The sequence below is a fragment of a genome, unplaced genomic scaffold (genome assembly GCF_019419815.1).
Source record: "Pyrus x bretschneideri cultivar Hongxiangsu unplaced genomic scaffold, Pyrus_bretschneideri_v1 Contig17, whole genome shotgun sequence".
Taxonomy (NCBI): domain Eukaryota; kingdom Viridiplantae; phylum Streptophyta; class Magnoliopsida; order Rosales; family Rosaceae; genus Pyrus; species Pyrus x bretschneideri.
Window position 1 is genome coordinate 2,779,891 of NW_025999468.1, and position 71,002 is coordinate 2,850,892.

Sequence of the window (71,002 nt, forward strand, 5' to 3'; positions counted from 1 at the left end):
GTCTTCACGCAACTAAGAAAGTTCTCAAATTACTTTACCGTACAAACATCAAATTCAAAATCATTTATTCTCTTCTCCTTCTTATTAACGCAGCAAAGAATTAAAATGTCTCGAAGAGACGAGGAATAGATGATTTAAGAATCGTTCTACAAAGAGTCGGATTCGCTCACGTCTGTGCGGAGATAGAATTTGGAAATCACTCAACTAACGACAACGGAATCACTCATGTCGCGAATCGTGAATTCACTTACACTGCCAAATCAAAACACTTGATTATTCGAAAGAAGAAACACTCACTTTAATTACAAAAAAAAAAATATGTTTTTCATTCATTCCAGCCTGTCAATGGCTTCTAATACATGATATTTATAAAGAGTACAAACACAAATAAAAACCCAAGTCCGAATTGGATTTTTAGTCTCCCCAATACTATTTAAAATGTTGTTAAATGGCTACTAATATTTGTGTTGCTCTAAAACTTAAATTAAATATATTTGATGGTTCCAATTACCATGAGACTCTTGGTAAATTTCTATACATGCAGCAAGTGGATTTTTACCATAGTGGTGGAAAAGTGTTGAGTTTTTGCATGATGACGTGGGTTCGAACCCCGTCAATGATTAATCTAACATCTAATATAACAAAATCTATCATTTGAACAAAAAAAAAGAAAAAAAAAAAATCTATACATGCATGAGAGCCTTGATTACTGCATCAATTATAATCTAAACATCATCTCTTCCAGTCACTTATTACTACAGGCTCATTTGTAAATAAGAGGTCTTAGAGGATATTATCTAACACTGCAAATTGACGATTCAAATTTTACAATGACGAGTTTGATACCTTTTTTTTTTTTTTTTTTTTTTTTTTTTTGTGCCATCCTTTAGTGTAAAAATTTCATTATGTGAAAAAGATCGCCTTTTGAAGAATTCAATGTGAGGATGCTATTTATTATCATAACCATCCGTTTGTTCGATACATTGATGTCTTGATGACTAAACAATTTTTGAATCAAATAATTTTTTGAGTGATAATACATATTTAGATGATGATAAAAAAAAATGATTTCGACTATGAAGTTTGTACAGTAAAACGATGTCAGGGAAGAACAACTTCCTTTCTTAAGGGAGGAGGGAAGTATTATCCGATGTGGAAATGAGCTCAAGCTTATGATTAGCTAAGTTGAGCTGGAATAAGCCACAAATGATCCAAACTTGAATCGTACGTATCCAATTTGCAGCCTTAGATGTAAGCAATGAACTTGAAAGTGAAAAGAAATCACTCGGCTACAGATAAATTACAATCTGACATGTGTACGTTCATTCGATTTTTTAACTAGTTAAGCTATGAGATGCCTGAGATTTGCAGGTTACAATCTTAATACAAAAGGGGTGTGCTGTCCACACCCTATTTTACTTCTTACACACCCCTTGTTAATTTCTATATGTTGATTTTCTTCAATTCATCCAATCTGACGGCCGAAAATTAGAAGGATGTGTGAAAAGTAAAATGGAGTGTGTGAATATCGCATCCCAATACAAAATTGTAAATTAACACCACCTTTTATAACCTAATCCCTTTTTCTTTCATTTCTTAGTTAATTTATCAATTTACCTTCATTTTATAATTTGGTTTACCAGTTTGCTATCCATTGGGCTCTAGTTCAGCTTGTGTGTTACAATTGGGTTCAGAACAATTCGACCTTGTTTCCAATGGGCCTATGGGCCAACTCGTTGCCTCTGATGTTAAACTTTAGTCATTTTTTACCCTGCCCGTGATCACATTGCAAATCATTTCAATTTGTACTTTTTTTTTTCATATGCCATTGTTATAATTTTCATTCGGTTAATGAAGTTAATTAAATCACTCCGAGATTATTTTTCTTTTCAAATTTCATATTTATAGTAGCAAATATTGATTAACTACCAAACAGAATTAGAATGAAAAAAAATAAGAATCATTCTCGTTCATGTTTGAAAAGTTATAGTACGTGAAATTGTTGTTGAGTGAGATGGGTTTGGAAATCATGGTCCTTCAAAAGCAAAGTGCATAATATATATGAACCTCAATCATGCTACACAAATAATGTATCATGGACCCCAGAAACTCAAGAGTACTTAAAATTTAACACAAGAAGAAATAAACTAGCACTGCCTCTATCCTGGCACTTGGAGTGATATCATCTCATCAGCTGCCAAACTTAAATTAGAAGGAACATACAAAAACCAACCAAACTAATCACACTCCACAAAGTCACAACAAGAGAGCTAGAGTGGCTACTCCCATTACCAGTTGATGAGGGTTTGGTGGTACTTGCAGGGGTGGTAACTGTAGAGTTACTGTCGGAACCACCGGATGGTGCTGCGGTTGATCCTGACTCTACAGTCACAGAAAGCTTCATCCCCATCGAACAATGCCCAACCGAGCTACAAATGTAGTTATGAGTCCCGGCAGTCTTGAGGGGGATGGTGGTGGTTCCGCCACGATGACTTTTAATTGAATTTTGCAGAGTGCAAGTTTTGTAGTCACTGTCAGTCACTTCTTCCACCGTGTGCTGACTTTGATACTTGAACACTAACATGTACCAAAATTTAGGAAAAATTGACACAATCAGTTCAAACGTAAACCAAGTGGCAGTGTTACTAGACTATAAATAATTCTAACACCACACTCGTTAAATAAAATTGACCTGATCAATTATCTAAATTGATTATCTATAAGTTATTCTCAAAACAAGTATCTAGATTGAATGTTTGTACTTAATTTCCAAACTTTACTCATTAAACAAGAGCTCCCTTAATCGATAGTCTAGAATGAATCTATACGTAACTCTGAAACAACACATCAAAATAACACCTCATAAACATTATTTTTGAAGCATGTTCACGACAAATAATTAAAAGGGAGTAAGGACTTTACCCAGGCTGTCACCAACTTCAAAGGTCTTGCCACTAGTCCAAGTGCTATAATCCACACCAGTATCCCACCCAGAGGAGTCTCCAACGGTGTACACAGTGGCTAAGCAGCTTGGCATCATGACCATGGCAAAAACGAGGATTAAACCCACAGTTCTGGCCATTCTCGATGAGCTAGCTACAATGTGTGTGTGTGAGAGAGAGAGAGAGAGAGAGAGAGAAGAAGAAGCCTTTTGTGATGATATAATTCTAAAGAGTGGGAATTCAGTTACATAATGGTATGAAGGGGGTTGGAGTAGGTAGGGTTTGGTGGCCCACTTGGTCGACTTACTTCCGATGAAATGCAAAATGTTCCGTCCATTGCATGGGGATGACTTGGGTTAAGATGTCACACCTAATGCTTTGTTATAATAATGTGACCCTTTTTTCTTTTTATTTCTTTTTGCATTGTTAATCTCCTAACTTTCACAAGAAAGAAATGTGATGATAAATACGGCCATCATAATCTAGGTTTGTTAGGAAAATGTTCTATATTTCTTAAACCCATTTCTAAGCACCAAAGTGGAATAATCAAATTAAAGAAAAATAGGAGACGTAATGATTTTTTAAGAGTGCAAATAACATTTCCCTAATAGAAATGTGAGTTTTATTGGTTCTGCATTGACATAACACTAAAACAAGCAGGAGGTGATCTCCCTTTCATGACCCCCAACGCAAGGGCAGGAGTAGCAAGCCGAACTTGTGATTGACATGGGAACAAAAAATTCTCGGTGTCGAGGGAGATTTGAGATTATATAAGTAACTTAGTGCAACATGACAAATTTCATTGAGAGGAATCAAAGCTCTTTACGGATTGTCTTCAATGAACACACTTACACAAGTTCTGGGACAAAAATAAAATAGAAATAAGTTTAGAATCGAAGCAAGAAAATCGTAAGAAGTCAAGAGAACAAATTTGCAATTAACCCTAAATTCAAATATAAAGAAAAAAAAAAGTCTTAGTGTTAGTTACTAGTTAGCCTGAAAAGAACGTAAAGCTTATTAATATTATTTCTAGTTCTGGTTAATCTTTTTATTCTTGTCCAAGCACAAACATAGGTCAAAGTGGGTTTGATCTTTGGAAATGAGAAGTCACATTCTCTGAGCAAAACGGTTCACCTAACAAAGTGAGCATTAGACGTTACTAGATAATATGCCCGCGCGTTACGGCGGGAACCAACCGTCATGAATGAACAGAGGGACACATGAGTGAATGAGGTCAATAAAATAAGCAGCTTGGCTTTTATATACATTCAACTGAGTATGGCTTATTCAGGTACACCAAGAATCGCTACTATATTTGAAATGAATTTGGTGGATTAGAAACACAATAATCTCATGCAACTAAGATCATCTAATACTTTCAACACTATTTGCAACTCAACTACAATACCTATTATTGATTAAGAATTAATTCCTAACCCATTACTCAAAAACCTAAATTTCATAAGAAAATGAAGAAGAAAAAAATGAGCAAAATTTTTGGTAAAACTCAATAATTGTTTCTAAATATACCTTCTCAGAATTTCAGCACTGCTTTGATGATCTATAAAGAAGACAGCCTTGGAGAGTTTGGAATTGAAGTAAGGTATACATTTTGGTGGCGGCGAACTTGTCCCGGAACTTCAGAAACCCAAATAAAAAATATGATGATTAAGTAAAGCAGCAAATGATTACACATATGTATAATAATATATATATATATATATATATAGAGAGAGAGAGAGAGAGAGAGAGAGAGAGAGAGATAAACACACAAACACAAATCAATGTTTCAATTTGTATCTTATCAAAAGCTTAAACCTCCAACTAATCATTCTCTCCCAGAGGTCATCAGAAATGTGATTCTTCTGAGAATCGAAGTTTAAGGAGAGGATTTGTTCGTCCCCGGGAAACCACAAATACAATCAAATAAGCTGCCAAAAGAACATTAATAAATGAAAAATAAAAAAACAAAGAAATAATGAGAAACCAAAATATGCATCTCAAAATCTAATCACTTTTTAGCCTGCTGGCCATTTTTAGTTCTTGAATTTAAACAGTTAAACCATGACTCAGCACATGAATGAAGTGAGAGCGTGAAAGATAAGTGGGATAAGCTAAAAGTCATCCTCGAGTCATGCATTAACTTTCAAACTGTTCCAAAATAGCAAACATCTTTAACAAATGAATAACTTAAATGCTTAAGTTAGCCATAGAAAGCCTGCAGAACAAAGTTAAACATGAAGAATGAACAAAATGACAGACAGATTTAAACAGCATAGCAAAAAAGGCGTGCAACGCTGAATTCTTCTCGATTTACCTATTTAGTGAGTTATTGGACCTATTTAGAGAGTTTCTGGACTGAAATGAAGCCAACTCTGCAACAGAGAAACAAATGGAAAAGTCAAAATCCAGAAATCCAAGTTTAACTCAATCAAATATAATAACCAATGAAAGCTGCAAGCTCCAAATACTCAGCAACGTAGAAAAAAAAATTTGTTTTTCAAAGACTTAATTGGTCCTCTATTTTATTAATTATCGTTTGGGAAAGGAAATTTGAGACAACACCTTATCAAAGAGAACCATATATGCATTTAAGTCATGGTACAATGGGCGGCATTCGCTGCTGCAGTGATCTAATGCTTTGGCAATGTTCAGAGCAACTGTTAGTCGTATAGCCCACTCAATGGTCTGATTCTCCCCTGTCAAGGAAGTGTGAGGTGAATTTATACCTGAAGCGCTTTGAAAAGATATAGGCAATAAATTTCAGAGGTCACTTATTAGGAATATGAGAATGGGAAAAGCAAAATAGCAGTCACAATTTGAAATGAAAATAGCACACGTGTAGATAATAAATCAGCTTTGTGAAAGTGGTTTGAGATCAGAATATTATGCTCAAGCAGATCAAATGCATTCTTCAAAGCGATGAATGACAAAAAAAATCAATATCTTATGTAAAAGAAGAGAAAATTATATCTTTGCAGGACTGTGGCCTCATCCAAAAGTCTAACCAAAACAACATTTTAAAAGTAGTAGTCGAAAGTAAGAATTGAAACTGAAGAAGTAGGAAAAACAAAATGTTTAAACAGAAAACAGGCAACTTTGAAATATCCAACTTTATATGTCAGGTTTATCTTTTGACAACACCATAGCATCTTTAATCGGTATGGCCTGTGCAAAATGAAATTGTCAATCCTGATTCACAGAGAAGAAAAAATCAACTCCCATATAAATTAAGATACCATCCAACATCCCTAGTCCTTATTAGCCCCCAATCCCAATCGAAAATCCCAACAGCACAAACATTATTAGTCCTAACAATGTAAAAATCTATATGCACACATATATTCACACAAAAATATATTTACAGATATATTTATATACACGGACAACATTGAGTTCAAACCAAATCTATAGTCCAAACAATGTACTAAACACATAATAAACATAAATCCAATGTACCTCCAACAGAGACTTGAACCATCTTTCAAGAGTCACCATAGCTTTCCTTTGCCCTTTTTCTCTTTCTAATCTCTGTAGATTTTATCTGGAAACATAAATAAACTACAAAATCAGAACTCGCTTATACTGGATCAATGTTTTGCTCTGAAATCTCTATTTTAGACTTAGTATCGAGAAACGAAAAGTCTTATATGCAAAAGATAACTCATTCATCACAAAGCAACAATACATTTGCAGTAACTGTTTAAATCAGAACATATGATTATCATGAACTGCAGCATTAGCATTCTAATTAGACACTTGTAGCCATAAAATTGAACATTTCACTACCGTGTTTGATCGCATCAAAACAATCTGATTATCGATAATTACCTTAGCAGAAGCTTGAATTTCTCTGGCAGTCATATCCAAAGCAAGTGCATAACCTTACACCATCCGATTCTTGATTCATGAGGATGGAATTAGAAGTATGTCATTGCATTTCTCGATTGTCATTCCAATATGGATGTTAATTGGACTCTATTAATATTGAACCTATCAGATGAGAAATTAAACAGAAGAAAAATCAAAAGTTTCTTAACTGAACATGCTCATGAAGGGGTAATAGGTTGCTGATACAAAGAAAAAAAGACAGATTTTATCTACACATCACCATAAGAAAGAAAACGATCACAAAGTACTTTTTTTTCTTAGCAACTTCGTGGAACAGAAAGAAGCAGGATACATAAGGGGCAAAACAATCTTCTTACTCGTACATCAAAGCAAAAGAACAACCATTATATTAGTATGCCATTATCATCTGGGGAACAAATCCAATTGGCAGCTTTTACATACCTATAATTATAAGCAAAGTTTGGAATTCACAAAAAATACTGGGCAAATACTAAGACTGCCATTTGAAAAAGCTAAACAACAACAAACTTTGACAAATCAACTACAACTAAATTCAGATGACATTCGATATATGAAGACATTCTGAGAAATCAAAGGCTCTGAAATCAATACCATATTTCATGTGCCTTTTACTGATAGTGAACCCAGCAGCAAACCAGGATAAAAAATTGATTTAGAACCTTTCTATCTTTGTCCTTGTAAATATGATATTTTGGCATCGGCAATACATCACAAAAAAAAAAAAAAAAAAAAAAAAAACACAAACAAACAAACACACAAATATATTTGAACTCACAGAAAATATAGAATGAACATAAAAAAGGCAAATTATGAACGTTTAGAAGCTAATTTCAATAGCAATTAAGCAACCAAGCTCTCTCAACACCGCGATTCAGAACCCCCCAGGAACCCAGAAATTTAATGAAAAATTTTCTAATCATTCAATTGGATTAGACAAAATCAAGAATTTTTTTTTCTAAAGCCCAATTATATTAAATCACAAATTTGAAGCAGATTTTGACATGCAATAAGTGAATAAGATAGGAATCGCTTCAGACTAACCTCGATGGCAGGGCCTCCGGAATCGCCCGATCCGAACCAAGCTCCTAGGTTATAGGGAGATGTTGATGTGAAATTCAACACGCAAACCTTTGACGCAGCTGTGGCGCCTGGTGGTCGTGGGGGTTCCACACTGGGAGAGACTCCAGAAGAGGAATCTAGTTTTCTGGTTCAGAGAAAAGGGAATGAAGGAAAATAGTGGAGAAGAGGGAAAACGCTGTTGAAATCTTGCAGGAACAACCCTAGGTCGAGCTTTCGAAACCAACCCCTTTCTCTCCCTCGAATCGTACACCCCCAGTGACTCTATCTGCCTGCAAGCCGCATGCCTTCCTCTCACCAAATCTCTATCTCTCTCCCTCCCTGTCTCTCTTCTCTCTCTGCTCGCTCGCTCTCTCACCGAGTCCCACTGCAGCTCACAAAGAAAGGAAATGAAAGTCGCTAACCCACCCAACCCATTCGAAACCCTACAGACTAAAATGACCATCGCGCCGCTGCCTTTTCCAGGATCATCAACCAGCGGCATGAAGATCAGCGGCAGAGAGAGTCAGTGGCAGCCTCGTAAATAAAGTGAAATTCGACTCCAAAGACTATTCATTTGTACAGTGCAATTGAAAAGCCTTCTTTAGACTAATGTAATGGGCATGGGCATGATGTTCTGTTCATGCATGAGATGAGTCATGAGACTCATGACCCAAATAAAAAATGCGAGTCAAACTTTTTCATATGTGAAAAGTAGGGTTTGATTATTTTGGTTTTGGTACACCAACCACCCACGTTAGGGAATCTGGCTAGTAAACAATTGCTCAGGGAAAAGAATTATGATATGAATCCCAAGTGTTTTGAGGGAGACAGTTTGAAGAATTAGAATTAAGATTGTCTTCACGCAACTAAGAAAGTTCTCAAATTACTTTATCGTACAAACGTCAAATTCAAAGTCATTTATTCTCTTCTCCTTCTTATTAACGTAGGAAATAATCAAATAGTCTCGAAGAGACGAGGAATAGATGACTTAGGAATGTCTCAACCAAGAGGTGGATTCGCTCACATTTGTACAGACATAGAACTTGGAAATCACTCGACCAATGGCAACGAATCACTCATGTCGCTAATCGTGAATTCACTCACACAACCAAATCAAAATGTTTGATTTTTCGAAAGAAGAAATACTCACTTTAATTGCACAAAAGAAATATATTTTTCATTCATTCCAGCTTGTCAATGGCTTCTAATACATGATATTTATAAAGAGTACAAACACAAATAAAAACCTAAGTCCGAATTGGACTTTTACTCTCCCCAAAACTATTTAAAATGTTGTTAAATGACTACTAATATTTGTGTTGCTCTATAACTTAAAATTAAATATATTTGATGATTTCAATATCCATGAGACTCTTGGTAAATTTCTATACATGCATTAAGTGGGACTTTACCACAATATTGGAAAGGTGTTGAGCTCTTACATGGTGACGTGGGTTCGAACTCTATCGATGGCTAATCTAACATCTAATCTAACAAAATCTATCGTTTGAACAAAAAAAAAAAAAAATCTATACATGCATGAGAGCCTTGATTACTGCATCAATTATAATATAAACATCATCTCTTCAAGTCACTTATTACTATAGTCTCATTTGTAAGTAAGAGGTCTTAGAGAATATTATCTAAGACTGCAAATTGATGATTCGAATTTTACAATGATGACGAGTTTGATACTATTTTTTTCTTGGGCCATCCTTTGGTGTAAGAATGTCATTATGTGAAAAAAAATTCGCCTTTTGAAGAATTCATTCAATGTGAGGATGCTATTTATTATCATAACCATCAGTTTGTTCGACACATTGATGACTTGATGACTAAACAATTTCCAAATCAAAGAATTTTTTGAGTGATGATACATATTTAGATGATAAAAGAAATGATTTCGACTATTAAGTTTGTATGGTAAAACGATGTCAGGGAAGAAAAATTTCATTTCTTAAGGGCGAAGAGAAGTATTATCCGATGTGGAAATAAACTCAATCTTATGGTTAGCTAAGTTGAGCTGGAATAAGCCACAAATGACCCAAACTTGAAGTGTACGTATCCAATTTACAGCCTTCGATGTATGCAATGAACTTGAAAATAAAAAAAAATCACTCAGCTATAGATAAATTACAATATGACATATGTACGTTCATTTATTTTTTTTAACTAGTTAAGCTATGAGATAACTGAGATTGTGAATTGCAGGTTACAATCTTAATACAAAATTGTAAATTAACACCACTTTTTATAACCTAATCCATTTTACTTTTATTTCTTAGTTAATTTATCAATTTACCTTCATTTTATAATTTGGTTTACCAGTTTATTATCCATTGGGCTCTAGTTCAGCTTGTGTGTTACAATGTGTTACATTTAGTTCAGCTAGTTAATTTATCAATTATCTCTTATTCGTTGCCTCTGTGGTTAAACTTCAGTCATTTTTTATTTTTCTTTCATATTCTCTTTCCACCTCCACAAATTCTTCTTTTTTTTTCTTTTTTTTCTTTTTTTTTTTAAAGGGGGAAATCGATGGTAAGCTGCGGCTATCCATCCCTTCCAGGTTTAGAGAGGTTATGGGAATTTTACCTTACCCGTGACCACATTGCAAATCTTTTCAATTTGTACTTTTTTTTCACTTAATGCAATTGTTATAATTTTCATTCGGTTAACGAAGTTAATTAAATCACTCCAAGATTATTTTTCTTTTCAAATTTCATATTTATAGTAGCAAATATTGATTAACTACCAAAACAGAATTAGAATGAAAAAAATAAGAATCATTCTCGTTCATGTTTGAAAAGTTATAGTACGTGAAATTGTTGTTGAGTGAGATGGGTTTGGGAATCATGGTCCTTCAAAAGCAAAGTGCATAATATATATGAACCTCAATCATGCTACACAAATAATGTATCATGGACCCCAGAAACTCAAGAGTACTTAAAATACCCTAAAATTTAAACAAGAAGAAATAAACTAGCACTGCCTCTATCCTGGCACTTGGAGTGATATCATCTCATCAGCTGCCAAACTTAAATTAGAAGGAACATACAAAAACCAACCAAACTAATCACACTCCACAAAGTCACAACAAGAGAGCTAGAGTGGCTACTCCCATCACTAGTTGATGAGGGTTTGGTGGTACTTGCAGGGGTGGTAACTGTAGAGTTACCGTCGGAACCACCGGATGTTGATTTACCGTTGCCGGATGGTACTGCGGTTGATCCCGACGCTACAGTCACAGAAAGCTTCATCCCCATTGTACAATGCCCAACCGTGCCACAAATGTAGTTATGAGTCCCGGCAGTCTTGAGGGGGATGGTGGTGGTTCCGCTTCTATCACTTGTAATTGAATTTCCCACAGTGCAAGTTTTGTAGTCACTGTCAGTCACTTCGTCCACCGTGTGCCCACTTCCATAGTTGAACACTAACAAGTACAAAAATTTAGGAAAATTTGACACAATCAATTCAAACGTAAACCAAGTCGCAGTGTTACTAGACTATAAATAATTCTAACACCACACGTTAAATAAAATTGACCTAATCAATTATCTAAATTGATTATCTATACCTAATTTTCAAAACACGTATCTAGATTGAATGTTCGTTTTCAAACTTAACTCATTAAACAAGAGCTCTCTTAATCAATAGTCTAGATTTACGGAATTCTGAAACGACACATCAAAATAACACCTCATAAGCATTATTTTTGAAGCATGTTCACGATAAATAATTAAAAGGGAGTAAGGATTTTACCCAGGCTGTCACCCACTTTAAAGGTCTTGCCACTAGTCCAAGTGCTATAATCCACACCACTAGCCCACCCAGAGGAGTCTCCAACGGTGTACACAGTGGCTAAGCAGCTTGGCATCATGACCACGGCAACAACCAGGACTAAACCCACAATTCTGGCCATTCTCGATGAGCCAGCTACAATGAGAGAGAGAGAGAGAGAGAGAGAGAGAGAGAGAGAGAGAGAGAGGGAGAAGAAGAAGCCTTTTGTGATGATATGATTCTAAAGAGTGGGAATTCAGTTATATAATGGTATGAAGGGGGTTGGAGTAAGTAGGGTTTGGTGGCCCTTGGTCGACTTACTTGTGATGAAATGCAACATGTTCCATCAAGGAACTCATTGCATGGGGATGACCTAGGTTAGACGTCACACCTAATGCTTTGTTAACTTATAATAATGTGACCCTTTTTTCTTTTTATTTCTTTTTGCATTGTTAATCTCTTAACTTTCACAAGAAAGAAATGTAATGATAAATAAGGCTATCATAATCTAGGTTTGTTAGGATAATGTTCTATCTTTCTTTTAAACCCCTTTCTAAGCACCAAAGTGGACTTAAATTAAAGAAATGTGATCCAAGGGTTGGTTTACTTTTAATTTGTTGTATGGCTTTGTGGATTGACCTTTCACCATCTCTTTAATGATGGATTGCGAATTAAGAAAAGATTAACATGTTATGCTTATAAGAGCTATGATTATTGCCAACGAGAATCCAAAGACAATCATAATAGACATAAAATATGTGAAAGATGGTACATTTGAAATTTTGTAGTCTTAGCACCCTAAACCCTTATTACAGACATATGGAAATGTGTTGATACTCCAAATTAGTCAGCCTGCAATACTCCCATAAAGAAATATAGGAGAGAATAACATTAAAAATGAGTACGTAATGACTTTAAGAGTGCAAATAACATTTTCCTAATAGAAATGTGAGTTTTATTGGTTTAGTATTGACATCAGGCTTAAACAAGCTGGAGGTGATCTACTTTTCATGACCCTGAATGCAAGGGTAGAGAAGTAGCAAGCCGAACTTTTTAGTGGCATGGACACATAAAAAATTCTCAACGTTGAGAGATGTTTGAGATTAAATAAGTAACTTAGTACAACAAGGCAAATTTCATTAAGAGGAATCAAAGCTCTAACAATGAGCACACTTACAAAAGTTCATGTACAAAAGTAAAATAGAAATAAGTTTAGAATCGAAGCAAGAAAATCGTATGAAGTAAAGAGAACAAATTTGCAATTAACCCTAAATTCAAATATAAAGAAAGAAAAAAAGTCTCCGTGTTGGTTACTTAGTGCTAGTTACTAGTTAGCATGAAAAGAACGTAAACCTTACTAATATTATTTCTAGTTCTGGTTAATCTTTTTATTCTTGTCCGATTACAAACATAGGTCAAAGTGGGTTTGGTCTTTGGAGATGAGAAGTCACATTCTGTGAGCAAGACGGTTCACCTAACAAAGTGAGCATTAGACGTTATGGGCATCATTTTCTGTTCATGCATGAGATGAGTCATGACCCAAATAAAAAATGTGGGTCCATCTCACCACATGTCAAACCTTTTCATATGTGAAAAATAGGGTTTGATTACTCTGGTTTTGGTAAGGGTTGTTGGAGGCCATATGGTTCCACCAACTGCCTATGTTAGGGAATCTGGCTAGTAAACAATTGCTCAGGGAAAAAAAGAATTATGATATGAATCCCAAGTGTTTTGAGGGTGATAGTTGAAGAATTAGAATTAAGATAGGTTCACTGTTCGATTCTATCAATATAAATGAAAAAGTTAAAATAAAATTATACAATACAGTATTTAAACAGATTCATAGTTTTACTTTTAAAACTTATACTCAACGAAATAGAGAGTTTTCTAGTTATTCTCAAACTTTTAGAGCACAAACTTCGGATTTACTTCAGAGTTCTTGAGAATGGTTGCACATGTAATAATGCAATGACATTTTTTCTTTTCTTTTCTAGAATCATACTTTGAAACGTAGCTAGTTCCTTCGTGAAGAATAATATTCGCATCCCATAACGGTTCATCATGAAAATGTTACTTGGTACTTACACCATCAATTTGTTTCGTTCATTTGATGATTAAAGGATCTCTGATTTTAATAATTTTTTGTAAGTCGGATCTTTAAGTGTTGATTAAGAATTTGACTAATTCCGAGTATGAAATTTGTATGTGGCACGAAATAGACTAAAAGTGGACAGTCCCAAAACAAATCCTGAAAAATCTCCAATGTCATAATGCATACCTAATCCTTAACTAAAATCTCAACGTAAAAAAGCATTCAATCTCTTTTTTGGTTGTGTGTTTTTCTTTCAAATGAAGACACAGTACTCACACTCTAATAATGTAGGCAAAGATCATCCGCATGGCAATCTACGTCCTAAAAGATATAGGAACTGGACCAAGTCTAGTGATACTTCTTCAAATGTTGGCACATGTTTCAAGTTTGTAGTCGCTTATGCCGTGAATACGAAAAACGAAAAACAAAGGAAACTTGATTAGGATTCCATTTTTTTCCTTTATAAGGAAGACGAAATGTCACATATATAAGAAATAAGATCACAAAAATGAACCTAAAGTCTTAGAGTTAGGTGACAAGATACAGATCAAGAGACTGAAATATTTTCGAGTACAAGTAGCTCAATTTATCCAAACTTGTAGCCTACGTACATAACCAGCTTCGAGCCTTCCAGCAACTTGTACAAGTACCAAAGTGACGGAATCCATTGAACGTTCCTCCCCCTTCCCTCCCAAACGATGGGCGAGAATCTCACCAAGTATGCAGGGAAAGTCCGTGTGAGCATGCACAAATGTTCCTGCAAACGAAAGGGAAGGAGAGAGATTATTACTATGATGGTACCCAAAGCACAGATAATTGTTTAACTAGAATGCTTGAACAAGCTAACAAGTGTTTGCTTATATCATGGCTGATCAATAATATTGCAAGTTAGCTGCCAAACATTTGACCCCACTCTCTAGGTAAATCAACCAAGTTCAAAAACTCATTCAGCCTTATATAGTAAATTTGTCTACCACTCTCTAGCACCCAAATTATTCTAGAAGATCAAGGCAACCGGTACTTTTTAACTACACTTTTCCTGTATCATTATCCCGAGGTCCAGAACATCTCACAGCTTTCCTGTTGGTATGGTTCATAGTTTGGAATCCAAAGAGAGATGCTAAGTTGCTATGCAAAGTGCAAACAAAGACATGTTGATCAAATAAATTCATGGCGTTGAGAGAGGCTAAATGCGACGACCTCCATTCAACTTTAGGTCAATGGGTAAAAAATAACGGACTTTACTTTCAATCTATGTAATTAAACTTCTGGATGAAGACATTAGCCATTTACAGTACATATCTAATTCGAAGTATTTTAAACAATGCAGAAGTTACTGCAGAAATTTTGGTACCATATTACTATGCATATTCTAGTGAACCAACTAATGCTCCGCCACTGAAAGAACTAATTATCTGACTAACAAAATGTTTATTAGAAAGCTAAACAAAAATCAAAAGGGCATACCACATAGCAAGTTGCATTAGTTTCAAACAAGCAGAACATGATTTAAAGAGAGGACATACCTACACAAATATGATGTGAAGATAATGCAGAAATTTCACCGTGCCAGCCAAATTTCAGTTTGTATCACTGACAATTGTGTTCAGTCTGTAGATTTATCACCCAACTTAGAACTTTCTGTTTTCGGCACTTTAACAAATTGTTTAGCACGTGCCACACGAATTCGTCTTCCCATAAGCAGCTGCAGGAAACAAAAGTTCCAAGGGGAAATCTTCATTTTAATATCAATTACTAAAAGTCTGTATAGAATGCGGTTGAGAATTTTAACTTTTCATGCCCTAGACATTATTTGAACACATAATTTAAATTGAATCAGAACAATCATTAAACAGAAAATTACCTTCCTGTGGGAAGCAGAAAGAGCTGCCTCAGCCTCGGCCTTGGTTTTGAAGCCCACAAATCCATATCCTGCGGACCTTCTCGGGTTATTTTAGAATACAATTTCTGCGGTAACAACATTATAATCCTCTGACATAAAGAGCTCCTTGAGATCTTTAGATCTTGCTTTATATGGAAAATTTTCCACATACAAATTGAAAGTCATTGGCTTGGGTTGCGAAGAAGGGGGAGGAATCTTTGTCTTTTTTGGCCTGGCATAAGCCATCTGTATGACATGACCCTCCATTTCCTATAAGGTATTCCAAATACGAGAAAATCACAATATGGGAGGGAAGCCGCATAAATAAATATCATACATTTAGTTGCTCAAAATATAGTGGAAGATAAAACTAATTTTGAAGAAGTTTTGATTTCTTTATCTAACGAGTTTACAAAAGCAGAAAAGCCAACGTATCCTTGGAATATTTTACTAGTTAACCCACACTTAACCCCTTAAACTATAATTCGTGTGTTTGGTTCTTATTGTCATGTCTTTTCTAAACATTAATGAAGTGAGCAGTCACTCAGTGGCATATTGATCACTTATTCAAGGGCATAAAATGATGTAGTTCTCCAATATTGAGAAATCAGTGGCAGCACAACAGCACTGCCTTCTTCCCTCTCCCTTTCCCCACAACATCTCCTAATCTCCACCACCGCTATCATTCCATTCAAGCACATATCTCTTCTTATCGCCCTAAAAAACTTCATAAAACCCACTCCTGCCCCTTTCTTAAAGTCTCCCCTTGTTTTCTCCTCTTTTGACAATTTGACACTCTTCGTCATTCTCGTAGCACCAAAAGGTCTCCAAAGGGTAAAGCAAGCAATTGAGTATGTGTACCTATGTTTCAGGAGGATGCAGCTAACAACCAACAGGCTTGTCAAGGCATTTATTCAATACATGAATTTATAAAGATTCTGGTGGTTAAGTACGTGCAGGTTCTGGAGATTTTATCGCTCCACAATATGTATGCCATATGTAGCCATTACCATAACAAAATAAGGAATTTGGATCAATTTTCTCCAACGAAAAATATACTTCAACTTCCAACCCCAATTGCTAGGGCACCAAACAAGTTTTATTGTCATTTTGACAGGGTACTTTTTTTAGCCTCCAAACAACAAAAAGCTAAAATGTGCATAGTAGAAGTACATGACATCATAGTTCCAGCTCAATCCCTCGTTCCCTTGATGCTAGATTAGCTCTGCTCGTTGAACAAAGTTGATGGTATGTCCAACAAGAGTAAGAAGATCACAACCAATGTCAGAGGTGGAAAAATGTAAATAAGAAAGTGAGCGTGTGAGAGGGTAATAATGGCGCCATGAGAAAGAATGAAGGCATATATATGTTTTGGCATGAATTGATGACGATGATGATGGAGTTAGCTGGTTTCTAGAGGTGTCAGCAGCCTCTAAGAAATTGCCACTTATGCTCTCTTAGTGACTGAATGAATGACTTTTATCATCTACCAATGAAGAGACAAAACAATAGACCTCCCCTCCAGGAATACGGTAACAAATTAGGCCCTTAAATAAGTAGTCATGTCCCAATCGTATGAAATAATACAACGTCTCACATTCCCAGATTCAGTGCCCAATATGGGACAGAAGTTAAACTTAAAGTTGAAGGGATACTATCATAGTAGTGAATTTTGCCAATAAATTCAGCTCCAAAGTAAAGACACAGGGCAAATGCACACAGATATACATAAAACAAAGAACTAAAATTCTCTTCTTATATTTTCAAACGGCAATGAATTTTTCAATACGAACGAAACAAACACAAAACAAGTAGTCAAGTAGATAAGTAGAACACAACATCAAGTCTCATCTAGTGAAAAGTTAAAAATTCCCAAATTTGGTAACTAGTAGTCTTTCTCGCTGACCAAACCAAGCATAAAACAAAACCCACAACAACACAAGCATTCACAGAAGATAACACAACCCGAGACACTTACAGATGATTCGAGATTATCCAGAGCCGTACGAGCCTCCTCGGGCGAACCCATTGTTACAAATGCCAAACCCCTGTTCCTGGTCTTGTCATACATGGCAAGCTTACACCACCACAGGAAAAAACAGACAAAAACAATCAAAACCCATGAAATAAAATAGCAAATTATTAATACCAAAAAAAAAAAAAAAAAAAAAAAATCCCTCTTCAAAGCAAAGAAAAATGAAAAACCTCAACGTCCACGACAGTGCCGTACTTCTCGAACACAGTACGGACGTCTTCCGGGGTACAATGCCAAGGAACATTCTGGGCAAGCAATCTTGTGTTGGAGAACTCTTCAGGCTCTGCCTCGAGAACTGGGGTTTCGTCGAGAGCTATTTGTCAATCGTATACAAATAAACTTGGGTCTTACAACCTATTTGTCAATCACAATCAAAATAAAAGAGAAGAAACAAGATGGGGGGACAAGAAAAAGAAACTAAATCCAAGAATTTCACAAATGACTACAACATTTATCTAAATTACCTATTAACAAAACCCTCTTTGTCCACCAAATGAGGGTGAAAAGACAATTTGGTCTTCTAACACAAAATAAAATCATGGTCAGTAATGTAATTTTGCACAAACCAAATTTTGCTGTGTTTTTTCAAACCTCACCCACATGTCTTCATAGCATCTCTAATTTGAAAAAGAAACCCACATTTTCTTTATCTCTCTATTTCTCCCTCTCACATTTCTCTTTAACTTCTCTTTTCAATATTATAGTTTTTTTTCTTATCAAAATTTTTATATTTCCACACTCAGTGTGAGCTTCATCTAGTATGAAATGGCAAAATATTGGAACAAAAATATGCATTCTGCTATACTGTAAGAGCAACAATACAACAGCAGAACTCCAAATTCATGATTGAGAAACATGCTACAATGCCGAAAACGAATTATTGTCTTTTACACTCATTCCTATTTGATTAATTCATTTTATTTTGGTTGGACTTAATGTATATACTGGCTAATTTTTGCCATCAACATCAGAACCAAATTGCATGTATATACTTGTTCTTCGAAGTGCTTCAAAGAAACCGAAAAAGGTAAACCTCAAAAAAGGGCACAAGTTTTATTATAAGTTTTTTTCTGTGATTCTGTGGACATGTACGTGATCTTTGCACAAAACTAGAAAGATTGGGGAAAACTGAAACCAGGAATAACAGCTTATCTACAGCATCTAGATCAAAAATGAATTTTGTAAAAGCTTACATGCCAATTCACCAAGCACAAAGGAAAATTCATAAAGCTGCAATAACATTCTGGAAACCGAAAACATTACACAAAAAAAGAAAAAGAAAAAAGCAATTCACAGTATAAAGTGTAAACACATGAGCTTGCCAGTCTCACAAACCCACCATAGAACTCCAAAGTCATGATTTAGAAACATGCTACAATGTCGAAAACAAATTACTAAGTCTTGTACACTCATTCCTATTTGCGTAATTCATTTTATTTTGGTTGGACTTAATGCTGCAATTGAAGTTTCTAATTTCTGAGAGGTTTACATTAATTTTCCTTCCTTGCTAATCTTTGCCATCAACATCAGAACCAAATTGCATACATATACTTATTCTTCGAAGTCCTTCAAAGAAACCGGAAAAGATAAACCTCAAAAAAGGGCACAAGTTTTATTCCAAGTTTTTTTTTTCTGTGATTCTGTGCACATGTATGTGAAGCTTGCACAAAACTAGAAAAATTGGAGGATACTGAAACCAGGAAAAACAGCTTATCAACAGCATCTAAATCAAAAATGAATTTTGTAAAAGCTTACATGCCATTTCACCAAGCACAAAGGAAATTTCATGAAACTGCAATAACATTCTGGAAACCGAAAACATTACACAATTGAAAAAAAAAAAAAAGAAGCAATTCACAGTATAAAGTATAATCACATGAACTTGCAAGTCTCACAAACCCACCATAGTAAAATTCCGACCCATTGTCCAAGTTCATTTCTTTCAATTGATCAAAACCTATTCACAGTGCCAGAAAAAAAAAACAAAAAAAAGGAAATTACCGAATGCATCTCCATTTTGTACTTGTATAACCCCAATTCATCCCTCAACTCTCTGACTTCGTCCTCCATCTCCTGAACACAAATTTCGGCCTCCTTGGCACGCTGATCAGCCTCGTTCCCAAAATCCATCAAAGCCCCTCGGTCATGATCGTAGAGCTAGCACTCGCTCTCCCACTTGTTGCATTGAGTCACCAGATGCGCACACTCCGATGCCAATCTCTGATTCTCCTCAACGAACTTCCTCAAAGCTTGTGTATTCATGCTCGCTTCAGCCTATTTTACAAAACAATAAAAAACCCAAAATCCAAAATATGTATGTGTGTGTATATATGCACAATTATATGAATATGTGAAGTCACGAACCTAACGCGCTCCAGGACTTGCTCTTTCTTCTTCAAATTTTATGTAAATTTTGGTTTGAGGAAGCAAGGAAGAAATCTGGTCGATCTATACAAACGAGACTTGAATCGACTCGATGACAATAAACGGTGAGATCGTCATATACGGGAAGGTTCGACTCAATCATCCTACGGGACTTCGCTGGTGATATATAGAAAGGGAGTGTAATGGAAGCTTCAACGGCCGCGTGAATTGCCGCCGACTGCGGCAACTGGTTGGGTGACTGGTTGCTCGGAAAATATTGGAGGGAGTTGCAGACTACGAGAATTTATAATATATAGTAAAAAATTAGCCCTTATTTTCAAATATGTCAATTTTTATAAAAACTTTCAAATATATCTAAAATCTCACTTAAATAGATAAATACCTCTCAATTTATATGAATAACTAGTTAACTAAAAAACTTCTTGTGTTATAATCAAGTGTTGTTGACCCATGAAATTAAGGACTATGGTGGTGATTGATTCTCCTGGCAAATACGTCATATAGAAATTGGCCTAATTATCCTCAGCTTGCACTAAGAAAATTCATAAACATGACGAAATTGTCATCATCACTATATGTGTTCAACTTGAAACTAAATTATGTGTCCTTGTAACAAATTTATGAGAAGAAGATAGACCCACACAATGTCTACATATAAGTTGACTTAAGCAATACCGTAACAGATTTACGATTCCCAGCAAAAAGGAATTCATGTACACTGCAAATATAAAAAAAATCCAAGAATTGCCTTTTTTGTCAAATTTAAATGATTGTACGTACAACAAAAATAAATAATAAGATGATCAAAAGAAAATATTTATCCACTACACCTAAATTTAATAAAAGTCTACAAAGTAGGATGAAGTGGATTCCTACAAGTTTGTTTATAATGGCCATTTGAACCACATTTTGAACACTTTTGAGTTGATTTTTCTTCTCCACGTGATGGGATTCTCTTTTCTTTGTGCCTACCACATCTTCTTAGGGTAATTGGTGGTAGGACAACTATTTCACGCACATCATCAGTTACTATCCAATTAGTCTGATCACCAACTGGCCATATGGCTTCTGCATACGCAATGACTAGAGAGTTTGTTGTATAATAATGGGAACACATAGGATAACATGACATTTGTCAGTGCCTACATGTAGCACAAGCATGTGAGCAAGGTAATTGGTCAAGATCAAATTGCCGGCAAGTGCAACTCTTTTCCTCTAAATTCACAACTTCAATACGAGATCCATTGTATACATGAAACAAGTAAGATGTGATAGGCGATACCTGCATATTCACATACATACATATATTACTCAAACAAAAGAACCACTGATCAACAATAATTCTTTGGCAATCATTGTATCCTGATGATCAACAACTATTTTGTTCTAACAAAAAAATAAAATCTATAAGAGTTGTAAATATGTTTGCCAGATTTTGTTTGCATTGGGTCCGCAAATCTATGACTATAATGATTAACAATAATTCTTGCTAAAATGATATGTTGATTGAGATTAAAAACCCAAGACAAGTAAGATGAAAGGTAAGATCTAGTATGTGCTAGAATTAAAAATTTCTATGTAAGTGAATGAAATAAAATACCTGGAATGATAATCCTTGCTTGTTATTTTCTCGCACCAACTTGTTTGCCCAATCTGTTAAATGTGTATTCATTTTGGCTACCTCGGTTCGGCGCTCATAAAACCACTTCTGAAGAACATTCATTCTTAAATACTCAAGAAAATGAGTGATAGGTAGTTTACGAGCATCTCTGGTGATTGCATTGAGACATTCAGCAATATTTGTTGTCATGATGTTGTACCGCTTTCCATTAAAGTAGGCACGCGTCCACTTTTCATATCCAGCTAAATGGAGATAATTATCCACCTTAGTATCAACTTTATATATTTCAACCATAAGACGATTAAATTCAGGAACATGATATGCCTTAGCAGCTGTAAAATACAATTTGTGTGCTTTCTCATGCTTCAAATAGTGCCTAAGGTTTTGACTTATATGGAATATGCATGCACAAATTCTTTTGTATAAAAGGTTCTTAATATGTGATGAACTACTCCAAACAATACAAAAATCAAACTATCGTATTAAGCAAACAAAATGCAAGAAAAATCTACTTTAACCATGTAAACAAAATCTGGGATACAATACTGCTGCGTTAACCATGTAAAAAAAGCCAATAGGTCCCTTTTGTAGGTTCTTAATATAATACAATTTTGTTAATTATTGTACCAAAAAACTGCTTTAAACATGTTTGCTAGATTATGTTTGCATTCAGAAGGAAGAAACTATAAGATCAAAGAGACCACGTAGACAAGGAAAAATGCAAGAAAATTAACCATCCACACTCACCGTTGTTTAGAGTTGCATGTCTCCACAGTTTTCTCCTAGCAGTGGATGCCTTCACTATCTTATTCACATGTCTCCACCGTTTCTTACATCTACGGTTTTGCCGTCGGGTTTTCTAATTCCTCATCTAATAGGGTTTTGGTTTTTTAATTTTTTTGGTTTTTAAAATTGAGGGGTATTTGTGTCCATTTAAGTGAGATTTTGGATATATTTGAAAGTTTTGATAAAAATTGACATATTTGAAATTAAGTGCTTAATTTTTGCTATTTATAGTAAATTCTCTTCCGACTTCCATATGGGATTTGTTTTCTTTTTGTTTTGATTTTCAATTTTCTTTAGTGAATCAGTTTTTGTATTTAAATAAATCTCTTCTCTACTAATTAATAAAACACTTATTGTCAACCAAAACTCTATGAAATTACCAGTTTAACCCTTTAATTAAAACAGACCATGAATAAGAAATATGAGGCAGAAATGTAATTTCACACAACCAAATTTTGCTTTTTTTTTTTTTTTAAAGCCTCACCTAAATGTAATCCTAACATATCTCTAACTTAAAAATAAAATTATAAAAATTATAAAAAATAAAAAAACTTCCCACTCCCACATTTTCTATGATTATCTTCATCTCTCCTTCTATTTAAAAAACAAAAATAAAAAATTTTCTCACACACTTTGTGTGTGCCCATATACTAGTATTAATTAAGAAAAGTTGACATCGTTAAATTGGGAGTTAAGTTAAATGACATAATTAGAAGGAGACATGAAGAACACCGGATCATGGTTGTAGACATCGAAATTTCAGTAAAACAAATGTTCACCAATGCATTAAAGTTTTGACGTGTCAAGGCATACATGGCATACGCCACGTGTTGTACAAATTATACACGTGGCGTGTGACTCAACAAAATAGGGAGAAATACCCTTGAAGGATTAAACAAGTTTTTCTTCTCATTTTGGGCAATGACAAGGCAAGTACATTTCAATCCATTGAGGATCAAAACAAGTTTTTCTTCTCATGTTGGGCAATGACAAGGCAAGCATACTTCAATCCATTACGGATCAAAGCAAGTTTTTCTCATTTGGGCAATGACAAAGCATACACATTTCAAGTTTAAAATGGTGTTAAGTGGGAAATTAAGCCATAAGTTACACCACTTCAAGTTTAAAATGGTATTAAGTGGGAAATTAGGCCATAAGTTACACCACTTCAAGTTTTAAATGGTATTAAGTGGGAAATTAGGCAATAAGTTACACCACTTCAATTTCAATATTGCATTAAGTGGGAAAATTAGGCAATGGTGCTTGGAAAAGAAAAAAATATTTTGTGGTGGTGATTCATTCTCAAAGCCTATAAATAGGCTTCTCCATCAAGGTATCAAGCATCAAGGAATTCACAAATACATTTCTCTACTCCCAAATTGGAAGAGAATTCCCCAAATCCTTGAAGCTTTGAAACTCCAAAGCTCTCAAGCATCCAAATTCCCAAGAATTCCGAAGGACCAAGAAAGCTCTCTTCGTTCTTCGTTAAACCATTATTCAAGATCAAGCCCCAACGGCCCTTGAAGAAAGCGTTCATCATTCATCATCCGTTCATCCTAAGATCAAGCCCCAACGGCCCTTTGGATCAACAACCTCAACAAACCCATACATCCAATCGTTCTTCAAGATTAAGCCCAAAAGCCCTTGAAGATCCGCTCATCCATCAACCTTCAAGATCAAGCCCAAAAGCCCTTGAAGAAATCCACACAACCATTATTCAAGATCAAGCCCCAACGGCCCTTGAAGAAAGCGTTCATCATTCATCATCCGTTCATCCTAAGATCAAGCCCCAACGGCCCTTTGGATCAACGACCTTAACAAACCCATACACCCATTCTTCAAGATCAAGCCCAACGCCCCTTGAAGATCCATTCATCAACTGTTCATCCTTAGATCAAGCCCCGACGGCCCCTTGGATCAATAAACAAATCCACACATCTATTCTTCAAGATCAAGCCTAAAAGCCCTTGAAGAAAACCAACTGTTCATTCAAGATCAAGCCTCGACGGCCCTTGAAGAAAACCAACTGTTCTTCAAGATCAAGCCCAAAAGCCCTTGAAGATCCGCACATCCATCAACATTCAAGATCAAGCCCCGAAGGCCCTTGAAGAAACTTCCATCAACCTTCAAGATCAAAGCCACAAAGGCCCTTGAAGAAACTTACAACTGTTCATCCAATATCAAGCCTCGACGGCCTTTGGATCAACAAATCTACATCTTACGGAGATAGAATCAGAGGACCAAATTCGAGAGAGATCGTAACCCCAAAATCATCAAACCAAAAAATATTATTTTGTACACGTTATTCTTGTTTCTTGTTTCAAGGAAAATTCGTGTTCACAATGGTACCTAAAAAGAACACCGGATCATGGGCTACTTCTTACTACAGCTTTGACCAACATCGTAGCTTCTCGGATGCTAATTACTTCTGGATTTTGCATTTTCTTTGGCAACAATCTTATTTCAAGGAGTGCAAAAATGGAAACCATTGTTGCCGCTCATCTACTGAAAGTGCGTATCGCTCCCTTACACCGTTGGCTGAAATCTCTTGGCTCTGTTATCTACTTCGGGATCCTCACTTCTACCTTTGGACACCACCTCTGTTGTTTTGTGACAATTTAAGTGCCCTGGCCCTTGTTGCTAATCCTATTTTCCATGCTACAACGAAGAATATCGAGATCAATTACCATTATATACGAGAATTAGTCACTAGCAAAGCCATTGATACAACTTATGTTGCCTCCAAGAATCAGCTCACGGACACCTTCGCAAAGAGCTTACCAAAGGCTCGATTCAAGTTTCTCAATTCCAAATTAATTTCTCCTCCATCACAGCTTAGATTGAGGGGGATATTGTTGGATTTATCCAATATAATTAGAGAATAATATTGATTGTGATTTGATAACTTTAAAATATCAATTCTATATAAGTGTCTTACATTGGAAAATAAGATTGAGGGAGTCCTTAATTGAATATGATTATGATATTTAACTTGGAGGCCGAGAAAGTAAGTTTATGTTTCTTTTATGGATGGAAACCTTAGCTTTTAGCTTATATAAAAACATCAGTCCCTTCAAACCCTTGAAAATAAAACATAATACTTCTCATAAAGTAGTTGTATCCGGTTAGGTGTTTGTAGAAGTTTTTGGTGTTGTCTTGCCCTTCATCTTCCTTGGTCGACTACCATAATTACAATGAGAATCAGGTTTGTCACTCTTTGGTTTGTGTTTTAATTATATAATCTGGCTAACACATATTGGACTTAGTCCAGATCTTAAAGTCCAATGTGTCACATCGCATGAAAAGCCACCCACTCAACTGATCAAACCATCCACGCTCCATGTAGAAAACTCAAGACCTCTTCATTGACAACAAGACAAAGACAGCAAGGCATTGATGATAAGATTGAATGAGAAGAATTTTCGTTAAGCGTACGTTTCTAGGGTTACCAATTGTGACACGGTACAACTATATTTCTGCAGAAATAGAACTAGGGGAACTTGCATCTAATAATAAATAAATTTACAATAATAAATCTTGAACCCTAGCTCCTCATTGTACACGATGATTTAAATTACATAACTAAAAGTACAAATCAAATAAAATACATGAGTTGCTACTTTGAGCCATCTGCTGCATCAGCTTTTTGTTGTCTCTTTTTTAACAGAATTCGTTTCTTTGATCTCTGCTATCTTTGTTTTAATCTCAGTCGCATCTTTAATTTTTGCCGTCTGATCGTCGGTATCATTTTCTTCTTCGATTTTCTTATTGGCTTGCTCAATGATAGAATCCACCTCCTTTTCGACTTCCTCAACCTACAAAATTTTGTAATTATCAAATCACGTATAGTCTCAACGCATCTATCATTTCTTAAAAAAGTTCATATCGCAACAAAATCTTATATAATATGCCTGACGACCACTAAATGCGGAGCTGACGAAATCATGCGACCCTCACCCGCTTACTACGAATATATTATATATGTTGGTTCAGTTTTTAACGTGGAAATCAAGAAATTAAACAAGAGGATTCGGTATAAAGAAATATTACCTTCTCAATGAGATCATCTGCTAGCGCAGCATCCTTGCCTGCTTCTCTTGCCACGCTTTCAACAATCCTTGCTGCCTCTTGAAGTCTACCTTCCGGAAGATGATCGGCAATGTCGTCAGCCACCTTCTCCACTTGCCCAGCCACCTTCTCTACCACTTCTGCCACATCTTCCACTGTATCCAGCGCCGTTGAAAATTTCTCTGTACATAATATTGGGGCTGTTACATATGTTTATATAAACACGGAGAATGTTACATCACACTAGTATTTGATCATAAAATTAATTAATTAATTGGTCTAATAATATTTCCCTTTACTTGAAAAAACACAAAAAAAAAAAAAAAAAATATCTTTACTGCGAATCTCTCCTTCCACATCGGAGAAAAAAGTGATGATCGAGGACGGTGATGATGATAATTACATTAAGTGTGTCCTCATTCCGTACCTTTTATATTTTGCAATGGCCACCATTTGTTCTTCCAAAAGGGTATAGCTACTGAGAAAAGCATCCCCACAAGCCATAGTTTCCTGCATATGTAGTAATGTTGACATTAATCATGCACTGATCTGATCCAAAACCAAACATATGTGGGAAGAAATTAATTAGACAAGTATTTCAAAGAGATCAAGTAGTAGAAGATCATCGATTCTACGTACCAATTAATACCCGAAGGATCAGAAGGAAGAGGCGCTCCTGGTTCAACACTATTGACAACCACGGCCCTGAAAATAAAGGGTCGTACTATTTATCCATGACAATCAGATTTAGGAAACTCATGGAGTTGAAGATATACAGCTAGGAAAAATTTACTTACATCTTTTTCTGGCTACCACTTTCGACCTTCATGATAAGGGGCTGCAAGAAGCTCCGATTTCCGAGAAAACGACATCGGTCCCGATGATTAGTACTCAGACAACTAGGTCCTAAAACTGATGCCTGCAAATGTCTAGAACTGCAAGGAGAACTTATTGAGCTTCTGATCGACATGGCCATGGCCTAAAAATACAAGTTTTTGTTGAGATGGGCTTCTGTTGAAGACAGAGAAACAAGGTTAGAAAGCTAACAAAAGTGTGTAGAATGAGAATCTGCTTGCTTGTAAAAGCACTTCCACATAAAGTGGCTTTCTAAGCTTACAGGATTAAATTGTTGGAACTCTAGCTTTCAGAAATATTCGATTTAATGCATAATTTGGAGACGCTATTTGGTGGATTAGATGTAAAGTCAATATTATATAGACTGATCAAAGTCAATGATCATCACCGATCTCTTTTTCTCATTCGCTTCACGCTTTGTAATTTGTCTGGATTATTCTAGTTTCACATTGGTGGAACTTTCCTCGTTAATTTTCGAGACGTGTGGTTAAACAACCCCTTACATTATCAAATCAAATTGCTCGTCCTGTTCAATTTGAATGAAGTGGAATGGTTTTTCAATACCACTACTTCTTGCATCATTTTATCAACAATGAATCTTAATGAAACACTTTTGATACTAATAACAATTCCTTAAAATAAATATGTAAATAAATAGTATTATGAGTAATTTTTTAAAGTAAAAATCTCCTTAAAGTTAAAAATAAATAGTACGAAAAGTGTTTCATTAAAATTTATTGTTGGATGAAACGATGCAAGAAGTAGTGGTATTGAAAAATCATTCCACTTCATTCAAATTGAACAGGACGAGCAATTTGATTTGATAATGTTAAGGGGTTGCTTAACCACTCTGTCTCGAAAATTAACGAGGAAGTTCCACCAATGTGAACTTTTCAAGCTGTCGAAACTTGACTTTAACTATTGGCGCTATAATAATGTATGGTACAGAATTAGCGAGAGCAATTATTGTCCTTTTTGTTTTCTTCATTAATTTTCACAGTCTCATCTTGACAAGTCCTAAAGGCAAAGGCGACGAGGGTGGGACAGCTTCTTTGCCTGCACCAGCGGCACTTGCCACATGGTCGTTTACCAAAAACATCTTAGCATTTCGTGTAAAAATAATTTTATTCTGACACACAAAATTATTATATTTTATTATAAAAAATATAGTTAGTATATGTAATTATGTATTAGAGAGTCTCAACAGGTATTTTTTTTAAGGAAACTCTAAATAATGGTGTAGAATAAAAAATAATCAAGAAAATTATGAAGGCGACACATGTACTTTTGAATGTAAAAGGACAATATTATCCTCGAGGCACACCAGAACTTCTACGCGCAAGCAGTAGACAATCATGGTACAATCAAGGTCAAAAGTGATCAAAATAAGTATTTATTCAAAACCTATTTCACTCATTCTCATCAAATCGTTCCCACAAGGTAACTTTCAATTATTCATTCAAAATAGGATTAATTACCTAAATTAATTGATTAATTTTTTAATTAATTAATTAATTTTCTAATTGATTGCAAGATATTATTTTGACATAATATCTTGCAATTACACCCAAAAACCACCATAGGTGGCCGGTTCCCATCTCTTTAAAGGGGGCCGGCCACACCCTATAAATACCACCTTATTTCTCCAAAAACCTAATTACAACTCTCTTGCAAAATTCTCCAAATTTCTCTAAACATTTTCCCCTCAAATTCTAACTTTGGCACCGAAGGTTCTTCGACCAAAGCCCCCATTCCCATTCATTGTGGGCGCGTGAGGTTCTTGCCCTTAATCTAAGGTGTTAATTGTTTTGTAGGTGCATTTTTGTCCAAGAAGAAAGAGGCGGAAATTTGCATTCACAAATTGGTGCTTTTATTGAGAGTTTGATTCACACGCTCGAGGAAGACTCTCACATCCAAGGTTTTCCAATTTTTTGTTCATTCGTAGATTTTTTTGTACATTCTTATTCATAGAATTTTTTTATAAAAATTCTTTGAATAAACGTAAAAGAAAACTACAATGACAAGAAATTCGAAAACCATGACGAACAAAACTTCCTAAGTTCAAGGATTTGGACCACAGCAATCCACAAGGCTCAATGCGACGACAAGTGGAATGGCACCATCCCCATGGGGCACCATCATGGTAGCAACCACGGCAGCGTCCCTCGGCGAGCCCATTGCCCACGGTGAGTAGGCCACCTTGCAGTAAAAAGCCCAAGCTCGTGCCACAAGGCAGCTAACCCAGATTCAACGGGCCCAAGCAGTTGCGACAATTGGAGCAGCCCACACCTCGCAGGCCTAAGCCTATGCCACAAGGCAGCCATCCCATATTCAATGGGCCTAAGCAGTTGCGGTAATTGAAGCAGCCCACATCTCGCAGGGCCCAAGGTCGGCGTAAGCCCAATGTGTCCTAAGGCCAAGTCGCGTTACTTCAGCCCATATGGCAAGCTCAAAGCGAGCCGCGACTCGACGCAAGCCCAGCATGTTCCCTAACTGAGCCCAGGCCCAGTACCCATGTGCGCTGCATGCGGAGCAGCCCACTTTCGTGGCTTTCCAAGCAATCCAAACCGGTATAAGATCGGTTCAACCATCTGGGCTTCAGATTTTTGGGCTGACAATTGAACCAGGGGCATTTTCACCCAATTTCTCCGCAGATTTCACTTTTCCCAACTCAAATCTCACATTCAGAGTGCACTACACTTCTACCACCTATGGAAAAACCTATTATCCAAGCTATTTTATCCTGTATGGCGAACAACATTTGTCTTAACAAGTCATAGAGTTGACAAGCGCCCTTGCACAGGAGACGACCTCGTGAATCAACTTTTGCAGCATACCAAGATGCAGCGTGCCTCAGACGAGGTGTCCCAAAGCAAGACAAAGGCAGACGACGAACCTCTCTAGTAGCGTCTTGACAAGCAGCCCTTCAACCAGCCACGATTCGAGCATACTGGCAGTTTGCGCTCCCTTCTGGGCACTCGAGATAACGTATAGTCTTGTCTTAGCGTGCGGAGGAGCTTGCACTTTCTGTTAGGCCCACAGACGAGCATATATTCATGGTTGGGGCCACACTCATATAATCAACATAAGCAACATTCCAAGTGAAGTGTTCATTCGTTGCTAGGCCCGCAAAGAGAATCCTTCACTTCACATCAGAGTAGCCAGCACGACGGACAGAGAGAAGCAATCACTCAATCTGGCACAAGTTCAACCGACAATCTGCAAGGAATTCACTCACCTGCTAAGAACATACTACATGCACTGCAACCGCGACATAGACGAGTTGAGCCGAGCACATAGAAGAGAAGCCTAGACCAATAGGTCACGACTGGAGGCAGGCTGAAGCTCTACTGCCCCACTAAAGAAAAATTTAGGAAAAGGTTGAGAGACTCATGACTAAATGATTGCACGATTTCCAGCTCAGCGAAGTTATTGAAGAAGCGTTTCGACGAGACATAACCAACATAAGCGGGACACCTTTCATTGACAAAATCGATCAGACGAGACTATCCCACATAGATTGTCGAATACAAAGATTACATATGTTCTGATAAACGTAACAACTTAGCCTAGTGGTGCGTTGGGGGCAGACGAGTACCATAAGGATGCACCAACCCAACTACCAAGAACCAGGGGTAAGCCTTATTCTCAACACTCTAAATGATTCAATATTAAAGAACATATCACCAGTAATCGAGCATCACATACCTAGTGGTCCAAGTCATTCTGGTGTGCAGAACTTGGCTTAAGCCAGCCCCAGTTCTGCGCTCATAGTTGTGCCTACCTGCTCCACGACTTTCGACAACCCTTGATCTATCACCATGGCTCCTAACTATGCCGATCTTGCACTGTGGCTCCTAATCGCACCGACCAAGCTTATGGAACTTCAAACTTCAAAGCATCCAATGATGGAGTAGAAGACAAGGCTTTATTAGCAACCTTTGTTAAAGAAAAACTTAGTGGTGAAGAAGTTTGGAATCCATCCAGATTCTCAGCTGATCACTAACCAAGCCTTAGAATGGCACACGATGAAGCATCTAACGATTGCACAATACTTGAAGAAAGTCCAGGAGAAGCTCGATGCATTTCCCGCTTACACCCTTACGCGGGTTCCATAAACAGTTCGAAGTCTTAAACAGATCGCTAAACAAAACCTCATAGGATGATGATTATTTCAGTTGTTCAGCAGTCCAGCTTTCCTCAAATACATTCACGACAACGACTTCCATGTTATCCAGTACGAGAGGATAAACTAATTGCTCTCTAGTGCAAGAGGGTAAACTAGTTCCCCGACACCCATTTGGGCTGGCTCTCTAGTATGAGAGGATAAACTAATTGCTCTCTAGTGCGAGAGGGTAAACCAATTTCCCGACACCTATATGGGTAAGCTCTCTAGTGCGAGAGGGTAAACTAATTCCTCGACACCCATCTGGGTAAGCTCTCCAGTGCGAGAATGCCACATAACTTAAAAGATCGAATGCTTGAAGACCAACTAGGCAGCGAATGGTCAGGGGGAAGCAGACACTTTGCACTCAATAGTTTGCTCATCCGACACATTTTTCAGCAACTCCGATCTTGGCAGCTTCATCCTTGATTACTCCATCTATGGCAGCTGAGAAATCAAACTTAAGTAGTTCCTCATATTTGGTAAGCAGCGCAAACCGTGGCCCATGCCACGCCCTATGCCGAGCCAATCTTTGGCTTTAGTCAAGCCAAGCAACATAAGCAATGGCCCCTGCCACACCACATCCTTGGCCCATGCCAAGTCGACTCCTGGCCCCTGCCAGTCGACGTGCCGCACCACCTTGATGGCTGCCCCGTGACAGCACCACCCAAGAACAAGATAAGGAGAATTAAGTTTTTCTTACATTGGTGCAATGCGGAGAAGACCAAGAAATCAACGGAAGACGGTTCTTTGCAAGGGCAAGCAAAGAAGAGTGCTAGGGGAGGGGGAACAAATATCCTCTAATTTTCTCTCTTTCTTATAGGGACAAATAATTTCCCTCCAAAGTTGATTTAATCCCCTACTTAAGGTAGGCTTAAATAGGCTTTGGAGGCAATTTATTTCCCTTTCCTAGAATAATTTAATTTCAAGTCCAAGTGAGAATCTGCATCAAAGCTGGAGATATTTACACCTGTTGCCCTTTCCTACGAGCAGCCTAGCAAGTGTGGGGGCATTTGTGGAGTAAAAAATAATCAAGAAAATTATGGAGGCGACGTGTACTTTTGGGTGAAAAAGGACAATATTACCCTCGAGGTACATTGGAACTTCTACACACAAGTAGTGGACAATCATGACACAATCAAGGTCAAAAGTGATCAAAATAGGTAATTATTCAAAGTCTATTTCATCCATCCTCATCAAATCCTCCCCACAAGGTAACCTTCAATTATTCATTCAAAATACAATTAATTACCTAAATTAATTGATTAATTTCCTAATTAATTAATTAATTTTCTAATTGATTGCAAGATATTATTTTGACATAATATCTTGCAATTACACCCAAAAACCACCATAGGTGGCCGGTTCCTATCTCTCCAAAGGAGGCCAGCCACACCCCTATAAATACCACCACATTTCTCAAAACACCTAATTTCAACTCTCTTGCAAAATTCTCCAAAATTCTCTAAATGTTTTTCCCTCAAATTCTAACTTTGGCATCGGAGGTTCTTTAGCCAAAGCCCCTCTCCCATTCATCATGGGCGCGTGAGGCTTTTGGCCTTGACTTAAGGTGTAAATTGTTTTGTAGGTGCATTTTCGTTCAAGAAGAATGAGGCAGAAATTTGCATCCACAAATGGAACGTACCTTTACCAAAAAAATATATAAAAAAAAGCAAGATAAGGAATGCTATCTTTAACAAAAGGAGTGGATGGAATTGTATATCCACGAGAGAAAGGAATTGTGATTAGCATATCAAATGATGATACAATTCATGTGTAATGAATAAAAAACGTGTGACAAAATTTTTAGAAATGATAAGTTCATATATTATTTCCAAACAGAACGTCAAAATGGAATTAAATTAAATTAACAGTTTATATGTCGTTAAGTTGCTTGACAAAAACCCCGTTATAAAAACTTGACATACTAGCAGGCAATTGTATTACAACAGCATTCTCAAGAGGGGAGGAGGGGGGGGGGCGTTATATGAGATTAAAAAAGTGGTTGATATAGCTTATTTTATAATTTTGATAAATCTTTGGAGTTTTATAAAATAATATCTCTTAATGGGAGACTATTTACTTTTAGACTTTATACGAGGTTATATATATTTTTATGTAGTTATTTGATTATGCAACAAATTTATGAAATGTTCAAAAATTTATGAACATTTCATTACTTATAAACCGTTGGATTAGATTCTTTTATCTTAATCGTATCCATTGGTTTATTTATTTGAAATCAGACAAACGCCCTTGAAATTTGGTGATTACACTTATCCATAGTTTTACTTTTAAAGCTTATACTCAACGAAAGAGAGTTTTCTAGTTTTTCTCAAACTTTTAGAGCACAAACTTCAGATTTACTTCAGAGTTCTTGAGAATTGTTGCACTTGTAATAATGCAATGACATTTTTTTTCTTCTAGAATTGTACTATGAAACTAGCTAGTTCATTCGTAAAGAATAATATTCACATCCCATAACGATTCATCATGAAAATGTTACTTGATACCTATACCATCAATTTGTTTCTTTCATTCGATGATTAAACGATCTCTGATTTTAATAATTTTTTGTAGTGAGGATCTTTAAGTGCTGATTAAGAATTTGAACGATTCTGAGTATAAAATTTGTATATGGCACGAAATAGACTAAAAGTAGGTTAAAGGGTGATGATGAGTCAATATTATATTATATATTTCATCCTATTCTTAGTATAATTTGATAATTATTCTGGTAGAATTTTGATATTTTATATTTTCAACATAGGACATTCGACTTCCTCTGAAGCAAAACGTGACCAAACAGATGAATTTTGGAGTTATTCAAATTGGAGGACGTTCGTGTGTTCCTTAGCTTATTCGTAGCAAAATCTCACCACTTTCTACCAAGCGGTTTTTTTCTAGAGATTAAATGAAGGAGCTGTGCGCGTTGCTGGAAAGTGACATTTCTGAGCTTAAACTGCGTTTTTGGAGCCCAAGATGAACTCAGATGGGTTTGTGGCCTTCTAGAGAAGTGTTTAGAATAGTCGAAGCTTTAAATCCAGCTATTTTGGGCCAGTTTTGGAGCTGATATGAGTCCAAAACGTGGCTGTGCAAGATTTTGGGCGAATTTACCAAGTCAATTAAGGATTATATTTCCTATTATGTTTTAATTTATTTAGTTCCCTAGTCTTATTCTAAGACCATTTATTAGGAGTTTTTTAATGAGGGTAGGATATATAAGCCTTTTGGCAGACCTAGGGTTTCCAGAGAAGAAAGAACGCATGCAATTTTTGGAGAGAACATTTGGGGCAAAGCTTAGAGGTTTCAAGACTTATATTTTCAAGGTGTTTTCATTCTTTTTCTATTTCAATAAAGACTATGATTTTTAGTATGAAAATGCGTAACTAATTTTCTTTGGCTAGGGTAAGGCCATGATCCTTAGCAAAAATAGGTATTCTCTTTTTAATTTGCTTATGAATTTATGCATGCAAGTTTTGGATTGTTAATCACTATGCTTTAAACTATCTATTTGTCTTAGTGATTTGTGACCATTAGGAAATTTAGAAAAGTAATTTGATGCAATTTTGACGGAGGGCTGTCCCTAAAATTGACTAAGGCTTCTTGTGGTTAATATGTATAACCTCTTAAGATGGACGACACGTTTTAAGGGTTATATGGTTTTTCAAAGGGTTTTCATAAAACTTAATGAGTGTTGCATGTTGGATATATGTTCTATGTTGGAGGTTTCAAGCAGGATATACTCTAGGATAACCTAACCTTCAAAATATGCATGTATGGTTCGTAAGTAATTTAGAAGAGTTACATAGGATTGTTAGGGTGACGGCATAACCCTAGTATTTTCTCACTTTGAATTCTAAAAATTATTTCCTTTATCTTTCTTTAAAGTTGTGGTTTTTAAGTAATCTTTTTAATTAAATTCGTTTTTCTTAATTTATGTCATTAAATCACCTCTTCCAAAGACTTTGTTTTAATTAATTAGTTGAGAATTAATTTCACTTTGATCTCTTTAAATTAATCCTTGTAGATAACAACCTTACTTGAGCCAATTATACTACAATAACCTTGTTTCTCTTGCAAATATTTTAGATGTTTTTAACCCTTTGGCGCAGGTGGTAAAAATCCTATCAAAGGGTTTTTGGGAGGTCATTGGCATGGTAATCTATGTCCTAAAAGATATAGAAACTTGACCAAGTCTAGTGATACTTCTTCAAATGTTGGCAGATGTTTCAAGTTTGTAGTCGCTTATGCCTTGAATACGAAAAACGAAAAACAATGGAAACTTGATTAGGATTCCATTTTTTTTTCTTTATAAGGAAGATTAAATGTCACATATATAAGAAATTAGATCTCAAAAATGAACCTAAAGTCTTAAGAGTTAGGTGACAAGATACAGATAAAGAGACTGAAATATTTTCTAGTAAGTAGCTCAATTTATCCAAACTTGTAGCCTACGTACATAACCAGCCTAGAGCCTTGCAGCAACTTGTACGAGTACCAAAGTGACGGAATCCACTGAATGTTCCTCCCCCTTCCCTCCCAAACGATGGGCGAGAATCTCACCAAGTATGCAGGGAAAGTCCGAGTGAGCATACACAAATGTTCCTGCAAACGAAAGGGAAGGAGATAGATTATTACCATGATGGTACCCAAAGCACGGATAATTGTTTAACTAGAATGCTTGAACAAGCTAACAAGTGTTCGCTTATATCATGCCTGATCAATAATATTGCAAGTTAGCTGCCAAACATTTGATCCCACACTCTAGGTAAATCAACGAAATTCAAAAACTCATTCAGCCTTGTATAGTAAATTTGTCTACCACTCTCTAGCAACCAAATTATTCTAGAAGATCAAGGCAACCCGTACTTTTTAACTACACTTTTCCTGAATCAATATCCCGATGTCCAGAACATCTCACAGCTTTCCGGTTGGTATGTTTAATAGTTTGGAATCCAAAGAGAGATGCTAAGTTTCTATGCAAAGTGCAAACAGGGACATGTCGATCAAATAAATTAATGGCATTGAGAGAGGCTAAATGCGACGACCTCCATTCAACTTTGGGTCAATGGGTAAAAAATCACGGACTTTACATTCAATTTATATAATTAAACTTCTGGATGAAGACATTAGCAATTCACAGTACATATCTAATTCGAAGTAGTTTAAACAATGCAGAAATATTGGTTCCATATTACGATGCATATTCTAGTGAACCAACTAATGCTCCAAGTCACTGAAAGAACTAATTATCTGACTAACAATGTGCTTATTACAAAGCTAAACAAAAATCAAAAGGGCATACCACAAAACTAGTTACATTAGTCTCAAACAAGCAGAACATGATTTTAAGAGAGGACATACCTACACAAATATGATGTGAAGATACTGCAGAAACCTCACCGTGCCAGCCAAATTTCAGTTTGTATCATTGACAATTGTGTTCACTTCCTCGACACTAGAATTCAATTCTGTAGATTTATCACCCAGCTTAGAACTTTCTGTTATTGGTACTTTAACAAATTGTTTACCACGTGCCACACGAATTCGTCTTCCCATAAGCAGCTGCAGGAAAATAGTTTCCAAGAGGAAATCTTCATTTTAATATAGTTTATTAAATGTCTGTATAGAATGCGGTTGAGAATTTTAACTTTTCATGCCCTAGACATGATTTGAACACATAATTTCAATTGAATCGGAACAATCATCAAACAGAAAATTACCTTCCCGTGGGAAGCAGAAAGTGCTGCCTCGGCCTCGGCCTTGGTTTTGAAGCCCACAAATCCATATCCTGCAGACCTTCTCGGGTTATTTTGGAATACAATTTCTGCGGTAACAACATTATAATCCTCTGACTTAAAGAGCTCCTTGAGATCTTTAGATCTTGCTTCATATGGCAAATTTTCCACATACAAATTGAAAGTTATTGGCTTGGGTTGCGAAGAAGGGGGAGGAATCTTCGTCTTTTTTGGCCTGGCATAAGCCATCTTTATGATACGACCCTCCATTTCCTATAGGGCATTCCAAATAAGAGAAAATCCCAATATGGGAAGGAAGCCACATAAGTATCATACATTTAGTTGCGCAAAATATAGTGGAAGACAAAACTAATTTGAAGAACTTTTGATTTCTTTATCTAACACGTTTGCAAAAGCAGAAAAGCCAACGTATCTTGTAATATTTTACTAGTTAACCCAAGTGTTTCATCGATTCTTAGACTTCAAAAGGAGACACTTAACCCCTTAAACTATAATTCATGTGTTTGGTTCTTATCATAATGTCTTTTCCAAAGATTAATAAAGTGAGCAGTCACTCAGTGGCATATTGATCACTTATTCAGGGGCATAAAATGATCTAGTTCTCCAATATTGAGAAAACAGTGGCAGCACAACAGCACTGCCTTCTTCCCTCTCCCTTTCCCTAAAACATCTTCTAATCTCCACCACCGCTATCATTCCATTCAAGCACATATCTCTTCTCGTTGCCCTAAAACTTCATAAAAACCACTCCTGCCCCTTTCTTAAATTTCTCTTGCTTTCTCCTCTTTTGACAATTTGCCACTCTTCATCACACTCCTCGCACCAAAAGGTCTCCTTACAAGAAGAGGAACAAACCCAGCGGATGAGGAAACTATGCTTTAAATTGATAACTTGGATCGAGGGTGCGCCTATGGATTTCAGCTATTCTACAAGTGGGACAAACAAAGGGTAAAGCAACCCAATTGAGTATGTGTACCTATGTTTAAGAAGGATGCAACTGACAACCAACAAGCTTGTCAAGGTTATATTCATTACATGATTTTATAAAGAATTATGGTGGTTAAGTACGTGAAGGTTCCGGAGATTTTATCACTCTGCAATATATATGCCTTATGTGGCTATTACTATAACAAAATAAGAAATTTGCATCAATTTTCCCCAACCAAAAATATACTTTCACTTCCAGCCCCAAACAGTTTCTAGGGCACCAAACAAGTTTCATTATCATTTGACAGGGTACTTTCAAAGCCTTCACAACGACTAAAAGATAAAATAAGCATAGTAGAAGTTCAGGATATCATAGTTCCAGCTCAATTCCTCGTTCCTTGATGCTAAATTAGCTCTGCTTGTTGAGCAAAGTTGAAGGTATGTTCAACAAGACTAAGAAGGTCACAAACCAATGTCAGAGGTGGAAAAAGGTAAATAGAAAGTGAGCACGTGAGAGGGTATGGCGCTAAATAATGGCGCCATGAGAAAGAATGAAGGCATATAGATGTTTTGGCACGAATTGATGACGATGATGATGGAGTTAACTTGTTTCTAGAGGTGTCAAAAGCCTCTAAGAAATTGCCATTTATGCTCTCTTAATGACTGACTGAATGACTTTTATCATCTACAAATGAAGAGACGAAACAATAGACCTCCCCTCCAGGAATACGATAACAAACTAGGCTCTTATATAAGTACTCATGTGCCATCCCTAATCGTATGAATAATTCAACGTCTCACATTCCCAGATTCAGTGCCTAATATGGGGACAGAAGTTAAACTTAGAGTCGAAGGGATACTATCATAGTAGTGAATTTTGCCAATCAATTAAGTTCCAAAGTACAGACACAGGGCAAATGCACACACATATACATAAAACCAAGAACCAAAATTCTCTTCTTATATTTTAAAACGGCAATGAATTTTCAATTCGAATGAAACAAACACAAAACAGTAGTCAAGTAGATAAGTAGAACACTACATAAAGTCTTAGCTAGTGAAAAGTTATAAAATTCACAAATTTAGTAACTAGTAGTCTTTCTCACTGACCAAACCGAGTATAAAACTAAACTCACAACAACACAAGCATTCACAGAAGATAACAGAACCCGATACACTTACAGATGATTCAAGATTATCCAGAGCTATTCGAGCCTCCTCCGGCGAACCCATTGTTACAAATGCCAAACCCCTGTTCCTGGTCTTGTCATACATGGCAAGCTTACACCACCAAAGGAAAAAACAGACAAAAAAAATCAAAACCCATGAAATAAAATGGCAAATTATTAATACCAAAAAAAAAAAAAAATCCCTCTTCAAAGCAAAGAAAAATGAAAAACCTCAACGTCCACGACGGTGCCGTACTTCTCGAACAGAGTACGGACGTCTTCCGGGGTACAATGCCAAGGAACATTCTGGGCAAGCAATCTTGTGTCGGAGAACTCTTCGGGCTGGGCCTCGAGAACTGGGGTTTCGTCGAGAGCTTGGTCTTGGGCGGCGGCGGAGAATTGGAGAACGAAATTTCCGAGCTTTTTGGCCCTGAGGGAGGAGGAGCGAGAGTGGGTTTGGGGGAGAGAGATAGAGGGGGAGGAAAGAGAGGTGGAGAGCGAGAGAGTGGTCGAAGCGTGCTTGGAGAGGTGGCGTGGATTTTGGAGAGAGAGGAGAGGTGTGAGAGGGAGGAGTTGTTCAGTGGGGAAAGAGAGATGACGAAGTAAGGCCATTGCTGTCGAGCTCTGTGAAGGGGGAAGTTGGAAGTAGGGGTAGGGAGTGTGTGTTGGGGTTTTGGATAAGCAAAGTCTTGCGGTCTCAAGTGGGAGACTGGCAGCAGAGGTGATTAATTACAAAGTTGGCTAGAGGTAATTTAGAAGCTCGAAATCTATTAATTTTCTTTAATTTATTCGATTTGACAGTCGAAAATTAAAAAGTGTGTGAAACGTAAAATAAGAAAAATCAAAAGTCAGAGATCGAAAGGGTTAACCAAACCAGACGCTATCCTTCAAGACTGATCAATATTCTATGATATTTTATGATGCTTTAATTTTATATGCACCATATAAGAGTGGACAACTGAACTCGAAACCTTGAAATAAAGGTTTTTAACTACTTAACTAATTGTAATCTTCTTAAAAAATAACATAAAGGATTAACTTTATGATTGAATAAGCAATTAAGTGATTCCATGGGCAATTAAGCAATTACTCACACAAGACTTTGCTACTCGAGAACAAGGAGTAATTCCTTCTCAAAACGCTTAGGGGTCAATTCACAGAAGTTTATACTTATGGTCAGAATAAATTATTTGATTGTCGTATAATAATAAATGGAAAAATTCTTTCTTTTCAAATTGTTGCTAAGACTTAAAAATAAGTCCGAATCCAGCGTCATTTTGGTTGCCTTCTCTATCGGGTTTGCATTCTGTAACAAAACTCAATCTAAGTGACTGCAATCTTTTGGAACTTCCCAATGGTTTTGGCTGCATGCTCTCATTAGTTGAGTTAAATACGAGTAGAAATCCATTTGAAAGCCTACCTGAGAGCATTTCTCAACTGTCTCAGCTTCACTTGCTTGACGTGGAGGATTGGAATGCCCCAAGCTTCAAGTGTTACTCGCTGCGCATGTCCATTTGTGCAAGTGCGGCGGGATGTTGAGCTAGTGTACAACTGCAACTGCATCCAGCTTGGTTTACTTGCAGTCCATGAACAAGTACACCCACCTTGGTTATATCTCCTCTGGATTTTATGGAAACCGAAAGAGGCTGGATCATTGGCCATCTTTGTGCTGTGGCTCTGTGGGTTCGGGTCATTTATTTATTTATTTTACTGTTCCCGTCTGTTTGTTGTTGCCTTTGTTTTTCCTCTTCGTTTATGAAGTTGTTTGACAAAAAATAAAATTTAAACTGAAAGTGAAGTAGAACATGATTTGTTAAAAATAGAATAATTATACTAAAATACATGAATAGGAGATTTAAATTTAGGTGTAGAGGCCAAATCACACTGTTATAGCTAACTTGACTAAACTCATGTCTGCATGTCATCATCAACTCATGATTTAAATCCAAGAAATGATGCTAGTATGCAAGATCTAGCCTAACTTTGCATTTCAGATTCATTCATCTTAGGCCCCTAATTAGTTGCATAACATCCATTTAGTATTACGCTCTAATAATATTTTCAGTGTCCAACAAATTTCAACTCTTCTTCAAGTAGAAAAAGCAATGGGTCAAACCAAGCCAAGCCGGTTGGGTTTTATGTGTACGGTTTACTTGCTTTTAATGAGGATTATGAGTTGACATTATGCATTGTGGGGTTGGTCTAAATGAGTACTTAGCACTTGATTTAAGTATTCCAACCTACTTTATGAGAAGAACTTAAATGGAACGGGTTCATCACCACTGTGGTGCCATGTGACGGTGTACCCATGCCATGGATCTCTCTGAAGAGTGTGCACGTCACAATTTTCAAAGGATTTAGATTGCTGATTATTGAGCGTGGTGACGTCGTGGATGTCTCTAGTGGTCTAGTAGCACTTAACATGGTCTACAGTGGAAGTGCAGACGTGTAGTTTCTGTATAGTATATGAGCAAGATGTGGAAGATTTATCTCGACGCTGAGCAATATGCTGGAAGATTATCTCCTTGTTCATTCATACCACTAGGCAACAGTAATATACGAGAACATGATCAGTGAAATTCATCATAAAACGCAAACAATTTCACAACTGGAAGTAACTGCTGCATCCCTAGAAGTTACCGAAGCTGTAAAGACGAGCACTTGTCTTTGAAAAGAAAAGCGCCCAACCATTCACTAAAAGACTTAGCAAACGATTCTTACAATCAAACTTGTTAGTCATGCATCCTGAATACACAAGGTACAAACGGGACTCGTTGAAAAAATTTCTACTACCTCTTAGAGGTTCTACAGTTAGGGGAGTTACAGCGCAAGGGTGATAGGGGCTGTCTTGCTGCTTCTTGCTCACTGAAATCAATCTTCCCTTGAATCGGGCTGCTTGTCTTAGAGCTTGATTTGCGCTTATTTGACTGCAACGGAGAGACAATACATATGTTACTACGTTAGAGCAGACCAACACATAGAATAAACGAGTCAAGGCTGTTATTTGCCCTTGTCTCACCTTCGCTGATGCACTGTCAGTATGTTTTCCACCAGAAGCAGAATGGTTTCCTTCCTTCTGGTACAGCCTCAGTAATCTTTTGTTCTCCACATCTAGGACTTTGTTTTCTTCAAAAAGCAATTTGACCTGCGTACGTTATATATGTGGGATATCATTCTACAATATATTTACGTATATACATCATAAGTATGGGATATTGTTATACAATATAGAGTATTCCATGGAAAACCGAGCAAGAAGACTGATAAGGAAAATAAGCGGAGGTTGAAAATAGTCTGCACTCCTTACCTCCTCTTCAGCCGTACGAAGATTGATCCTAAGATGTTCCTTATCCTTCTCAAGTGTCTTTACCACAGCAACTAGAGATAGAACTTTTTGAGACGACGGCTTCAAGCTACCACATTATCAAGAGAAAAGTTAAGTGATGGCTCAATTCAGAAACAAGTTCAGATATGGGCAGCCACTCTCAAAGTAGACTTTGCATAAGTAGATTCTAATTCATAAACTACAATGTTAGCACTCACTAAATCTTCTGAGAAAAAGACCATTCATAATTGTGAACAAACTCACCAGTTCCACATTTTTAGCAATCTTGCACATGACTCATTGCCTTTGTTGGCCTCCAGAAACGCACATGCAGACACAGCTTCATCTTTGCTGATCAATGTTGCCAAAACAGAATCCAGTAGTTTGTCTTCAATTGCTGTGTCTTCAGCAGATGAATCAACCTTCAACATAAAAACTTTTATCAGCCTTCATAAAATCATATACAAATAAACTTGGATTTTACAACCTATTTGTCAATCACAATCAAAATAAAAGAGCAGAAACAAGATGGGGGGACAAGAAAAAGAAACTAAATCCAAGAATATCACAAATGACTACAGCATTTATCTAAATTACCTATTAACAAAACCCTCTTGTTGTGTTTTTTCAAACCTCACCCACGTCATCATATCATCTCTAATTTGAAAAAGAAACCCACGTTTTCTCTCTATATTTCTCCCCCTCACATTTCTCTTTAACTTCTCTTTTCAATATTATAGTTTTTATTCTTATAAAAAATTTTATATTTCCGCACTCTTAGTGTGAGCTTCATCTAGTATGAAATAGCAAAATATTGGAACAAAAATATGCATTCTGCTATACTGTAAGAGCAACAATACAACAGCAGAACTCCAAATTCATGATTGAGAAACATGCTACAATGTCGAAAACAAATTATTGTCTTTAACACTCATTCCTATTTGATTAATTCATTTTATTTTGGTTGGACTTAATGCTTCAATTGAAGCTTCTGATTTCTGAGAGGTTTACATTAATTCTCCTTGCTAATTTTTGCCATCAACATCAGAACCAAATTGCATACATATACTTATTCTTCAAAGTGCTTCAAAGAAACCGGAAAAGATAAAACTCATAAAAGGGCACAAGTTTTATTCCAAGTTTTTTTCTGTGATTCTGTGCACATGTATGTGATGTTTTCTCAAAGCTAAAAAAATTGGGGAAAACTGAAACCAGGAATAACAGCTTATCTACAGCATCTAAATAAAAAATGAATTTTGTAAAAGTTTACATGCCATTTCACCAAGCACAAAGGAAATTTCATGAAGCTGCAATAACATTCTGGAAACCGAAAACATTACACAATTGAAAAAAGAAAAAAAAAAAAAAAAAACAAGCAATTCACAGTATAAAGTATAAACACATGAACTTGCAAGTCTCACAAACCCACAATAGTAAAAATTCCGACCCATTGTCCAAGTTCATTTCTTTCAATTGATCAAAACCTATTCACAGTGAAAAAAAAAAAAAAAAAAAAAAACAAAGGTTGAAGAAATTACTGAATGCATCTCCATTTTGTACTTGTATAACCCCAATTCATCCCTCAACTCTCTGACTTCGTCCTCCAACTCCTGAACACGAATCTCGGCCTCCTTGGCACGCTGATCAGCCTCGTTCCCAAAATCCATCAAAGCCTCTCGGTCATGATCGTAGAGCGAGCACTCCCTCTCCCACTTGTTGCATTGAGTCACCAGGTGCGCACACTCCGATGCCAATCTCTGATTCTCCTCAACGAACTTCCTCAAAGCTTGTGCATTCATACTCGCTTCGGCCTGTTTCACAAAACAATCAAATATCCAAAATATGTATGTGTACACACACACAATCATATGAATATGTAAAGTCACGAACCTTAGCGCGCTCCAGGACTTGCTCTTTCTTCTTCAATTTCGAGAGAAGAAGCGAGTACTGATTCTGAAGCCGCCGTTTCGCTTCTTCGGAGCATCGAAACTTCAATTCAAGGGTGTGCGTCGACACAGGGAGGCCCAAGGAGTGGTCGATCGATTCTTTGATATAGTCGTCGATTTCTTGCGGAAGATTCATTCTTTCTCGTTAGTTCTTATGGATCTTGGAAAACCCTAGACTCGCCAAAACCCTAGAAATCGCAGCAACAAAAAATCTGATTTTTCTTCCGCTAAGGTTTCATCGGAAGGTGAAAGGAAGATTACCGATAATCACTCTGGGTGCGAATTGAAACCCTAGAAATGGTGAATTTCGAATTCGCGGGGCGTGGAGATTTGGGATTTGGGGATTTTGGGGTCTGAAATCGAGAGGATGGGTTTATTTGGGGCTTTCTTCGCTCTTTCTTGCTGTACTTTTTGAATTTGGTCTGGAAGATTTAAAAAATGAAAGGGCGCTAGCCGTTGGAGCTAGTTTATAAAGACGGGCGTCAACCTGGATCCACGTGGCAAACGAAACGGAAAATGAATCCCAAATAAACACGGATTTTTGTTGGGCTAGTCACGATTCGGACTCGATCGTTTTTTTTTTTTAATTATTTTTTTTTATAATGAGATCGCATTTTACTTTTCATATATTTCTTGTTAATTTTTATCTTTTGATTTTTTTTTTTTCAATTTATCTAATCCGATGATTGAAAATTAGAAAAATGTGTACGGAGTTAAAATAGTGTGGATATCACACCCCTAATTAAATAACTGAAAAATGTCCAAGTACAAATAGCAAAAAGAAAAAAGGTATTGTTGATTTGCTCATTGACCTTGTATGCAGCTACCCCAATTCCCTTCCCTTCCCCCCCAAGTTACTTACGGATGTATGCATGCAATCCAGGAACAAACTTTCATTCAATTTTTCATTTTTCATCTATCCAATTTTTCATTATTTTTGCCCTCATATATTGTCATGTGTTGTTTTCATGACCACGATGGATGGAAAATTGGATGAATTTTTTTTTAAATCTTAATGCCAGCGGAAAATTGGCTACAAACTTTCATTCAATTTTTCATCTATCCAATTTTTCATTCTTTTTGCCCACATATATTGTCATGTTTTGTTTTCATGACCACAATGGATGGAAAATTGGATGAATTTTTTTTTAAATCTTAATGCCAGCGGAAAATTAGCTATTTATAAAAAATTGATGGGGGTAAATTGCTAAAATCAAAGTTCAAGAGGAAATTTGGCTAATTATAAAAATTTAAGGGGTAATCAGTTAAAATTAAAATTTTGAAAAAAATTGATAGCTCCATACAACTTTAGATAGTAAATCAACAAATATGCCAAAAGAAAATACATTAGTCCAACACCAAGTCTGAAGCCAAAAAATTAGAAGCTCAAACTCAAGTATGTTCATGATCTTTTGTCCAAGGCTAGCATGCTTGATGCAAATCCATGTGCCTCTTCCCCCTAATACTACCAAGCTTGATCCATAAGTAGGGATGGTAATTCTAACCATTAAACCCAATAGCGTTTCGAATGGAACGAATTTGGGTATGATAGGATTGGGTATATTTTGGATAGGGGAAAAATCGTGAATATTATTCGGTTATGCTTTTGGATATGGTTATAGGGGTTTCCAATTCGTATCCGTACCCGAATTCCATCCGAATACCCTAATATATAATATAATTGTTATACTAGGTATGTATGTATGTATGTACGTATGTATGTACGTATGTATGTTTGTATGTATGTATGTATGTATGTATGTATGTATGTATGTATGTATGTATGTATATTCATTATTTACCGAACCCATTACATTGAGAATACAAAAGTTGCATTGTTTGAGTTGCATTTTGTGGGGAAGTTCAAAAATTTTGAATCAAAATCAATGATAATTCAATGGTGCGTATGGGAGATATCAAAGATCAGCCATCATCATCAATGTTTTAAATTTTATACTCCACGAGATTCGTTTATTGAACCATTTATACATCAAATGTTTAGTGACGAAATTAACATCTACTAAATTATAATGCGTCAACTGAACGAATGTATTTTTTTGTATTGGCGAAGAGGGATATAACCGTTAACCATGGGAAATCCATTACTATGTGAGTATGGGTATGGATAATTTCTGATGGTTAATTTGTGGTTATGAATATGGTTAATTTCCATGCTTATGGGGATGGACATACCATTTTCGTCCCCAAATTGAACCATTGCCATCTCTACCCACAAGCTATTGATCTTTAGTAGGAGTTCTTCATTACCTCGAATGGACAAGATTGGAAATCTCATTCTCCGTTAATCATGTATGTCAACATCTTCAAAATCCTAGATAGGACCTCTCATCTCACCAATGTAAAACGAATTCTTCGATACCTAAAGGGAACACCCGATCATGGGCTACTTCTTAGCATTGTTCTAAAAATCCTTGCCTAACGCAGCTTAGGCCCCGCCCAGGTGCTAGGCGATTGGCAACGACCCCAATTAATCCCTAAACGTTTGAAAATTAAGAAAAGGTGCTTATACCTGCTTAGGCCCCCGCTAGCCTTCCAAAACATGCTTAGGTTGCAATCCTCACTTAGAGAAAAAATATATAATTTTCATTTTGCATTCTATTTTTTTCAATAACTTGTAAGAAATTTGTTCGAATATTTAGATAAACACATGTTATGCATGTTCCCCATGTTCCCATTATGCTCTAGTACTCTATATTATGTATGTTATTTTATTTTGCAATTTATATATTCCAATGAAATTATATATATTTTGACGTGTGACAACCTGTCCCTAATTTTACATTTTTATTAATTTTAAAAGCATGAATTTACAAAAATGCCCTAGAGGCAAGGACTTTGACTTCCATTGACCATCATCTAGAGGGACATAGGACCTATCCTTTTAGCGTATCCTCGTAGTACTCATTGGTACGAACGCATAGGCGAAAGCCGTTTGATAGTCCGGATTATAACGGTATAGTTACCGACGTTTGAATTTGGTTATTCAAAGTTTAGTTTTAATTAAATTAAATTCCCACCTTGTGGGATGAGGCATTTTGGGAGCTCACTGGCTTCAAGTTCCGTCATAACTCCGAAGTTAAGCGAATTCATGCGAGAGCAATCTCAGGATGGGTGACCTACTGAGAAGTTCTTATGTGAGTTCCCAGAAACAAAACCATGAGGGCGTGGTCGGGGCCCAAAACAGACAATATCGTGCTATGGTGGAGTCGAACCCGAGATGTGATGGGGGCCCGGATTGGGATGTGACATTAAGTATAATTAGACTAGCGTTTAACGTTTTTTAGAAACTTTCTTCTTAGTAAAAGTTCAACCAACATCCTAGCATTCTCGGATACTGACTAGGCTGGCTTCCCATTTGATCGACACTGTACGTTTGGATTTTGTATTTTCTTCGGCAATAATCTTATTTCAAGAAGTGCAAAAAAAAGACCACTGTTGCCCGCTCATCTACTCAAAGTGAGTACCGCTCCTTTGTTTACACCGCTGCTGAAATCTCTTAGCTCTGTAATCTACTTCAGGATCTTGACTTCTACCTTCAGACACTACCTCTATTGTTTTGTGACAATTGAAGTGCCTTGGGCCTTGCTGCAAAATCCTATTTTTCAAGCTAGGAGAAAGTATATATATAGAGATCGATTACCATTATATACGAGAATTAGTCACCAACAAAGCCATTAATACAACTTATGTTGGCTCCAAGAATCAGCTTGCAGACATCTTCACAAAGTGCTTACCAAAAGCTCAATTCAAGTTTCTTAATTCCAAATTAATTGCTCCTTCCCCACAACTTAGCTTTTTTTTTTTTTTTTTTGGTTAAATCACGAAGACGAATTTTATTACAATAAAAACTAGTACAAGGCCCAAAAGGACCGGGTAAACAACTAGAAGGAAAATAAAAGGCCCAAGCAAAATGAGAGCAACAACCCAAGATATAACGGGAGGCCCAGATAAGCTTAGGCACGAAGGCAGCAGAAAACAGGCAATAACCTAATCTCCAGCAGTAAAGACCACATCGCTGTCGCTGCCGTCACATCGTCGAAGGAAGCCCAACTCCGACCCGAGAAAGTAGACACCAGATCCAAGTCTGCTTTATGAACCCCTACAAATATATACAATCAAAGTAATATATGGGAAGAATGAGAGGCTAAGGGGTATGTAAAATGCCTAACACTTGGCCTCGATGGAGATCCGACATGCTAGTTGGGGGAGGGGAAGTGAGGGAGTGAAATGGATCTAATATCCAATTTCTGATCAGAGCTTACCGATCCAAGCACATGGTGGAATGGGGATGAAATATCACAGCTAGAGAGGAGGGAGGAAGGGAAATAAAAGATAGAAAACAATAAAAGCGGACGAAAAAATGTCGGATAAGGGGCAAGAAGCCTTGGATAGTTGAGACTCGGCTCAAGGAAAACTGAGATTAAACTCAGATGAGAGCTAAGAATTAAAAAAGAAGGGAGAAAATTGGAAACGATGAAGGAAGATGAAGAGGGAAGCAGGGAGTTGAAGGAGCAGAGGAGATGAGGGGAAGGAAAAAAGGGAAAGTGCAAAGGAAAGAAAACCTAAGAAAACACAGGAGGAAAGGGAAAAGAGGGAAGAAAAGAAGAAAAGAAGGAAGGAAGGGAGGAATAGAAGATGCCTTTGGCACTTAAGCCAAATGCTAAAGCTGGAGACGAGAAATTGCTAGGAGTATAGGTAGGCACGGATTAGGCTTGGGCTAAATTTGGAGGAACCGAACTGAAGTTGTTTTAAAATGTAATGGGGCAGGGTGGATACAAGAATTTTTGAAATTGGAACCGAACCTAACCCGGCCCGTTTGAAACGGGCTAGTCCGGACTAGGTCCACGAGTCCAATTATAATTTTTTTTAACAGATTATTTGGACGAAATTGATTGTATCATCTCACTTGGAATTTTCTATTGCTTCATTGAGCTTTTTTTGTATATCATGTTTCTAAGCTGTAAAACTTTACCCATGAAACTACAACATGGATAACAATCTAGGGTTCAGGTATGGAGTTTCCAGGCCAAAGCTTAATCCACAAATGCAATTTGGGAATGGATTTTGTAGAGTAGGATCAGGATTCATTCGAGTTGGATTGGGTGCGTATGGAAATAAGAGAGCGGTCATGTAGGGTTGTGATAGAGTAGAAGAGTCTGGACTATGAAAGGTGGTGGAGCAGGGGCTCAAGGTCTGAGAGAGAGGATATCAGTTAGGTAGAATGTGGAATGTGGATTGTGGGATTTAATCAATGGTGGAGATTAAATCTCCACATGTTGGGTGGTAGATACGGTCTAGGTTGGGGTCCTGTTTTCTTAGCAATTTGGACTCACCCTGCCCCTCAAGTAACATAGAACTGCCCTGCCCTACCTCGTTTTAGATTTATACAAATTGGACCTGCCTTGTACCTTCCTCGACCTGCTTGTACCCACCCTTACACGTTGGTTTAAAACCTGTTTGCCCATCCCTAACTAGGAGTCTTTCACAAAGAGAATTTTGGAAAGAGAAAAGGGGAGACTTTTTAGAGAAAGGTTTTTTTCACCGCAGCTTAGCTTGAGTGGGGATATCAGACATAATCCGAAGCTTAAAGTCCACTGTGTCACATCTCACGGAAAGTCACCCACACAACTGACCAAACCAACTAAGCTTCATCTAGAAAACTCCAGATCTCTTCATTGACAACAAGACAAAGGCAGCATTGCATTGATAAGATTGAATCAGGAATTTTCGTTAAGCATATGCTTCTAGGGTTGCCAATCGTGACTTTAGTAAAATTATACTTCTGCAGAAATCGAACTAGTGGAACTTGCATCTAATAGCTTCTGAGTGATCCTGAGGTCGGGAGTTCGAGCCTTTCTCACCCCATTAACTTTATTGTTAGAAAATTTAATAATACTATTATTATATTAAATTTATTAATTGAATGAAAATTAGAAGTGGAGCCTTTTGGTAGAAAGATATGTCTACTCAAATGAAGAGTTGCAACTTTTGACTCTTCATGAATAGTCATATGTTTTCCAAAGAGGTATCTCACATTTTATAAATAAAGAAGCCCCCTATAATTACAAGATAACTTTTCATTGTTTTACATAATCATACATAGATTGTACTAAATATTAGAGAGTCTCATTGAGTCCATATGAGAGAATTTTCAACACAATCGTGGTTCATGGAGCCTTGTGATTTGGAGTGCTACTATTACAAAGACGTGGTCATTGTATCTTGAGAGACATACGCCGATCAACCATAAGCACTGTAGTGGGGTGTAAACTTGTCTTAAGGACAAAGTGTCCAACACTTGCTTCGATCGTATTTTCTAGGTTTTTCTAATCCATTCTATCATGTTTATTTAACATTGGTTACTCATGTGCTTGCATTACTGTGATATATAATTGCATGAATTATTTTTTGATTTTCTATGTGATTTATTATAGCAATTAGACCCAATTTTTCCAACAATCTTAAGACAAGTTTATGGTTTAATTGCTATATTTATGGTTGAATGAAAACATGAAGAAATGATATGTTTATTGGTTTGTTTGCTATATGTTGGCGAGACAAAATTTTGTATGTTCTTCCTTGCGTCCAATATTGTTATGCATATTGATTACAATAGTGCTGCCTATATATCATATATTAATTGACTATTCGAAGACATATATATTATGAAGCGGTGCATTTGCTTGTCTAATGAATCGTATTCTTATCACAGTACTGATTGGTAATTGCATTTTATATATAAATCAATATTCATAATTATGACATTAATCTCGGTGCATGCTGACAAATTAATTATTAAGTTCTCTTTGTTTGGCAAGCCAATTTCAAATATTATATCATCTATCAATTTTAAATTATCACAGAATGTGCACACAGTTTCTTATATATGCTTGTCCTCTTTCTGGATTAATTTGGCTATGTTTATATTCTCGGTACAATTCAGGCTTAAAGGAATGTATCTATAATAATTGATTGTAATTTTCATGTTAAACCTTTTGAATACAAGTTGGTTTTTGGAATAAAACAAAAGTGGTGGAATGGTTTGACCATTCAAACCGTATCTCATCAGGCTTATTGTTTATCTAAACATAATCAGAATGTTTGCCCAGATCGGTTATTGATTGGCTTTTCAAATTTTGACGAAGTAGTACAAGTGAAAGGATGTCAAAGGCTGGAAATTGCATCCTTTTGCCCAAGCTTAAAAGGAAATGGCTATAACTGTTTCAAATTCGAACAAATGCATGAATGAAAGAGATGCCATCTTTCCAAAACGTTCGAAGGTCATGATGACATATGGGTCTTTTGCCAGACAGTAACCATTGCGTTTTTACAAAAATGGTGTGGATATGAATTTGATCATTTTCAGACTAACCAAAGTTATCAATGGTGTCGTATGAGTGGCTTCTGTTTGTTTTGTTGCATGTGTGAAAAACCACTATATGGAAGTTACTGTCCAAACTGTAAAAGGTTTTTAATATCATCTTTATGCTAAAGATGTAAACGGTGGTGCATTAGATTCATAACTATTCGTGAAAATATGTGTATGTATATACTAAAGAAATCTTCAGATAGAAGACATTTCTTTCTGAAATGGGGTACATTTTCAGATTGGTGGCTTTTGGAATTAGCTTCCAAAGTGGACAGATCTTTAATTGTAGTCTTAACCATTATTATAATAATGTTGTGATTAATTTTATGAGTGTGGTTCTTGTTTAATTTCAAGAAGCAAAACGTCTAGATACCTAGTTGAATGTTCAAGAGAAGTGCTTCTCATAGAAAGGACTTGTGAGGCTTGAAAGCCTAAAAGAAAATGTAGATAAAGTCTATCTTAGTTGCTTCTTACTTCTTAAAGTAGAAATGTGATCGATTTGATGATAATGTTAAAAGTAACCACAATTATTGAAGATTGTGGGGGTAACTTATCTATTTTTGAGGCATGAGATTTACTTAAAGAAGAATGGGAATATAATTTGCTAATTGAATGAGACAATCAAAATGTCATTTCTTATAATGGTAATTTTAAGGTATTGAAAGGTTGGGGATCTTTTAGCAAATACCTTAAATGTGGGGGAATGTACTCGAGTGTTAGCAAATTACTTTTTAAGTCCTAACATATGTTTTGAAGGACTTAGCGTTGGAAAACAACTACTCTCGAATGAAATATAATTTCATAAATGGAAGTGCGCACCATATGAGATAATCATCAACCTAGTGGATCCAATTAATTAAAGGTTTGTCTAGAGAGTAAGTTGTATCATCGAGGGGAATGGGTTAATAGCCTACGTCTTAAGAATCGCCATAATGGCAACCCAACCTAGCTGATTGGAGATCCCAAGATCTAGGTTCAAAGGGACAACCGAATTGTGGATGATTCAATGGGAGCACTGCGGAGATAATCTCCTACCCATTTCCTATGATGAAACAGTGCTATCTGCAGCATATTTAGGATAAGCTTTGCTTTTAATGATTCATATACTTGGAAATAACAGGTGGGGTATTGTAGGATACTCTTAATGGGAAGTCACCTATCTTGAGTGAGGAATGAGGCCGTTCCTGTAAGAATTTTTTTGAAGGGCTTAGTTCTCTAAAAGCACTCATGAGAAACTAAGAATTGTTCATGGCCAAAATGAACACAACCGAGCAACCACGGGGTGTCTGGAAGAGTATTGTGTGATTACTATTGTCTTGGTTTACACAAACAGCTGAGCAGTTCAAGACATTGCGTTCACTGATTAGCCAAGTAATTCGATAGTAATTCACTACGGAAGGTTCAAAGCCAAAAGCCACATATCCTGATGCAGTACTTTTCCTATTGAATTCTCCCTTTATTATCTGCATTGTCATTTGCATGGTATTAAGTCAATTTCCATTCATGTGGGGGATTGTTAGAAAATTTAATAATATTGTTATTATATTAAATTTATTAATTGAATGGAAATTAGAAGTGGAGCCTTTTGGTAGAAAGATATGTCTACTCAAATGAAGAGTTGCAACTTTTGACTCTTCATGAATAGTCACATGTTTTCCAAAGAGGTATCTCACATTCTATAAATAAAGAAGCCCTCTATAATTACAAGATAACTTTTCATTGTTTTACATAATCATACATAGAGTGTGCTAAATATTAGAGAGTCTCATTGAGTCCATATAAAAGAGTTTTCAACACAATCGTGGTTTATAGAGCCTTGTGATTTGAAGTGCTATTATTACAAGGACGTGATCGTTGTATCTTGGGAGATATACGTTGATCAACCATGAGCACTGTAGTAGGGCGTAAACTTGTCTTAAGGACAAAGTGTCCAACACTTGCTTCGATCGTATTTTCTAGGTTTTTCTAATTCAGTCTATCATGTTCATTTAACATTAGTTACTCATGTGCATGCATTACTGTGATATATAATTGCATGAATTATTTCTTAATTTTCTATATGATTTATTATAGCAATTAGACCCAATTTTTCCAACAATATAAATCTTAAACCCTAACTCCTCATTATACACGATGATTTAAATTACATAACTAAAAGTTGAAATAAAATAAAATACATGAGTTGCTACCTTGAGCCATCTGCTGCCTTAGCTTTTTGTTGTCTCTTTTTTAACAACATTCGTTTCTTTGATCTCTGCTATCTTGGTTTTAATCTCACTCGCATCTTTGATTTTTGCTGTCTGATTTTCGGTATCATTTTCTTCTTTGATTTTCTGATTGGCTTGCTCAATGATATAATCCACCTCCTTTTCGACTTCCTCAACCTATAATGTTTTGTAAACATCAAATCACGTATAGTCTCAAGGCATCTATCATTTCTTAAATAAGTCCGTAGTTTTACTCATTCTCGGAAGTCATGGACAGACATCATGGTTTCATCTAACCATGACATTCTTCGCCATGGCCTTCGAAAGTAAAATTCAGGTCGGTTCTCTTTATTTAAATTTGGGATAGTTTAGTTGCGGTCCTTAATTTCTAATTGTTATAGACTCAAACCTTAAGCATTTTAAGTTTTTGATTGAAGTCCCTTTCAGGTCACATAAATGACATAATAATAAAAGAGATTCAATAATACCAATAAAGACTCAACCCTTTTTTTGCTTTCATTTACACTACCAATTCAATTATTCAAAATTGCTTATGGGTTTTGATAAAAAATAAAATAAAATAATTGCTTATGGGTGAATTCTAGATTATAAAAAAAAAGGATTTTATTTTATTTTCATAAAATATGAGTACATTTATATAATAAAATATGGCTACAATTTACATATAAAAAATTGGTACATTTATATAAAAATGTGGGTACATTTTAAATACAAAAAATTGATACATTTATACAAAAAAGTGCAAGTTTTACATACGAAAAAATGAGTACATTTTATATAAAAAACCATGGATATTATATATAAACAATGGTACATTTTAGATTAAAAAAATAAATAGATTTTACATTAAAAGATGGGTACATTTTACATAAAAAAATGGTGCTTACACCAAAAAGGGATACATTTTGTATATAATAAAGTGGTACATTTGTAAAGAAAAATGGGTACCTTATAAATAAATTATGGGTACAAATAAAATGTTAAAAAAATTATGAGTACAAATAAAAGTTTAAAAAATAATGGACAAAAAGAAATTAATATATGGGTACAAATTAAAATAAAAAAAAAAAGGTTGCAAATTAAAAGGGGTACAAACTAGAAATAGAAATATATGATAAAAGTTTAGCTATAAATATAAATATACCAAATGAAACCTTTCAAACACAAAATGAATATATTTAGAAATAATTTTAATTATCTTGACATGTAAATAGTTTATTTTTATAATTAATGACGTTTATTAAAACTCGGGAACTTGATTAAAAATTGAAAAGGAATAAGGTTTTAATCAATGGAATAGAATAAATAGGGATGAGAACCTAATTTCTCCTTTAAAAAATTTAAGGGAAAAATTAGTATTCGGTTCCAAGTTACTAATGTTCTTTGATTGAGACCTTATTAGTTTTCAAATTTTGATTGAAGTCCCTAGCATTAATGTGATAAATAATTTACATGTTTATTACATATTTTTTAAAATAAAAATTAGTAACTGATATAGGATTTTAATAATCACACCTCTATTATACTCCTAATTAATTTTCAATTCAAACATTTCCAAAATTTAAAAAAAAAAAAATTAGAATAAGTTTCTACCCATTAGTTTTTTATAAAAAGATTCTCAATTTTTTTAATCTTAAATGTACCTATTCTTAAATATACCAATTTGTTATATGTCTTTTTCGTTGATTTGAGAATGTATTTATGTCAAGTTTAACCGAAGAAATTTACTAAGGTTATTAAGCCACTAATATAATATGCCTGACGCTGACAACCACTAAACACGGAGCTGACGAAATCATGTGACCCTCACCCGTTAATTACGAATATATTAGATGGTGGTTCAGTTTTAAACGTGGAAATCAAGAAATTAAACAAGAGGACTAGGTATAAAGATATAATACCTCCTCGATGAGATCGTCTGCTAGCGCAGCATCCTTGCCTGCTTCTCTTGCCACACTCTCAACAATTCTTGCTGCCCTTTGAAGTTTCCCTTCCGGAAGATGATCGGCAATGTCGTCAGCCACCTTCTCCACTTCTCCAGCCACCTTCTCTACCATTTCTGCCACATCTTCCACTGTATCCAGCGCCGTTGAAAATCTCTCTGTACATAGTGGGGGTGTTATACACATATATATTTATACGCACGGAGGATGTTACATCACAATAATATTTGATCATAAATGAATTAACTAATTGATCTAGTGATATTTCTTTTCACTCAAAAAAAAAAAAAAAAAAAATCTTTACTTCAAATCTCTCCTTCCACATCAGAGAAAAGAGGCATGGGGACGGTGATGATGATAATGACATTAAATATCTCCTCATTCCTTACCTTTGAATTTTAGCAATGGCCACCATTTGTTCTTCCAAAAGGGTATAACTACTGTGAAAAGCATCCCCACAAGCCATAGTTTCCTGCATATGTAATATGTATCATCTCAACATTAATCATGCTGTGATCTGATCCAAAACCATAAATTAAAAGAAAAGCATGTGGGAAATTAATTGGACAAGTATCTCAAAGAGATCAAGTAGTAGAAGATCTTCGATTCGACGTACCAATCAGTACCGGAAGGATCAGAAGGAAGAGGAGTTCCTGGTTCAACACTATTGACAACCACGTCCCTGAAAATAAAGGGTCGTACTATTTATCTATGACAATCAAATTTCGGAAACTCATGGAGTTGAAGATATACGGCTTGGAAAAGTTTTACTTACATCTTTTTCCGGCTACCACTTTCGACCTTCATGATAAGGGGCTGCAAGAAGCTCCGATTTCCGAGAAAACGACATCGGTCCCGGTCATTAGCACTCAGATAACTAGGTCTTAAAACTGAAGCCTGCAAATGTCTAGAACTGCAAGAACTTATGGAGCTTCTGATCGACATGGCCATGGCCTAAATATACAAGTTTTTGTTGAGATGGGTTCTGCTGAAGACAGAGAAACAAGGTTAGAAAGCTAACAAAAGTGTGGAGAATGAGAATCTGCTTGTAGAAGCACTTCCAGACGAAGTGGCTTTCTAGGCTTATAGGATTGTTGGAACTCTAGCTTTTAGAAATGTTCGATTTAATGCTTAATTGGGAGACGCTATTTTGGTGCATCAGATGTGAAGTTAATATTATTACTGAAAATATGAGTACACCCTTGAAATTTAATTTTCTTTAATTAAAACCCATCATGATATATTTCTCTAACAAAAACTTAATGACAAGGCTCCAACTAAGCAATATTCATAATTAAGTTTGACTTGGCAAAATTTGTATTTTTGGATGTCTAAATTAACCCTAATAACCTTACCTTGGGTCTCTCACTAATTATCTACATTTATTTTACATTATTTCATTCAATTAAATGTTCAAATACCTTATGGGGATTTGGAAAAAAATTTAAATGTCTTGATTCCTATGCATTTAAAACCAAAAATTTACATGATACCAATGGTAGCACTAGAATTACCGATCAAAGTCAATGGTCATCCCAAATCTCTTTTTCTCATTCGCTTCACGTTTTGTAATTTGCCTGTATTATTCTAGTTTCACAATGGTGGAACTGTCCTCGGTAATTTTCGAGACGTGTGGATGAAATAATAGTCTATTTAGGCTTGCATTTGAAGAAAAAAACCTAATAAAAATCAAACCATATTAATCCAACTATGTGCATGGGACCACCTTTTCCATCACGAAGACGAAAAATTAGTTTGCAAATATTATTAATCAGTTAATGATAAGAACAGAAAATACATTTGATCTTAACTAAAAAGCCGAAAAAAAGTATTATCGATCAGTTAATGAGTTGAAAGGTATTTTACACTAACATGAAGAGAAGATTAGTTGTATTCATGAGTGTATAAAGAGATCAATGGATTTAAGTGGAAACTTAATATGAGTCCAATTTTATGAGTTATTATTAGTTATAGTCCAATTTTGTTTAATTTTTGGGTTAGGTCTAGTGATTCATTGTCCACATAAGCTTATCTGTATTCTCTTACCAAATTTACCCTTAAATTGACCAATTAAGTAATTAATGTTTTTTAAGTTTGTGATTAATGTTAATTTTATCCTTAATTATAGGATTAGGGATTAAAATCTCCTTTTTTTTTTCTTCTTCTTCCCCAAACCATTCATTTCTCTTTTCTTGTTTCTCCCTCAGAATATTTTTCTCTTCATGCATTATTTTGCCCAATAATCTTCTTCCATAATATTCTTCTCCTCCTCCTTCCATAAGGATGATCAATATACATTTGATTGGTTTAAAAAAAAAAAAAATTGCATTAGTCAATCTTGTGTTTTGGGTTCTTCGTCTCATCATTTTTTTTTTTTTAGCTTTATTCTCCCTTTTATAAATATTTTTTAAACTTTGAAGTTCTATTGAATTAGCATTTTCTCTAGTGTTTCCTCCCTCTATCATTTTTCTTCACGATTTTTTTTGGTTTTTATCTACCTATATCACTTGTCCTTTTTTTTTTAATCTTTTTATATTATACTGTGCCTGTATCATGAATACTTGTATTTATCTACCTATATATATATTACATATTTTGTTGATAATCTATCTAAGATTAATTGTGTTTATCTACCTATATATCACAAATTAATTGTGTTATCTACCAATATGTTTTTGTTCATAGTCTATCTGTATCACATATTATTTTGTATTATCTATCTATACAATAGGTTTTTGTTCATAGTCTACCTCTATCATAGATTCTACCTCCATCACAAAATTTTTATTATATTTTTTATCTACCTCTGGCAATGTTTCTTTTAGTTTTTGATAAACTTATAAGATTTGTAATAATGTGTTTTTAATTAGAAAATGGGTAGATAAAGGTATTTGAAGATTCAAACTTTAAAAATTCAAATTTAAAGAATTAAAAAATATATATTTTCAAGGGGCAAAACAGGTGTAATAGAAAATCAAATAAAATGGGACCCAATTCAAAAACAGCTGAATTTTTTGAACCTGGATCAAAGTGCCCCTAGATTTAAATATAACTAACACATGCATTAAAGAGTACTCATCAGATGTGCTTTCGGTGCTTTATTTGTCCATTTTTTTTTGAGGAAAACTAATGAAAATGATTTAAAAACTTTGAGTTTTAACGAAAATGACAAAAGAAAAGGTAAAGTGAATAGTATCAGGATTGACTTTTTAGTGTTAAAATGTGATTTTTCGTTAAAATGAACAATACCGGGAGCTTTTTGTTAAAGTTCCATTTTGTTGTTGTTGTTGTCAAAGCTTGTGATTTTAAAGTGAGAGTTTGACTTTATAATAGCAGAATTGACAAGTAAATGTTAATGTCTACAATAACACATCACCTAAAACTGTCTTATTTGATCCAACAGGATCCTCTCGGGATCTTTTTGGTGAGGATCTTGGAGATTTGTAAATCTTGTCCATTTATCATACATTGTGCGGTCAGTTTTTATCAAGTAATGTTTGTTAAAGATCAACACCAGCCCATTAAGATCAGTCAATACAAAGGAACTAGATTGGTCTAGTTCAAACATGCATGGTTTTTTCTGGAAGATTCTATAACGGGAATATGCTAGAAAACTCTAGCAAAATACAACAACAAAGGTAGCAAGTTGGAAAAGCCTAAGTCCACTGCCTTAGGCTAAGAAAATTTAGTAAATGTTTTTGTTTGTAGTAGAATCTAGAAACATCACAAACTTTGGCCAAAATTGGAAGAGTCCAATCTCGCCGACTAGGTAAGTCGGTTTAGCAAAAGCGGTGGAAAAGTGTGCATGATCAATGCACGAGAAAATTCTAGTGATAATATAAGTCAGCAAGCATGCCCTATAAATATGGGTGTGATGTTGTAGTAAGATATTAATCAAACAAGAAGAAACCAAGTAATCAAGCAAGTAGCCAAGAAGAGAGAGTTAAGTAAGAGAGTGAGAAGCCTTGTAAGTGAGTAGTTTTGTGAAGATTGTGAGTGGTCTAGAGTGTGTCTCTAGAAAGAGTGAGTGCCATAGCTTCTAAGAGTGTCCTTGAGGGTTTGTGTGTTGTAATATTTTGTGAGTGTAATACAAGTAATTTGTTTACTTGTTTTGTCTCTCCAACACTTGTGTTAGAGTTGTGTACTCCAATTTTTCCTCAACAATTGGTATCAGAGCGGTACGATTGAGGACCGTCTCTAGTGAAGCTTTTGAGAATCGTGAGAAGTTTAGTACTTTGCAAGATTGTTGACTAATCTTGTTTGGCTTATCGAAGTTCTGCCGACATGATGGGAGATCTTCAAGTTGTTGGAGGAATCAAAATGTTGAACAACAAAAATTACAACACATGGGCGACGTGTATGAAGTCTTACCTACAAGGCCAAGATCTTTGGGATGTTGTCGGCGGTAATGAAGTTACGCAGCCAGAAGAAGACACCAGCGGCACTTTGCGAAAGTGGAAGATCAAGGCAGGTAAGGCTATGTTTGCCTTAAAAACTACAGTTGAAGATGACATGTTGGAGCACATACGTAACGCTAGGACACCAAAAAAAGTGTGGGACATTTTGCCATACTCTTTTCAAAGAGGAATGATACAAGACTGCAGCTTCTCAAGAATGAGCTATTATCAGTGGCCCAAAAGGACATGACGTTTGCCCAATATTTCCATAAAGTAAAGTCTATTTGCCGTGAAAATTTTGAGTTAGATCCTAGTGCTACCATTGTAGAATCTAGGATAAAAAGAATAATAGGCCATGGATTGAGACCCGAATATCAAGGCTTCGTTGCCGCTGTACAAGGATGGTCGACCTAACCATCACTTGTTGAGTTTGAAAATTTGCTTGCTGATCAAGAAGCTTTGGCAAAGCAAATGGGAGGGGTCTCGTTAAGAGGTGAGGATGAAGCGCTCTACACCAAAAGTAAAGGCAACTTTAAGCAGCATGTTGGTGGTGGATCTAAAAGAAGTGGTGACAAGGAAAAATGTCATAAAGAAAGACGAAGTTTTCGGCTAGGGGGAGCTCCGAAGTATCATGGCAACTGTGGTCAATCTCAGAACAATAAAAGATTTAAGGGAAAATGTTACAATTGTAAAAAGAAGGGCCACATGGCGAAGGATGGCTGGTTCAAAAAGCTCGCAGAGAGTAATGTCGTCAACTCAAATGAGAAAGTGAAGATGATTGGGACGCCGTATCGTCTCTAGCTATAGAGGAAGAATAGGACGCATAAGCATCATCTTGTTGGTGCTCAGAAAATGAGGCGTTGCCCGACTCAAAAGAGATTGAAGATACATTGCAAGAGAAAATGGGAGACCAAGTTGCCCTAGTCTAATCGAGTCTAGATGAGCTCGAGGAATTGCTTGATGGTGACGATGTCGAGCAAGAAGTACCTAAGAGTCCTTGGTAAGCGGGTGTGTATCAACTACCAGGAGAAGTTAGACCTGATGAAGTGGAAGTATCATTTCCATGATCACAATTAAGGAGGTCAACGGGAATACCAAAGCCAAATCCCAAATACGCCAACGCAACCATAGTAGAAGAAGCAGTTGAAGCTGAGATGCATAAATAAGCATCACAGAATTCTAAGTGGCGTAAAGCTAGGAGAAGAGGTCGTTGTGTTAAAGAAATATTGAACTTGGGATCCAATGGCAAGGCTAAGAGATGTGAAACCCATATCATGCAAATGGGTGTTCAAGATAAAGCGTCGACTCAGTGAGAAAAAAAGAATGAGCTAGTGTTGAGGGGGAGTGTTAAAGATGAACACCAGCCCATTAAGATCAGTCAGTACAAAGGAACTAGATTGGTCTAGTTCAAACATGCATGGTTTTTTCTAGAAGATTCTATAACGGGAATATGCTAGAAAACTCTAGCAAAATGCAACAACAAAGGTAGCAAGTTGGAAAAGCCTAAGTCCACCGCCTTAGGCTAAGAAAATTTAGAAAATGTTTTTGTTTGTAGTAGAATCTAGAAACATCACAAACTTTGGCCATATTTGGAAGAGTCCAATCTCACCTAATAGGTAAGTCGGTTTAGCAAAAACGGTGGAAAAGCGTGCATGATCAATGCACTAGAAAATTCTAGTGATAGTATAAGTCGGCAAGCATGCCCTATAAATATGGATGTGATGCAGTAAGATATTAATCAAACAAGAAGAAACCAAAGTAATCAAGCAAGTAGCCAAGAAGAGAGAGCTAAGTAAGAGAGTGAGAAACCTTGTAAGTGAGTAGTCTTGTGAAGAGTGTGAGTGGTCTAGAGTGTGCCTCTAGAAAGAGTGAGTGTCATAGCTTCTAAGAGTGTCCTTAAGGGTTTGTGTGTTGTAATATTTTGTGAGTGTAATACAAGTAATTTGTTTACTTGTTTTGTCTCTCCAACACTTATATTAGAGTTGCGTACTCTAATTTTTCCTCAACAATGTTTATGTTTTATTTTAAATAAAGATATTTAAAATGATTTCTAACCGCACAATGTATAATGAATAGACACGATGGACGGATCTTCGGATCCTCACAATGAGAATTCGGCGAGGATCTAGATTCTTATTTGATAACTATTTTTTATATACAGATTCATTTGACATACCTTTCACAATTTTTTCCTTTACTTTTTTTTCATTCTTCATTTCTCCTGCATACTTTTCCCTTATAGATTCATTTGACATGCCTTTCACAAATTTTTCCTTCACTCTTTTTCATTCTTCATTTCTTCTACATACTTTTCCTCTATCACACGAACTTCTGGAATATCGATCCTATAGATCCAGAAGAAAGGACGGCCTACCTAGAGAAAATGGCTGTCTGGGCAGAAAGAGAAGCTCTAATAAACCCTACTTTGTATTTCAAAGGTGGGGCAGAAAGATTAGCTACAACTTGCATTGGATCACTTCGCAAATTGTTGATATGTTTGGGAGAAAATACTAGACATGCTTTTCTAAACACACCACAATCGGTGTCATTCCTACTTACTCTTGTCTCTAAAGAGTTTGTAGGTATCTAAGAAATAGAAGTGGAACGTGTAGAAAAGTTCATTAAAAAAAAGTACTATGAGGAAGGTGACGATCACGTCAAGTCATCATGCACTTTATGCCCTGGGCGACACATGTGTTACAATGGCAGGGACAAAAGGGTCGTGATCTTGCGAGGGTGAGCTAACTCCAAAAACTTGTCCTCAGTTCAGATTGTAGGTTGCAACTCGTCTACATGAAGCTGGAATAGCTAGTAATCGCCGGTTAGCCATACGGTGGTGAATTTGTTCCCAAGCCTTGTATTCACCGCCCATCACACTATAGGAGTTGGCCATACTCGAAGTCGTTACCTTAACCGCAAAGGGGGGGATGTCGAAGGTAAGGCTAGTGATTGAAGTGAAGTCGTAATACGGTAGCCGTACTGGAAGGTGCGGCTGGATCACCTCATTTTCAGGTAGAGCTAATGTTTGTTGGGTATTTTGGTTTGACATTGCTTTACACCTAAAAAGAAGTGAGCTACGTCTGAGTTAAACTTGGAGATGGAAGTCTTCTTTCGTTTCTCAATGGTGAAGTAAAACTAAGCTTATGAGCTTATTATCCTAGGTCGGAACAAGTTGATAGGATCCCATTTTTTACGTCCCCATGTCCCTCTCGTGTGGCGATGTGGGGGCGTAAAAAATGAAAGAGAGGGATGGGGTTTCTCTTGCTTTTGGCATAGCGGGCCTCCAACGGGAGGCCTACACGGCGGACTATTAGCTCAGTGGTAGAGCGCACCCTTGATAGTTGCGTCGTTGTGCCTAGGCTGTGAGGGCTCTTAGCCACAAGAATAGTTCAATGTGCTCATCAGCGCCTGACCCTGAAATATGGATCATCCAAGGCACATTAGCATGACGTACTTCTCCTGTTCTAATTGGGGTTTAAAACCAACTTCTACTTAGGAGGATAGATGGGGCAATTCATGTGAGATCCAATGTAGATCCAACTTTCTATTCACTTGTGGGATCTAGGTGGTCCGGGAGGGACCACCATGGCTTCTCTTTTCTCGAGAATCCATACATCCTTAGGCTAAAGGATTACTATCTTAAACAAGAACATTTATTCTTTAGCTTCAACAAAAAACACAGATGTAATCCAAAGGACTTTCATTCTGAATATGTCAGCACCTAGCATGGAGATGCTTGAAAAGAAGTTACAAGATAAAGGAATTCAAGACTTAACTACTTGCAGTCTGGCAAGTTTGTACCAGAAAGCAGAAGCCTTACTCAAGGAGCATTGTCAATCTCAGCAATTAAGGCAAATCATGAAAGCTTTTGGACATATACCACACTTGCAAAATTTTGCAGGAATGATTTACAGGAGTTTGGATTCAAGACTTAACTACTTGCAGTCTGGCAAGTTTGTACCAGAAAGCAGAAGCCTTACTCAAGGAGCATTGTCAATCTCAGCAATTAAGGCAAATCATGAAAGCTTTTGGACATATACCACACTTGCAAAATTTTGCAGGAATGATTTACAGAAGTTTGGATGCACAGCAGCAAACTCCTGCTGATTTTCAAAAAAGAAAGGCAAGCCTTGGAAGAAGAAATCCTCTTCCTAAATCCAATAAATGTTTCTTATGTGGAAAACAAGGTCATTGGGCAAAACAGTGTCCAAAAAAGAAGAAAACTCCAGCACACCTGATTTATATGATAGATGACGAGTCAAGTGTTTTACATGATAAGTATGCCGCTGGAGTACATGTATACATAACTTAAGAGACGGTGTTAACGTGAGTTGACATCCCTGTAATTAATTGTAAGCGGACGATGGGATATGGATGAAAAATCATGAATTATCAGACCTTTGTTGATCCAACATGTTGTGGAGGCGCAAGGTTTGACGTTGACAAACTTGGTGAAGATGAAGCTCTACAGCTTTCTAGTAGAAAACATATATATATATATAAAATAAATCCTGTAAGGCTTCGCCTCACGCCTCACGCCTCACGCCTAGGCTAGGCTTCGCCTCGGACGCCTCGCCCACGCCTCACGCTTTTAATACATTGCTTTCTAGCCAAAAAGCGTTTAGCAACAATTAAGCAAACAGATATGAGGAAGATGTGGAAGTGCAGAGGTGTAGTTTGTGTGTAGTATATGAGGAAGAAGTGGAAGCACTCATTAGGCAAATAGATTTGACTCCGACGCAGAGCAACAAGCTGGACGATGTATCTCCTGGTTCCTGGTTCTGAAGAGGTTTTGGAAATCCTTTTGATGGTGAACTGAAGAACTGAAATGTTAACTTCACTATCTATTAGTTTCATCGCTTTAGTTTTGTGGGTTAGTAACTTTTACCTATCAGATCAATTTCATGAACGGGTTGAGAGCATTGTCAAAGTATATGCCTTTTGTGAACAGATTTTTAAAACTAATAGGCAATAGTAATATATGAGAACATGATCAGAGAAATTCATCATAAACGCAAACAATTTCACAACTGCAATTAACTGCTGCATTCCTAGAAGTTACCGAAGCTGTAAAGACGAGCACTTGGCATGGCCCTTGAACAGAAAAACGCCCAACCATTTACTAAAAGACTTAGCAAACGATTCTTACAATCAAACTTGTTAGTCATTCCAAACTCTTTCTGTGATCTTAACCCCAATCAATCATAAGGCATCCCGAACACACAAGGTACAAATGGGATTGTTCGAAAGGCTTACCACTTCTTATAGATTCTAGAGTTAGGGGAGTTACAGCGCAAGGGTGATAGGGGCTGTCTTGCTGCTTCTTGCTCACTGAAATCAATCTTCCCTTGAATCGGGCTGCTTGTCTTAGAGCTTGATTTGTGCATATTTGACTGCAACGGAGAAACAATACATATGTTAGAGGCTTAGAGCAGACCAACACAAAGTATAAACGAGTCAAAGCTGTTATTTTCCCTTTGTCCCATCTTCGCTGATGCACTGTCAGTATGTTTTCCACCAGAAGCAGAATGGTTTCTTTCCTTCTGGTACAGCCTCAGTAATCTTTTGTTCTCCACATCTAGGACTTTGTTTTCTTCAAAAATCAATTTGACCTGCATACGAGATATATGGGATCTCATTCTATGATATTTTGACATATATACATCACAAGTATGGGATATCATTTGTACAATAGAGTTTTCGAGGGAAAACTGAGCGAGAAGACATAAGGAAAACAAGCTGAAGTTGAAAATATTCTGCACTCCTTACCTCCTCTTCGGCCATATGAAGATTGATCCTAAGATGTTCCTTATCCTTCTCAAGTGCCTTTACCACAGCAACTAGTGATAGAACTTTTTGACACCACAGCTTCAAGCTACCATGTTGAGAAAAAATTTAAGCGATGGCTCAACATCAGAACAAAATTGCATATAAGTAATTTATATACTTGTTCTGCCAAGTGCTTCAAAGAAACCGGAAAATGTAAAACTCAAAAAAAGGGCACAAGTTTTATTCTAAATATTTGTCTGTGATTGTGTGCACATGTATGTGATGTTTGCACAAAGCTGGAAAATATTGAAACCAGGAATAACAACTTGTTTACAGCATCTAAATCAACAATGAATTTTGTAAAAGCATAAATGAAGCTGCAATAACATTCTGGAAAGCATAGACCAAGCACAAAGGAAATTTCATGAAGCTGCAATAAGATTCAGGTAAAACATAATAGCATTCCGTGAAAACATTACACAGTGAAAGAAAAACAAGCAATTCACAGTATAAACACATGAACATGCTAGTCTCACAAACCCACCATAGTAAATTTTGACCCGTTGTCCAAGTTCATTTTTTTAAATTCATCAAAACCTGTTCACGGTGCAAAAAAGAAAAAACAAAAGGTTGAAGAAATTACCGAATGCATCTCCTTTTTGTACTTAAATAACGCCAATTCATCCCTCAACTCTCTGACTTCGTCCTCCAGAACACGAATCTTGGCCTCCTTAGCACGCTGATCAGCCTCCTTCCCAAAATCCATCAGATCCTCTCGGTCATGATCGTAGAGCGAGCACTCCCTCTCCCATTTGTTGCACCGAGTCACAAGATGCGCACACTCCGACGTCAATCTCTGATTCTCCTCAACGAACTTCCTCAAAGCTTGTTCATTCATACTCACTTCGGCCTATTTTACAAAACATTCAAAACCCAAAAATCCAAAATATGTATGTGTGTGTGTATCTATACAATTATGAATATGTAAAATCACGATCCTTAGCGCGCTCCAGGACTTGCTCTTTCTCCTTCAATTTCGAGAGAAGAAGCGAGTACTGATTCTGAAGCCGCCGTTTTGCTACTTCGGAGCATCGAAGCTTCACTTCGAGGGCATGCGTCGACACAGGGTGATAAGATCCAAATCTCTAAGCCCTTAATCAACCTGCAAGTAACACAGAGGATAGAGAGGAAGAGGGAAGGAAGATGAAGGAGCAGAGCTCCAAATATTTTTGTAATTAATTTCTTTCTTGTAAATTCTGTTCTGCCTTACAATACTAAGAGCTAGTGCTCTTATACAAGTCATGACTCATCATGCCAGCTCGCTAATTATAACAAACTCCGCTAAAGTATGAATAAGCCTAATAATCCCAATAATAAAACCCTTAATAGTAATTAAGCTAATCACTGATTACAGATCATATCACAGGGAGGCCCAAGGACTGGTCGATCGATTCTTTAATATAGTCATCGATCTCTTGCGGAAGATTCATTCTTTCTCATTCTTTCTTATCGATCTTGGAAAAACCTAGACTCGCCAAAACCCTAGAAATCATAGCAACAAAAAATCTGATTTTTCTTCCGCTAATGTTTCATCGGAGGGTGAAAGGAAGGTACTGGTAATCACTCCGAGTGCAATTGAAACCCTAGAAATGGTGAATTTTGAATTCACGGGGCTTGGAGATTTGGGATTCGGAGATGGGTTTACTTCGCTCTTTCTTGCTTTCTGTATACTCTTTGAATTTCGATCTGGAAGATTTGAAAATTGAAGGTGCTACCCGTCGGAGCTGGTTTATAAAGAGGGGCGCCACGTAGATGGAGGTGGCAAACGAAACGGAGAATGAGAGCATTTTCGCTCACCATCACGGGCTTTGGTGTATTTACTATTCGAATTTAATCTGTTTTTTTTTTGGCTTTGAAATTGATTCACTTTATAAAAATGATCTTCAAAATTGAAAATCAATTAATGTAGTTCTTAAAAATGAGTGTCTCAAATCAATGTTATCATCCTGCTCAATTTAATCAAAACTTTTGTTATGTGCTGATGTGACATATAACTGAATTCTATAAGTCTAATTATATATTATCATGTGGATTAAAAATGTTTAAATAATAAAAAATAATTTTTAGTTTTATATAATTAAAAACTTAAAAAGAAAAAAAGAAAAAAAATAAGAAGATTTTTTATTTTTTATTTTTAAAAAAGATAGATAATAGATTCATTGATTGAAGTTGTCACAGGATCCATTACAAAAAACCATTCAAGGCCAAACCGATTCCTCCACAAACAGATCCAAAATCAAGCTTAGGGGATGATCTTATTCAGTAACTTGACTCAAAGACAGACCATGACGATCCTGGAGAAATCAATGGAGGGGTTCCTCGCTGCTTCAACAATCTGGAGTGAATCGGTCTCACAATGTAAATTTTAAAAACCCCTCGTAATCGCCCAAACCAAGCCTTCCCGAATTGCCATTGCGTTTGCCAGGAGAGGTGAAAAGATATGTTCGAACCACCCACATTTTTCTGCAGTGAAGTTTCCCGCATCTCCCCTAAGAATCATTCCAAAACTCCCTACATTACCATGTGCATTCCAAGACCCATCAACGTTCAGCTTGAAACGTCCAATAGGCGGCACAATCACTACAGCCCCACCCCATCCCGTCGCACATGTAAACGCAGTGGACAATTCCCTTGTAGGTGCCCGTCTGGTTGAGCCGGAACTGGGTATTGATGACGTCGACGGGTTGAAGACATGCAACCTCCATTGTGCCGCCGAGCGCGCTCGATAACACCTTTATGTACAACGAAATGGGCGACTCTTTGGGCGGTGGTGGCGGTCTTGTCGGATTGGGATTGTCATCCATGTCTTTCCAAATTTCAAACCGAATTTGGAAAATTGAAATCTGGGTTCTATGAAGGAGGATTAGAGAAGGAGAAATTGGTCTTCAACGTAAATTAGCAGGCACAAGGAGAATAATTAGGGGGTAATTATTTAGTGGTTAAGTAATAAGTGAATTAGAATGATACATATTATAAATGTGTTATGCAAAATGAATCTTTTACCTGGAGACATTTATTTTTTTGTTCATCACCTGGAGACGTTATTTTACCAAATTCAAGTGGTCTTTGTGTGTTTCTGGATCTGATGGGCTGCGGTTACCTGTGCAATGGGGTGGGGTGGGTCCTGTAGTGGTTGCTCCGATGGGAGGCAAACAAGAAGATGAATAGTTCATCTTCTTATTTTCTTCCATTTTTTTTTTGAGTATTTAATTATATAAAACCAGATCTTGCAATTTTTTACACAACCCGTTAAAACGACACGTAAAAGACACGAAAATAACATGTAGATGTCAGTTTCCGCCTTTCCTTGATTAACGAATCTGCACCTGCAAAATAATAACACATAAGATTAAGGCTAAAAGCCTCATGCGCCCACGATGAATGGGGGCGGCTTTGGCTGAAGAATCTCTGATGCCAAAGTTAGAATTTTGTAAAGAATGTGTTTGAGTGTTTGTGGGAAGCAAAAAACCTTTTTAGTGATAGCTAAAGCTTATCGAATTTTGGAGATAAAGGGTGTATTTATAGGAGAGGAGGAGGAGATGGGCCGACCCTTTAGGGTTTAGGTGTGGCCGGCCCTAGGTGGTATTTTGAGTGGAATATTCTAAGATATTTGTGTAAATAAATATCTTAGAATAAATATGTAAATATCCTAAATAAATGGGATTAAGATTACTTATTTGAAAGAGGTTTTTTTTTTTTTTTACTAGGAATGTATTTATGATAAGAATAAAGGATGTCTTGAGTAATGGTTGATCTCTGCCTGCTCTACCTTAGCTGCGCGTGGTGAATAAGGCTGCTCCCTGCTCATTTAATAGGGGTAGTCTTGTTTTTCTTGGGAAATAATCCACATGTCAACTCTATGATTTTTGGGATTATTTTTGGCTCCACAAATACCCCCACACTCTCTTGGCTGCTCGCAGAGAAGGGCAGGATGTGTAGGAATCCAAAGTTGCAGTGGAGTTTGTATCCCAATTTGATGTAGATTTTCTCTTCCATTTGGAATTTAAATTCTTTTAGGAAAGGGAAACTAATTACAACCAAAACCTATTTAAGTTTGCGTCAAGCAGGGGATTAAATAAATTTGGAGTGCAATTAAAAACCCCGCAAGAAAGAGAGAAAGCCAGAGGATATTTGTTCCCCCTCCCTTAGCAATCCTCTTCGCTTGCATGTGCAAAGAATTGTGTTCCGTTGCTTTTCTTCTTTTCCAAGTTAGGAAAATTTTAATTTTCTCTTTCTTCCTGATTTTTCGAAGCCTCAGGGCTTGAATATTTGGCTCGACAGGGGTCGAGGATGTGGCAAAAAAGGGAAATGGCTGCCACGGGGCTGCTATCGTGGCAGCTTGAAGCTAGGTACGGCTTGGCGAGGCCGATAGGGTCAGTGCAGGGGCGCGTGGATTGGGTTTTTGGGTTGCTGGACTCGAGCCCATGTAATGTGGGAGGTGTGAGAAAGAGAAGAGGCCCGGGGGCGCTTGCCCCTCCTCTGTTTAACTTAAGCCGTAAGGCCATTGGGCAAAGAAAGAGATGGGGGAGCCAGCACGGGCTGGGCT

The 71,002-nt window shown here is 36.5% G+C and overlaps 6 protein-coding genes, 1 long non-coding RNA gene and 1 pseudogene across 13 annotated transcripts; all 8 read right to left on the reverse strand.

Moving 5' to 3' along the window:
- Positions 1–2,036: 2,036 nt before the first annotated feature.
- Positions 2,037–3,508, reverse strand: LOC125475926 (blue copper protein-like). The gene is made up of 2 exons (XM_048581387.1): positions 2,923–3,508; positions 2,037–2,577 (listed from the first exon to the last, which is right to left on the reverse strand). Exons 1-2 carry the CDS (start codon positions 3,080–3,082, stop codon positions 2,204–2,206), a joined length of 534 nt encoding a protein of 177 aa, XP_048437344.1. The 5' UTR covers positions 3,083–3,508; the 3' UTR covers positions 2,037–2,203.
- A 1,141-nt stretch (positions 3,509–4,649) lies between these two features.
- Positions 4,650–7,897, reverse strand: LOC125475927. Its single transcript, XR_007257282.1, has 6 exons — positions 7,857–7,897; positions 6,774–6,842; positions 6,402–6,486; positions 5,508–5,641; positions 5,260–5,317; positions 4,650–4,873 (listed from the first exon to the last, which is right to left on the reverse strand). It is a non-coding gene; the product is annotated as an uncharacterized LOC125475927 (long non-coding RNA).
- Positions 7,898–10,733: 2,836 nt separating this feature from the next.
- LOC125475928 (blue copper protein-like) lies at positions 10,734–11,877 on the reverse strand. Its single transcript, XM_048581388.1, has 2 exons — positions 11,634–11,877; positions 10,734–11,304 (listed from the first exon to the last, which is right to left on the reverse strand). Exons 1-2 carry the CDS (start codon positions 11,791–11,793, stop codon positions 10,910–10,912), a joined length of 555 nt encoding a protein of 184 aa, XP_048437345.1. The 5' UTR covers positions 11,794–11,877; the 3' UTR covers positions 10,734–10,909.
- Positions 11,878–14,163: 2,286 nt separating this feature from the next.
- On the reverse strand, positions 14,164–19,698 carry LOC125476075 (annotated as a pseudogene).
- A 6,159-nt stretch (positions 19,699–25,857) lies between these two features.
- On the reverse strand, positions 25,858–57,426 carry LOC103940295. 6 transcript variants are annotated; one of them, XM_048581392.1, is made up of 6 exons: positions 27,764–27,899; positions 27,318–27,531; positions 27,160–27,225; positions 26,948–27,030; positions 26,503–26,720; positions 25,858–26,267 (listed from the first exon to the last, which is right to left on the reverse strand). In XM_048581392.1, exons 2-6 carry the CDS (start codon positions 27,494–27,496, stop codon positions 26,091–26,093), a joined length of 723 nt encoding a protein of 240 aa, XP_048437349.1. In that variant the 5' UTR covers positions 27,497–27,531; positions 27,764–27,899; the 3' UTR covers positions 25,858–26,090. The 6 variants fall into 6 exon arrangements, with proteins under 6 accessions (XP_048437349.1, XP_048437348.1, XP_048437350.1 ...); XM_048581391.1 differs by having other exon boundaries at positions 27,638–27,778; XM_048581393.1 differs by lacking the exons at positions 27,318–27,531; positions 27,764–27,899 and adding an exon at positions 57,006–57,196.
- Positions 35,831–40,090, reverse strand: LOC103940293 (multiple RNA-binding domain-containing protein 1). 2 transcript variants are annotated; one of them, XM_009350383.3, is made up of 5 exons: positions 39,630–40,090; positions 39,412–39,510; positions 37,267–37,554; positions 36,912–37,108; positions 35,831–36,148 (listed from the first exon to the last, which is right to left on the reverse strand). In XM_009350383.3, exons 1-4 carry the CDS (start codon positions 40,008–40,010, stop codon positions 36,962–36,964), a joined length of 915 nt encoding a protein of 304 aa, XP_009348658.2. In that variant the 5' UTR covers positions 40,011–40,090; the 3' UTR covers positions 35,831–36,148; positions 36,912–36,961. The 2 variants fall into 2 exon arrangements, with proteins under 2 accessions (XP_009348658.2, XP_009348657.2); XM_009350382.3 differs by having other exon boundaries at positions 36,908–37,108; positions 39,630–40,087.
- LOC103940294 (protein MLP1 homolog) lies at positions 41,906–45,385 on the reverse strand. Its single transcript, XM_009350385.3, has 6 exons — positions 44,614–45,385; positions 44,262–44,534; positions 42,988–43,145; positions 42,706–42,811; positions 42,418–42,543; positions 41,906–42,325 (listed from the first exon to the last, which is right to left on the reverse strand). Exons 1-6 carry the CDS (start codon positions 44,803–44,805, stop codon positions 42,188–42,190), a joined length of 993 nt encoding a protein of 330 aa, XP_009348660.2. The 5' UTR covers positions 44,806–45,385; the 3' UTR covers positions 41,906–42,187.
- Positions 57,427–65,722: 8,296 nt separating the features above from the next.
- Positions 65,723–68,284, reverse strand: LOC125475929. Its single transcript, XM_048581396.1, has 4 exons — positions 67,040–68,284; positions 66,397–66,502; positions 66,102–66,239; positions 65,723–66,020 (listed from the first exon to the last, which is right to left on the reverse strand). Exons 1-4 carry the CDS (start codon positions 67,078–67,080, stop codon positions 65,880–65,882), a joined length of 426 nt encoding a protein of 141 aa, XP_048437353.1. The 5' UTR covers positions 67,081–68,284; the 3' UTR covers positions 65,723–65,879.
- Positions 68,285–71,002: the final 2,718 nt, after the last annotated feature.

Bases quoted from the DNA above. Each gene is read 5' to 3' on its own strand.
- LOC125475926 (XM_048581387.1), bottom strand. From the start codon at position 3,082: ATGGCCAGAACTGTGGGTTTAATCCTCGTTTTTGCCATGGTCATGATG. The intron at 2,578-2,922 runs GTAAAGTCCTTA...GGTACATGTTAG, and splicing joins TGAAGTTGGTGACAGCCTGG to TGTTCAAGTATCAAAGTCAG.
- LOC125475928 (XM_048581388.1), bottom strand. From the start codon at position 11,793: ATGGCCAGAATTGTGGGTTTAGTCCTGGTTGTTGCCGTGGTCATGATG. The intron at 11,305-11,633 runs GTAAAATCCTTA...TGTACTTGTTAG, and splicing joins TAAAGTGGGTGACAGCCTGG to TGTTCAACTATGGAAGTGGG.
- LOC103940295 (XM_048581392.1), bottom strand. From the start codon at position 27,496: ATGGCCATGTCGATCAGAAGCTCAATAAGTTCTCCTTGCAGTTCTAGA. The intron at 27,031-27,159 runs GTACGTAGAATC...CTACATATGCAG, and splicing joins GATCCTTCGGGTATTAATTG to GAAACTATGGCTTGTGGGGA. The intron at 26,721-26,947 runs GTACGGAATGAG...CATATGTAACAG, and splicing joins GCCATTGCAAAATATAAAAG to CCCCAATATTATGTACAGAG.
- LOC103940293 (XM_009350383.3), bottom strand. From the start codon at position 40,010: ATGGCCTTACTTCGTCATCTCTCTTTCCCCACTGAACAACTCCTCCCT. The intron at 37,555-39,411 runs GTAAGTGTATCG...AATGCCCTATAG, and splicing joins TGGATAATCTTGAATCATCT to GAAATGGAGGGTCGTATCAT. The intron at 37,109-37,266 runs GTAATTTTCTGT...ATTTTCCTGCAG, and splicing joins TTTCTGCTTCCCACGGGAAG to CTGCTTATGGGAAGACGAAT.
- LOC103940294 (XM_009350385.3), bottom strand. From the start codon at position 44,805: ATGAATCTTCCGCAAGAAATCGACGACTATATCAAAGAATCGATCGAC. The intron at 43,146-44,261 runs GTAATTTCTTCA...TTTATGTTGAAG, and splicing joins ACAAAATGGAGATGCATTCA to GTTGATTCATCTGCTGAAGA. The intron at 42,326-42,417 runs GTGAGACAAGGG...TCTCCGTTGCAG, and splicing joins CTGACAGTGCATCAGCGAAG to TCAAATAAGCGCAAATCAAG.
- LOC125475929 (XM_048581396.1), bottom strand. From the start codon at position 67,080: ATGAATTGGCGTTATTTAAGTACAAAAAGGAGATGCATTCG. The intron at 66,503-67,039 runs GTAATTTCTTCA...TCAACATGGTAG, and splicing joins ACAAAAAGGAGATGCATTCG to CTTGAAGCTGTGGTGTCAAA. The intron at 66,240-66,396 runs GTAAGGAGTGCA...TCTCGTATGCAG, and splicing joins TTCATATGGCCGAAGAGGAG to GTCAAATTGATTTTTGAAGA.